Here is a 72,089-nt window from a genome sequence, read left to right as displayed (position 1 = left end):
ACTTCCTATGGGAGATGAGATCCTTCAATAGTGACTGAAACACCAGCTGAATCTGCGACATTCACCTTATTCAAAGCAGCTACTTGTGTCGTCAGTGCAAATAATTGGGCAGTGATGAAGGTAATAGGATCAACGCTATACACTCCAACAGGATTATTGACTCTCATACGCTCAGATGGTCATTGAAAACTGTTGATGGTCATTTGCTCCAGCATATCATAGGCGTGAATGGGGCCCTTAGAAAATATTGTTCCTCCAGCTGCAGAATCTACTAACATCCTTGTAGGCATGTTCAAACCATTGTAGAAAAGCTCGATTTCTTCCCAATCTGAAAAATTATGGTTAGGACAACGTCTTAATAAATATTTGTACCTTTCCCAAGCTTCATATAATTGTTCAGAGTCCATCTGCCAGAAGGTACTGATTTCAATCTTCAGCTGGGTGGATTTGGCAGGTGGAAAGTACTTTGCAAGAAATTTGACTGTCATTTCCTCCCATGTAGTTATGCTACCCAACGGTAGTGATTGTAACCAACTTCAAGCTTGATCCCTGAGAGAAAATGTAAAAAAAGCGTAAGCGTATAATATCCTCTGAAACAGCGTTCATCTTTACCGTATCGGTGATTTCCAAGAAAGTCTGCAGGTACAGATGATGATCAGCTGTGGCGCTCCCATTGAATTGGTTTTGCTGAACCATGTTGATAAAGTAGGCTTCAATTCGAAGTTGTTGGCATTTATAGTTCCTCAAACGATTCCAGAATATTGAGCCTGGATCATCGGCCGTAAGTGATCTCTGATAGGCACCAAGGGAGGTTGTTGTACGTTCTCTTAAGTCATTCTGTTTAATTCTTCTTCTCTTCTCATTCGTCTCAGTTCTCTTGCAGTATGTTCGATCTACGGATCAAATAGTAGTGAATTAGCACTTTGGGATCTCTGCTACACTGCGAGTAAGAAGAATTAAAATCAATTAGCAACTAAAAAAATAAAATAAAAGCTCTAAATTAAAATCTAGACTAATTGGTAACAAAAATAGAAATAAATTCAAAATTACTCCCTCGTAACGGTGCCAAAAATTTGTTGCGAAATATACGCTCGCAAGCGCATGATTGTCAAGTTTTAATATATTAATTAATAGAGTATCGTTCCCACGAGGAGTAATATTGATAATTATTAAGTACTTGTAATTATAATAGTCTAAACTTTATCTAAAAAATTAATATTTGAAAGATTTGCAGAAAAATAAAATAATCGATGGAATTTAATAGAACGCACACAATTTTCAAAGAAATATCATTCATGAGAAAAATGGTCTAGAGGTTTAGATTTCACCTGGTTTCAAAAACAATCACTCCTAAGTAAATTATTTTCATGAATTCCTTTCAGTTAATAGCCAAGAACACTTAGGTTATTCTATTTCCCTTTCTCCAGTGCCAAATAGAGTGTATCACTACAGTTCAATTCTAATATCCCTAATAGGAATCTAATTGCAGTGATATATGTAAAACAATGTTCTTATTAACTCTATTAAAGTTATATACTCTCTCGAGCTATATAAACAATTAACAGTGTTAATTCTATTGTTCCTATTCAAAATCCCCTCTCCTGAGTGTCGGATTCCAAATAAATATTACATTCAATTATTGATCAAGTAATTGAAAAGACAATCAATACTAGAAAAATAATTAATTTAAGGAAATTCAATTCAATAAAATAAAAAACTCATAAAAGTGTCAACACCAGGTTTCATCCAACCCCTAGACTCTAAAAATTTAGTTCATAATCAAATTCAAATAAAACCAAAACATATTCAGAAAAGTAAACATCAATTCAATTTAATAAATATAAAAGAAGGAAAACAAAGCCGAATATGCGATAACGTGTCCGGATTATTGATCTTCAAACTCTTTTGATTGATGTTCTTTTCCTCCAAAATCACCATCAAAATTCTCCAATCTATAGTAATGTATTGTGGCGGCTGATAACCCTCTTTTTTATCATAAAATCCCTTTTATATGGCCTAAGAGTCGTCCCAAAATAAGCCCAAAGAAATCTCATAGTTTCCATAAAAACTCAAACACTTAAAGTCTGAACAACCCGTCGCGCGGGCGCGCCATGCTCTCGCATTCCAATCTCCAAAAATTCCTTCGCAGCGCGAGCGCGCTTCCTGTTCGAATGTTAGCTTCTTTTTTTTTTTCTCTCTTTTTCAACTCTTGATTTCCACTCTTTTCTCCATTATTTTTGGCTCATTTCCACTTAAACTCATAAAATTCCATTCTTTCCTGCAATCACAAAAACAACAACAAACTCACGCAATATCTATCAATAAATCACAAAAATCAAGTAAAACTATAAACGAATTAAGTGCATAAAATACACTTATCACCTCCTTATATTGTGTCTTTGAAATCTCTTTTATATATCCTCGAAGCCCGTCAAAGAAAGCCCATAAATATGCCAAAGTTTCCTTCCCAAAAAATTAAGAAATCTAAATATGGGATGGCGCGGGGGCTCCTAAGGACCTGAGCTGGAGCGCATGGCCTTCTGTTTCACACTTTCAAACTCCTACAAACGGTGCGGGCTCGCATATGGATAGGGGTGCCCGCGCATGGATCTCGTATGTGAAATTCTGCAGCACGCAACAATTTTCAAAAAATTATATCTCACAATCTAACCGTCGGATTGAGCTGAAATTTTACAACAACTTCAAAAATTATGAATGGTGGAGATCGGATTTTTATGTCTAAAAAATTCCCAGTAATTTTCTGAAGTTGATTCTCCATAATTCACCCTTCCGCTTCTTCTTGCTACTTTTCTCCCAATACTTGCAACTCATAAAAACAATAACAAATATGCATAATATCAACTCGATACATCACAAAAGTCAATTCAAATCATATATAAATTAAGTGCATAAATTGCATTTATCAAATTCCCCCAAACTTAGACTTTTGCTAGTCCCGAGCAAAACAATAATGAGCAATATAGTCGGCCTCTGAATTTTTATATTTCAAGATTCAATCTACATATGTCTGCTAATTTTCTCAAGAGTTCTCGTGTGTGTGTGATTTTCCAATCTTGTCTATCCTCCTAGTTTTCGATACACTAATGCAACAAGTTTGTTTCATAGATTCATCAATTTCGCTCTCTAGTTTCAAAACACTCTCCACCAAGTTCAACTTTTTCTCACTAAGATCAAAAGGACTTTTCAATTTATCTCATAGCTTTTCATAAAATCGTTGGATTTTGCACCCGGTTTTTTTTGCCACAATAATTACCTGCAAACTTAGTTATAACTAAAGATAGGATTTGGATTTCAATCCCCTTGTCTATAGCATGAATGGAGCATCAACCCCATTTTTTTCCGCAAACTTAGCCATTAATTGGTGATTAGGATTTCAATCCATTTCCATGCCCGGATGGAGTTGTAAAAAAAAATTTCTTTGTTGCTTTGGAAAGTTTTAATCATTAAAAAAATAAAATTTTATTACCTAAATCATTTCAAGTTTGTAGAAGTCTACCTCGATTAGTATAAATCACCAAAGTTAAGAATCAAATCATCCAATCCACTCACAAAATCACAAAGCTTCTCTATCGCTAGGGTGCCAACAATCAAGGCATAGTGAAATATGGGTGAGAACTCAAGATAAAATATAGCTAACATTGACATTTTTGACACAAAAATTTATTTTAATCATAGGCCAAAACAATTACACATCATGTATTCAACTCAAACTAACTCATGAAATTTTCAAAATTTTCAAAATTTTTAAACATTTCTCAAACTTAAAATGTGCATTGTCCTCAATGTACAAAGGTAAAATAAAACCAAGGACATGTACCTTGGTTACCGAGCATCAATACTCGACACCTTATTAATCATTCAAAACTCTTCTTTAGGGTTAACAACAAAACTCTTGCAGCTCCAAAATTTTCACCTACATAACTCAAAATAATTATCAATGTCTAGTCTCATCATGCACAAAATAAAATAAAATTAAATTAAAAAAATTAAAAATAAAGCAAATAAAAAAATGGCTTGGGTTGCCACCCAAAAAAATGCTTAGTTTATAGTCCATAGCCCGACTGTCACCAATTTTATCCCGGTTCCACTTTGTTGGAGCTTTTTCCCTTCTCTTTCACCCTCCAGACAGATACAACAATCGACCTTTTAAATTTCGCTTGCTTTTTCTTTTTCTTCCTTCGTATTCTTGGCTCTTTTTTCTTTGGCAACTATTCTTCACTGATGAATTTGTGATGGCAATCCAGCTTCTTATCTTGCTCAATCATGCATCATTCCTCGATGAGTGAATTAATTGGTTTCTTGAATATGTTGAAAGTGACTTTTTTGCCTTCCACACCCATCGACAACTCACATTTCTTCACATTTATCTTGGCATAAGCAGTAGCCAAGAATGGTCTCCCAAAAATCAATGGAGTGGCTTGATCTTATTCCATGTATATAATCACAAAATCTGCTGGAAAGATGAATTTATCCACCTTGACTAGCACATCTTCTACAATGCCACGTGGGTATTTGAGGCTTCTATCCACCAACTGCAGTGTGATCGATGTCGGTTTCATCTCTCCAAGTTCCAAGGCCCTATACACAGAAAATGACATTAAATTAATATTATCCTCTAAATCACATTAAGCATTAGTAATATGAGATCCACCAATAGAACAAGGAATAGTAAAACTCCTTGGATCCTTCAGCTTTTGTGGCATCTTCTTTTAGAGCGCAACACTGCATTCTTCAGTCAAGTTTACTACCTCGTTCTCTTGCAGCCTTCTTTTCTTGGACATCACATCCTTGATGAACTTTGCATAATTTGGCGTGTGTTCCAAAGCATCAGCAAAAAGGATGTTCATATGTATCTTTTTGAAGATCTCCAAAAATTTTGAGAACTGTTCGTCCAATGCCTTCTTCTTGAACCTCTGTGGATATGGAAGTGGTGGCTTATACATCGGTTTGGGCTCAGGTTCACTTTGCTTCTCCTCAACCTCTTCCTCAACTTTCTTCTCTTCAACTTCAGAATTTCTTGTCCTCTCACATGTTTCACTCTCAAGTTTACTTTCATTGGTACCTAATTGTTTCCCAATTCGCAACTCTATTGCCTTGCAATGCTCAATGGGGTTCACTTCGGTGTTACTAGGGAACTGACCTCGATTATTATCTTTCAGTGCATTTGCTAGCTGCCCAATTTGAGTCTCCATAGATTTCATCATGACACCCATATTGACCACATGCGTCTCCAAAATATGAAGACGATTTTAAGTTCGTACCAGAATCATTGACAAAAGTACTTACAACATCTTCTAACAAAGTCTTCCCTTTTCCCTTATTTGCATAAGAAAAATTTTCTTGGTTACACAATTCAGGATGATAAGAATTTGGGAAAGAGTTACCTCGATATCCTCCATAACCTCTTTGGTTGATGTACTGAGCTTGTTCAAGATGATGAGATTCCTTGACGGCAACCGACCCACTTGTTGAATCTGCGACATTCCTTATTCAATGCAGCCACTTGTGTCATCAGAACGGATAACTGAGCAGATATAGAGGTGAGAGGATCAACTGCATATGCTCCGACAGATTTCTTGACTCCCATACGTTCAGACAACCATTGAAACTATTTATAGTCATCTGCTCCAACATGTCATAAGCCTGTACAGGGTCCTTAGCAAAGATGGTACCTTAAGCAGCAGAGTCCACAGACATCCTCGTAGGCGCATTCAATCCATTGTAGAACCACTCAATTTGCTCCCCATCTGCAAAATTATGGTTAGGACAACGCCTCAACAAATCTTTATACCTCTCTCATGCCTCATATAACTTCTCTGCATCTAGCTGCCTAAAAGTACTGATCTAGATTTTCAACTGAGTGGACTTGGAAGGTGGAAAATACTTCGCTAAAAATTTAACAGCCATGTCCTCCCAAGTAGTGATGCTTCCTAGCGGCAAGGACTGCAACCAGCTCCAAGATTGATCCCTGAGAGAAAAAGAAAACAAACGTAAACGAATAATATCTTCAGGAACACCATTCATCTTTACCGTATCAGTAGTTTGCAAGAAAGTTCTCAGGTGCAGATTAGGATCAGCTGTGGTGCTCCCATTAAATTGGTTATGTTGAATCATATTAATCAGTGCAGGCTTGAGCTCGAAATTGTTGGCATTGATAGTTCCACGAGCTATTCCAGAGTGGTGTGTATGGATCACTGGTCGAAAGTTCTTTCTGATTGGCACCAAGGGAGCCTGCGGTTCATCATCATTCTCAGCCATGTTCCATAATTTTTCTCTCCTTGCTCTTCTCAAAGCTCTTGCAGTGCATTCGATCTCCGGATCAAACAGTAGATAATCAACGCTTTTGAGATCATCGCATTACTGCAATCAATAACAATGAAATCAATCAGTAACTAAAAAAATAAAATAAAAACTCTAAATTAAAATCTAGACTAATTGGTAACAAGACTAAAATAAAATCAACAAATTACTCCCCGGAAACGGCGCCAAAAACTTGTTGCGTATCTTTGTGCAAGCAAGTGCACGGTGTTAAGTTTTAATAGAATATGAGTAACGTATCGTTTTACTGATAATTATTAAGTACTTGTAATTAAAATAGTCTAAACTTTATCTAGAAAATTAAATAAGAGAATTTTGGTTCTTAAAACTAAATTAATAATAAATTTTGGCAAATTTAGCAAACCACACACTTCAATTCAAAGAAATATCAATATGAGAAAAATGGTTTAGAGGTTTTGATTTCACCTGGTTTCGACAACAACTACTCCTAAATAATTTATTTTCATGAATTCTATTCAATTAATAGCAAAGAACACTTAAGTTATTCTATTTCCCTCTTCCGATAAACAAATAGAGTATATCAACTAATGTGAGACCTCGGTTATAAACATTAAACTAAACTCGGATTGAACAATAAAATAAGCAAACAAGATCCAAGATTTAAAAGTAAAGAATTTTTTTTTTATTTTTTTTAAAGATCCTCGCTCGAGCGGCAAGACACGCCCGCTCGAGCGAGCAAGGTTCTGCCCTCTTGCCAAGAAAAACTCTCGCTCGAGCGGGGAAGCACCCTCACTCGAGCGAGCACCAACTGCCGCTCGAGCGAGACCAGGACTGAGTCAAAAATCCAACATTTAGCTCAACCAATCCAATATAAAACCAATCCATTCTCAACATGCATACATGACCAAAACGACATTAAAAAATAACATGGTTCATAATACATGTAACGACAACCTTCAGTCCACGATCCTCGCAGGATCGATACAACAGAAACGACGAGTTCGAATCTAAACATGCTATGAAACATAAACTAGATTGGCATGCTGATTTGACTTCTAAACCGATTCTCACTTCTACTTCTTGCCCTCAAAGCTAACCAGGTCTTCGCTGACTTGATCTTGCCCCATCTGTTGCCAAGTACACATACAAAACAAAGAAACAAACGAATAAACCGGTGAGAAAGATACTCCCAGTAAAAGCAACATAACAAGTAATACAATTAATAAACATGCTTTCAAGGCAATACGTAATCACTATCAACGTAATAAAATGCATGTCTTTAAATCGGGATATCAATTCTGATAAACGAGGGATTGCTACTGTGCTTTTGGGATCCCAAGGATGAGATCACGTGACGACTCACTGACTCTCCCAATCGAGGTGGTGCCACGTATCCCACTCCTCTAGATTTTGAACAACTATAATAAGTTTACTAGCACTAGGCGAAACGGCTACGACCAAGGCCACTCAGATTATAGCTCCCAAACGTCTAAACAAAAAGGGCTGTTCTGCCCGCTGAAATCAAAGTTGGCTTAAGATGAATGCATAACAGAAACATAAAAAGTAAGCCATATAACCAATCTCAATCAATCAACAAAATACAGTTCCACATACTAGAACAATATTGATGCAATATGTGATTTTAAGGGAAACTCGAGAACCAACTGTCCCTAGTATGCTATCCCGCTACGATGACTGTTTTTACCTTTCAATGCAAGTAGTTCCAACTCTGGATAAGCTACAATAAAAAGGTTATATCAAAAACTATACAACCTAACAACAATATCGGCTTAAGGTAATCTCTTTACCGATTCTTCGTCAAACTCTAGATGATCGACTGCTGCTTCTCTGTCTCGACAACTCCAAACGAATCTGTACGGAGACAAAATATGATCAACAACAACGAACAAACCCAATGCCCAAAGTTCTAGAACTCAAACACGATTCAAAATCCTCAAAACTCAAACCGACGGCATAACGGCTATAAATGATCAAACCGGAAACGGAGACAGCAGTTCAATATCGATAACAACTCGAATCAATGCTAATACAACAATAACAAGGCAATTCCAACAAATCTCAAAACCTCTTTTTTCGAAAATGGCTACCAAAATCATAACAATTCCGAACGTCGCTCTATTTCAAAACCGACAGATAATAAACGATCAGAACTCTGTCAAGAACAACATACTCGAATCTCAATCGATTCTAACAACATCCGAAAAACAAAACGTATCTGATCGGAGAAATACTTACGGTATAACGGAGCTCTCGTTGCAGTGATCGCTAAACTGCCTTCAGAAATAAATTTCAACGGCTGGATCGAGCTCGGACAGAAATCTGGAAGCTCAAAAACAAAAAGGGGCGGTTTCAATGGAGAGGAATCGAGTTGGAGAAGATGAGAGGATGGTTGGACTAGGTGTAGATAATATATTAAACTCAAAATTTGCACTTTAGTCCCCGAAAAATCTAAAATTTGCAAAATAGACCCTGATCAAAATCAATTCGGCTCTTGAACTCTGTAATCTCCGATTAACTCAAATAAACTCATTTAAGATAAAAATGGGGCGTTACAATTCTCCCCCACTAAGAAGAGATTTTGTCCTCGAAATCAATAAGAATCACAACTCATAAGATAGAATAAAGAACTAAGACTATAAGAAAAACTCACGTCATCCGAATAACTCAGGAAAACGCTGTCTCATGTCGGATTCTGTCTCCCAAGTTGCTTCCTCGACGCCGTGACGGCTCCACTGCACTTTCACCAACGGAATCAACTTGGTCCTGAGTTGCTTCTCCTTCTGATCAAGGATCTGAATCGGTCGCTCAAAGTAGCTTAGAGTATCATCTAACTTGGCTTCGTCAGGCTGAAGAATATGAGAAGGATCTGGATGATACTTCCGCAGCATAGAGACGTGAAAAACATCGTGAATACCAGATAAAGACGGAGGAAGTACAAGTCTGTAGGCAAGATCGCCTATCTTCTCGAGAATCTCGTACGGCCCGATGAATCTCGGAGATAACTTTCCTCTCTTTCCAAATCTAACGGTGCCTCTGAAAGGTAAAATCTTCAGAAAGACTCGGTCTCCCCGATCAAAACTCAGAGGTCTGCGTCTGACATTAGCATACTTCGCCTGTCTATCCTTAGCTGACTTCATTCTAGACTGAATGATCTTAACTTGCTCTGCCATATCTCTAAGCATATCCGGTCCCAAATCAGGTGACTCGGACAAATCATCCCAAAACAAAGGAGATCGACACTTCTTGCCGTACAAAGCCTCAAAAGGCGTCATACCAATACTCGCTTGGAAGCTGTTGTTGTAAGAAAACTCGACAAGAGGCAAAGAATCTTGCCAACTAGTGCCAAAGTCTAGCACTACCGCTCAAAGCATATCCTCTAACTTCTGGATAGTCCGCTCTGACTGTCCATCGGTCTGAGGATGATAAGCTGTACTCAGATGCAAACGAGTACCAAGTGCCTCCTGCAGACTGTGCCAGAAGTGCGAAGTGAATCTAGGGTCTCGGTCTGAAACGATCGACTTCGGCACCCCATGCAATCTCATAACATTGCTAACATATAACTCAGCCATCTGATCATGACGATACGTCATCCTGTACGGAATAAAACAAGCAGACTTCGTCAATCGGTCGATCAATACCCAAATAGCATCGCATCCTCGAATAGATCGCGGTAGCTTCGTGACAAAATCCATAGAAATGTGATCTCATTTCCATTCAGGAACAGATAGACTGTGCAATAGACCACTCGGTCGCGTTCGCTCTGCTTTCACTTGCTAGCAGTTCAAACATCGAGATACAAACCTCGCAACATCGCTCTTCATTTTCTTCCACCAGAACTGATTCTTCAGATCGTTGTACATCTTAAGACCTCCAGGATGAATACTGAACCGACTGCAATGAGCCTCTCGGAGAATACGCTGCCTCAACTCTGAAATATCAGGCACAACAATACGGTTATTCACAAACAAAACGTCATCTCTAACCTGGAATTCAGACTGATGCCCAGATCTGACTTTCCCTACTGAAACCTGAATGCTCGGATCAGACCTCTGTGCTTCTTTGATCGCAATCAACAACTCCGACTCAAGGCATCTGCAACTGCATTCGACTTTCCCGGATAATACTTGATTTCACAGTCGAAATCCTTCAACATATCTAACCATCTTCTCTGTCTCATGTTCAGTTCTGCCTGTGAAAACAAGTACTTAAGACTCTTATGATCAGAAAAGATCTCAAATGACTTACCGTAAAGATAGTGACGCCAGATCTTTAGAGCAAAGACGATCGCAGCTAGTTCAAGATCATGAACCGGATAACGAGTCCCGTGTGGCTTCAGCTGCCTCGATGCATATGCTATCACATGCTTATTCTGTATAAGAGCACAACCCAAGACTCGGTTAGAAGCATCACAATAGACTGTGAAACCTCCAGTACCCTTCGGAATAGAAAGAATCGGAGCACTGGTCAGTCTCCTCTTCAGATCAACAAAGCTAGCCTCGCAATCTGCAGTCCAGATAAAAGGCGCATTCTTCTGTGTCAGCTGGATAATCGGCTTGGCAATAGACGAGAAACCCTCGATGAATCGACGATAATAACCAGCTAAACCCATAAAGCTTCGGATCTCATGTACTGATGTCGGTCTAGGCCAATTCATAACCGCTTCAATCTTGCTGGGATCGACAGAAATCCCATCTCCACAAATAATATGACCGAGAAAGACAACTCGATCCAACCAGAATTCACATTTAGACAGCTTGGCAAACAACTGCTCAACTCGCAAAATATGCAAGACGATTCTCAAGCGCTCTGCATGGTCAGTATGGTTCTTTGAATAGATAAGAATATCATCGATGAAGATAATGACAAACTCATCTAAATAATAATGAAAGATACGGTTCATCAAACCCATAAAAACCGCTGGAGCGTTAGTCAAACCAAACGGCATGACTATAAACTCAAAGTGACCATACCTCGTTCTGAATGCGGTCTTAGGAACATCCTCCTCTCGCACTCTCAGCTGATGATAACCTGATCTCAGATCAATCTTCGAGTAGACAGAAGAACCCTGCAGCTGATCAAAAAGGTCATCTATTCGGGGTAAAGGATACATGTTCTTGACTGTAGCCTGATTCAGTTGACGATAGTCAATACAGAGTCGCATAGAACCATCCTTCTTCCGAACAAATAGAACAGGAACACCCCAAGGCGATACACTAGGTCTGATGTATCCCTTGGCAATCAAATACTCAATCTGCTCCTTCAACTCTCTCAGTTCAATAGGTGCCATACGATAAGGAGCTTTGGAAATGGGTTGAGTACCTGGCACTAAGTCGATGCTGAATTCGATCTCTCGAATAGGCGGCAATCCAGGAACATCTTCCGGAAACACATCAGCAAAATATCTAACCACTGGTATATCAATCAATTCAGGGCTAGATTTCAGTACATCAACTGCATAAACCAAAAATCCCTCTGCACCTCTCTGTAACAAACGAGTCATAGATAACACTGAAATCAAAGGAATTCTAGATCGAGAACCCTTACCAAAGAATTTCCACTCGTCTGCCATTTCAGGTCTGAATCTGACAATCTTCAGAAAACAATCCACCGTTGCCCTGTACTTGGTTAAAGCATCTATACCGACTATACAATCAAAATCTGACAGTCCAAGCCCAATACAGTCGAACTCTAACAGATTCCCCTCAAAACAGAGTTCACAGTTCCTGACTATTCTGATAGAAACAATTCCTCCACCCAAAGGTGAAATAACAGCTACTACAGTAGGTAACAACTCAGTAGGCAAAGAATGCAATAACACAAATTTCTCAGAGATAAAGGAATGAAAAGCACCTGTATCTATCAAAAAATGGGCAGAATAACCAAAAATCGAACAGTTACCTGCTATAACATCATCAGGTGCTGCCTGAGCCTGATCCTCTGTCAAAGCAAAGACTCGTGCTTGTTGTCTCGGAGGCTGGTTTGCACTAGAGTTACCTCCCTGTCGGTTCTGCTGCTGAGGCTAGAAAGAGTGCACTGCAGAAGACTGCCTCTCAGGCTAAGCAGTAGGTCGAGATGAACTTCCACTCTGAGCTCGATCTCTGTTACGCTGAGTGCACACCTTAGAAAAGTGTCCCAGTTGCTGACAGGTGTTGCAGTTACCAAAGACTCCCACCCACTGATCTGGTGAGTGCCTACCTCCACACTTGCTACAATACAAAGAAGTTGATCCAGAACTCTGTCCTGAACCGAACTGCTTGGAACCAATGGAACTAGAAGAACTGTTCCCTTGCCTCTTGAACTGTTTCCCTCTTGATTTGTACTGATCCCTTCTGTTTCCCCCACTGTTTCCACCTTCGTACCTCTGATGTTGGTTCTGAAACTGAGGTGGCTGATTCTGATGCTGAGATGGTTGGTTCTGAAACTGCCTCTAGTGCAGAGACACCATCTGATTACCTCTCTGCCTCCACAAGCCTGCTTCCGCTCCCTTTGCATGATTCATGGCATCCGCAAAGTTATCTGGCCTAGCAGTGTTCACCAACGTGAAGATGTCGGGATTCAAGCCGTTGATAAACTGATCGGCTTTGGCTTCTTCACTGTCGGAAATGTGCGGGGCAAAATGCAACAAGCTGTCAAACTTGGCTACGTACTCCTCAATGTTCAGATTCTCTTGCCTCAGATTGGCAAACTCGGCTCCCTTGTCCTTTCGGTACGAAAGAGGGAAACACCGCTTATAAAACTCAGTTTTGAAAAGAGACCAATCAACAACTGTACCTCTGTTCTCCATGGATCTCTTGGTCGTGATCCACCAGTTTTTGGCAACACCATGCAGCTGATGACTGACTAACCTGGTTCGGCGGTCATCTGTATAATCAAGGGAATCAAACAGCTGATCAATGTCATCCAACCAACTCTCACAGTCAACTGGATTCTCAGTTCCCATCAACAAAGGAGGATTAAATGACTGAAACCTCTTCAGCAAGGTTTCCATAGGAGTCGCTGTAGCATCCAACTGATCAACTTCAGTACTAGCTTGCTCAGTCGTAGGAATAAATGGCGGTGGGTTTCTGTTTATCACTCGACGAGGACCCATCTGATAATCAATGGTTAGGACACAAGATATCTCAATCGCTACAATTCGGTGCCCTTACAACCGCTTGGAATACCGGATACCCGTCGATAACAAAAACAGTTATATCTCAAATAGTTCATGCTTTATAAATTAAATCACAACATCATGTAATTCAATTAATTCTTAAATAATAAAGCATGCTCGCATGGTATTAATTAAACAACTACATAACTCAAACACATGCGAGGAGCCAATACATGCGGACTCGAACTACCCCGCTCACTCTAGTTCAACCAAAAATCTTAACTCTCTAATACCACTTAATGTGAGACCTCGGTTCTAAACATCAAACTAAACTCGGATTGAACAATAAAATAAGCAAACAAGATCCAAGATTTAAAATTAAAGAATTTTTATTTTTTTTTAAAGATCCTCGCTCGAGTGGCAAGACACGCCCGCTCGAGCGAGCAAGGTTCTGCCCGCTTGCCAAGAAAAACTCTCACTTGAGCGAGGGTGCTTCCCTCGCTCGAGCGAGCAAAGATCTGTCTCGCACACAGAAAAGCGCTCGCTCGAGCGAGCACCAACTGCCGCTCGAGCGAGACAAAGACTGAGTCAAAAATCCAGCATTTATCTCAACCAATCCAATATAAAACCAATCCATTCTCAACATGCATACATGACCAAAACGACATTCAAACATAACATGGTTCATAATACATGTAACGACAACCTTCAGTCCACGATACTCGCAGGATCGATACAACAGAAACGACGAGTTTGAATCTAAACATGCTATGAAACATAAACTAGATTGACATGATGATTTGACTTTTAAACCGAGTCTTACTTCTACTTCTTGCCCTCGAAGCTAACCAGGTCTTCGTTGACTTGATCCTGCCCCACCTGTTGCCAAGTAAACATACAAAACAAAGCAACAGCCGGATAAACCAGAGAGAAAGATACTCTCAGTAAAAGCAACATAACAAGTAATACAATTAATAAACATGCTTTCAAGGCAATACGTAATCACTATCAATGTAATAAAATGCATGTCTTTAAATCGGGATATCAATTCTGATAAACGAGGGATTGCTACTGTGCTTTTGGGATCCCAAGGATGAGATCACGTGACGACTCACCGACTCTCCCAATCGAGGTGGTGCCACGTATCCCACTCCTCTAGACTTTGAACAACTATAATGAGTTTACTAGCACTAGGCGAGACGGCTACGACCTAGGCCACTCAGATTATAGCTCCCAAACGTCTAAACAAAAAGGGCTGTTCTGCCCGCTGAAATCAAAGTTGGCTCAAGATGAATGCATAACAGAAACATCAAACCTAAGCCACATAACCAATCTCAATCAATCAACAAAATACAGTTCCACATGCTAGAACAATATTGATGCAATATGTGATTTTAAGGAAAACTCGAGACCCAACTGTCCCGAGTATGCTATCTCGCTACGATGACTGCTTTTACCTTTCAATGCAAGTAGTTCCAACTCTGGATAAGCTACAATAAAAAAAGTTATATCAGAAACTATACAACCTAACAACAATATCGGCTCAAGGTAATCTCTTTACCGATTCTTCGTCAAACTCTAGACGATCGACTGCTGCTTCTCTGTCTCGACAACTCCAAAAGAATCTTTACGGAGACAAAAGATGATCAACAACAATGAACAAACCCAATGCCCAAAGTTCTACAACTCAAACACGGTTCAAAATCCTCAAAACTCAAACCGACGGCATAACGGCTATAAATGATCAAATCAAAAATGCAGACAGCAGTTCAATATCGATAACAACTCGAATCAATGCTAATACAACAATAACAAGGCAATTCCAACAAATCTCAAAACCTCTTTTTTCGAAAATGGCTACCAAAATCATAACAATTCCGAACGTCGCTCTATTTCAAAACCGACAGATAATAAACGATCAAAACTCTGTCAAGAACAACATACTCGAATCTCAATCGATTCTAACAACATCCAAAAAACAAAACGTATCTGATCGGAGAAATACTTATGGTATAACGGAGCTCTCGTTGCAGTGATCGCTAAACTGCCTTTAGAAATAAATTTCAACGGCCGGATCGAGCTCGGACAGAAATCTGGAAGCTCAAAAACAAAAAGGGGCGGTTTCAATGGAGAGGAATCGAGTTGGAGAAGATGAGAGGATGGTTGGACTAGTCAATGGAGTGTAGATAATATATTAAACTCAAAATTTGCACTTTAGTCCCTGAAAAATCTAAAATTTGCAAAATGGACCCTATTCAAAATCAAGTCGGCTCTTGAACTCTGTAATCTCCGATTAACTCAAATAAACTCATTTAAGATAAAAACGGGGCGTTACAACTAAGATTCAATTCCATTATCCCTATTAAAAATCTAGTCTTAGTGATATGTGTAAAACGATGTTCTTCCTAAGGATCCATTAATGTTATACACTCTTCCGAGCTATATAAATAACTAGCGGTGTAATTTCTAATGTCCTATTCAAAATCCCATCTCCCGAGCAATGGTTTCAAATAAATATAACAATTCAATTAGTGATCAAGTAATTGAAAAGACAATCAAAACTATAAAAAACAATTAATCTAGGAGAATTCAATCAAATAAAATTAAAAACTCGTAGAAGAGTTTACACCGGGTTCCATCATCTCTCTAGACTAAGAAAATTTAGTTCATGATAAAAAAATAAATAAAACCAAATCAAGTTCATAAAACTAGACATCAAATCAATAATATAAATTCAAAAGAAAGAAAACGAATCCGTAGTCGGTCTTCCGTGTCCGGTCGATCGATCTTCGTATTTGTTGATTGATGTTCTTCACGTTTTCATCAGATTTTCGCCTCGAAATCTCACGTTCGAGCTCTATTGATTTCTCTTATGTTGTACGGTGGCTTCCTCCCTATATTGTGTCTTTGAAATATTTTTTATATGTCCTCGAAGCCCATCAAAGAAAGCCCATAAATATGCCAAAGTTTCCTTCCCAAAAAATTAAGAAATCTGAATATGGGATGGCGCGGGCACGCCTAAGGACCTGAGCGGGCGCGCATGACCTTCTGTTTCACACTTTCAAACTCCTACAGACGGCGCGTGCTCGCATATTGATAGGGGAGCCCGTGCATGGCTCTCGGATGTGAAATTCTGCAGCACGCCACAATTTTCAAAAAATCATATTTCACAATATAACCGTCAGATTGAGCTGAAATTTTGACAGAAGCTTCAAAAATTATGAACGGTGAAGATCGGATTTGGATGTCTAAAAAATCCCCAGTAATTTTCTGAAGTTGATGGTCCGTAATTCACCCTTCTGCTTCTTCTTGCTACTTTTCTCCCAATCCTTGCAACTCACAAAAACAACAACAAATATGCATAATATCAACTTGATACATCACAAAAGCCAAGTCAAATCTTATATAAATTAAGTGCATAAATTGCACTTATCAAATTTCCCCAAACTTAGACTTTTGCTAGTCTCGAGCAAAACCATAATGAGCAATATAGTCGGCCTCCGAATTTTTACATTTCAATATTCAATCTACATATGTCCGCTAATTTTCTCAAGAGTTCTCGTGTGTGTGTGATTTACCAATCTTGTCTATCCTCCTCGCTTTTGATACACTAATGCAAAAAGTTTGTTTCATAGATTCATCAATTCCGCTCTCTAGTTTCAAAACACTCTCCACCAAGTTCAACTTCTACTCACTAAGATCAAAAGAATTTTTCAATTTATATCACAGTTTTTCATAAAATCGCCGGATTTTGCACCCGGTTTTTTTTGCCCCAATAATTACCCGCAGACTTAGCTATGACTAAAGATAGGATTCGAATTTTAATCCCCTTGTCTATAGCCCGGATGGAGCATCAACCCCATTTTTTTCCGCAAACTTAGCCATTGATTGGTGATTAGGAATTCAATCCATTTCCATGCCGGGATGGAGTTGTAAAAAAAAAATTATTTGTTGCTTTGGCAAATTTTAATCATTCAAAAAAAAATTATTGCCTAAATCATTTCTAAGCTTGTAGAAGTCTACCTTGATTTTGAGTATAAATCACCAAAGTTAAGAATCAAATCATCCAATCCACTCACAAAATCACAAAGCTTCTCTATCGCTAGGGTGTCAACAATCAAGGCATAGTGCAATATGGGTGAGAACTCAAGATAAAATATAGCTAACATTGACATTTTTGACACAAAAATTTATTTTAATCATAGGCCAACACAATTACACATCATGTATTCAACTCAAAATAACTTATGAAATTTTCAAAATTTTCAAAATTTTTAAACACCCCCCAAACTTAAAATGTGCATTGTCCTCAATGTACAAAATTAAAATAAAACCAAGGACACGTACCTTGGGTGTGATGTCCCGTATTTTAGAACATTTAATAAAATAGTTGCGGAAAAGGTTGGGAAAATTTTTCTAAACTTAAAAGTCATACAGCGAGTGCATCACACCAATTCCAAAAGAATTTAAAATCTAAATCTTTAACAATAAAACTCGTGACTCCGTGTTCACGAAGTCTAATAAACACTGATGCAACTCAATAACAAAGACCATTTAAAATACGGCACGTCAAAACATACTACTAACATTTAAATAGGAAAAGAGAATGTGAGTTTAATTAATTATTATATAAATAAAATATATTTGAAAGAAATTGAGGAACTCACTTAACAACTATCAAACTGAAATGAATATTTAAAAGACGAACCATTTGAAATCCTCAAAACTCATCTTTAAAAAATTGACAATTTAAATAAATTAAATCATTTCTCTTAAACATTGTACATAAAATATTATAACAACATGACATAAATAAATATAATTAAATCTTTCTGCTTTAAATACATTAGAGCTTCTGAATTGTCGTGTCATGCAATGTTTTCGCCTCTTGGACTCTTCAGTCGTGCTACCAAAGCTTTTAAATCGAATTTGCTAATCCAACTGCATCATTCAAGTATAGTGAGTCTAATGACTCAGCAAGATTAAAAACATAAATATTGATAACGTAATAGCTTCAAAATATTTTAAACTCAAAATGACTTGAACATACATAACATGATACCTTGAACTTGAAGAACTTTAACGTAAACATCATGGAACTTTAATTTAAAATCTTAAACATGAACTTCAAAACTCTTAAAAGATGCAAGAAACTTAAACATAGACATCAACTTACTTAACTTTAAATCTTGAAAGTAGACTTCATGCATTTCCTTAAAACTTTACCATTTCATTCTTAAATAAACATTTGCACTAACATCTAATTAAAATCATGCAACTTGGACAACATCAAACCGTGAACATAACATAAAAACTTATCATTTTGGGGTGATGAATTATGTGAAATGGTCACATTCGTAGTTCCTGTTGATCAACAAGCATTTTCTTTCTTTTCGGAGGCCCCTCCGAAGCTCATCCCGGAGTACCTAACCCGTACATTGAGCCATATGGCATTAAGCCTCATAAAATTCTTTCATTCATTTTTGGAGGCCCCTCCGGAGCTCATCCCGGAGTACCTAACCCGTACATTGAGCCATATTTGGAAAGGTCCCTCCGAATCCCAAACCGGAGTACCAGTCCCGCATTGCCACCACAAAGACACATAAAACATCAAAATATTTTCATGCATCAACATATCATATCATGCTTCATATTAACGTAATTCATTCATGCCTCATCATCTTATCATTTCATCATAACTTTCATCATTCATCATATCATTTCATTCATTATGAAGCATCATTGTTTCATCGTAACTTACGTCATAACTTTCATTTCATGAACATAAAACTTGTAACGCCCCGTTTTTATCTTAAATGAGTTTATTTGAGTTAATCAGAGATTACAGAGTTCTCGAGCCGGTTTGATTTTGATCAGGGTCCTTTTTGCAAATTTTGGAAATTTCAGGGACTAAAATGCAAATATGGAATTTTATATATTATCTACACTTATTTTGACTCATTATTTCATCCCATCTCCTTCCTCCTCACGCCTAGACTCCATTGAAGGCAACCAAACGTGTTCTTGAGCTTCCAGATTTCAGTCCGAGCTCGATCCGGCCGTTGGAATTTATTTCTGAAGGCAGATTATCGATCACTGCAGCGAGAGCTCCGTTATATCGTAAGTTTTTCTACGATCGGATACATTCTAGTTTTTGGATGTTGTTAGAATCGTTCTAGATTCGAGTATGTTGTTCTCTACAGAGTTCTGATCGTTTATTATTTGTCGGTTTTGAATTAGAGCGACGTTCGGAATTGTTATGATTTTTGGAAGTATTATTCGAAAATGTGGGTTTTGAGATTTGTTGGGTTTGTCTTGTTGTTGTGGTTTTAGCATTGAATTGAGTTGATATCAGTATTGAACTGCTGTCTGCGTTGCCGGTTTGTTCAGTTTATAGCCGTTATGCCGTCGGTTTGAGTTTTGAGGGTTTCGAACCGTTTTTGAGTTGTTAAACGTGGCTTGTAAGTTGGTCTTTGTTGTTGATCAATCTCTTGTATCTGAACAGATTCGTTGGAGTGTTTCGAGCCCTGTGTTAGCAGCATTGTTCGTCGAGAGTTGGACGAAGAACGGTAAAGAGATTTCCTTGAACCGTTGTTTGTTGTTGAGGTTGTCTAGTTGTTGATACAATCTCTTTTGTAGCTTATCCAGAGTTGGAGCTACTGCATTGAAAGGTAAAAGCAGTCATCGTAGCGGGATAGCATACTCGGGACTGTTGGTTCTCGAGTTTCCCTTTTTAAATCACATATTGCATTGATACTTGTTCTAGCACGTGGAACTCGTAATTGTTGATTGATTGGCTTATGTTTATGTTTTTGTTATGCATTCATCTTGAGCCTACTTTGATTTCAGCGGGCAGAACCGCCCTTTTTGTTAGACGTTTGGGAACTATGATTGAGTGGCCTAGGTCGTAGTATTTCGCCTAGTGCTAGCATACTCATTATGGTTGCTCAAAGTCTAGAGGAGTGGGATACGTGGCACCACCTCGATTGGGAGAGTCGGTGAGTCGTTACGTGATCTCATCCTCGGGATCCCAAAAGCAGAGCAATACTCCCGTGTTTATCAGAATCGATATCCTGGTTTTAAAGACATGCATATCATTAACTTCGACTTGAATATGTGGTTTGATAGCATGTTGCGTATTCATTACTTGATATGTTGCTTTTAATGGGATTATCATTCTCACCGGTTATCCGGCTGTTGCTTTGTTTTGTATGTGTACTTGGCAACAGGTGGGGCAGGAACAAGCCAGAAGAGGCATGGTTAGCTTCGAGGGCAAGTAGTAGAAGTGAGACTCGGTTTAGAAGTCGAATTAGCATGTTTATCTAGTTTAAGATTGAAGCATGTTAGAACTCGAACTTGATATGTTTTGTTATTCGAATTAGTTTGTATTCGGATTGTAATCTAAAATCGAAGTATGTTGTTGTTGTATCGATTTAGACTTCTGGTTGTTTTTAGGCCTTCTGGAAGCATGACTTGTTATGGCATGTTTCCCTACACCCTGTTATTGTAATTGTATTTGAAGGCATGTCGGACCAAGCGCGGAATTCCCTTTCCTTTTTCTGAAGCCTGAGCATTTCTGCCCAGGCCTTCCGCGCGCGGGCGAGGCGTTCCTCGCGCGCGCGCGAGGCCTCCGTTGGGCCTCTGAATGGTTTGCCCGCGCGCGCGCGAGCTTGGTGCCTCGCGCGGGCGCGAGCCTTTGGTTGGTCTCGGAATCGTTTGCCCGCGCGCGCGCGAGCTTGGTACCTCGCGCGGGCGCGGGTCTTTTAAAAAAAAAAAAAAAAAAACTTTTGAATTGTTTTACTCTTGGATTCTTGTTCGCTTACTTGTTGTTTATTCCGAGATTAGTGGTTTAGAATCGAGGTCTCACAAAACTTTACTCAATAACTTCATGCATGTCATAGATGATAAAAATCATACTTTCATATTGAACATAGGTTTCATGAATGAAACTTAGACATTACATGCATCACATAACGTAATCGATCCACGTAAGTCGTTCTTTTCGTTCTTGACTTAAAACTTGAAACTTTTTGCATAGAAACTCTTAAATATATTTTAGAAGCCTTAAAAGATCATAATCATGAATTTAGGACCCTAAAATAACATAAACAAATCATGAATTTCGAAGGCAAGGCGCGGCCGCGCCAATTCTTTGGAGCGGGCGTGCATGCCCTGCACAGATGTGTCTGATTGCTCGCTCTCAAACTCTATTTTACTATCGGAATTTGGAAAAGTGGTAAACATAAAAGTTTTAGCCCTTGATCTTGGATTTCTAATGTAGAAAACCTAGCCTTAATTGGATTTTTCAGTAAATAGTTATGCTCATTCTTCCGAGATGTGTCACTGCCGGAAATTCAAACCACTCGACACACTTCAGGGCGATTTTGGCCAATCTTCAAATTTATTTTGACAAAACCCAAAACATAAAAGTTGTAGATAAATAAGGTATATTTTTAATAAAATTGGCCTCATATCATTTGAATCAGTACATTAATTTTGATCTTTAAAATCGTAATGAGTGTCGGTAATCCGTGACAATCCAGCACATGCAACATTTCAAAGCTTTAACTCAAACTAACTCAATACTTCAAAATATGTTATTTTCTACTACTCTAGCTATATAATTTAATTAAAACATATCTTAGAACCTCAGGAACTCATCAAAACTTTAAAATAAACATTTATCACTTGAATCAAACTCAATAACTTGACAAGAACGACTTATGCTTCACGATTTCACACCATCACATAACATGCTCTTCAAACCCTTAAAATCAAAACTTCATGCTCTTGAAATTCTTGAAAATCATGCATACATATCTCAACATACATCTTTTCATATCAAAATAAATATATTTTGAATGGTGGTTTCAAAACCTTTAAAATTTGTACTTGCCTTTGATCTTTGAAGAACGGAATCAACATGGACTTGTAGAGATCTAGCCTCGCTCAAACGGAATCGAGACATTATAAAAGGTAACCAAAGAAAGATGAAACCCAATAGGTTGTTTATTTGTTCCTAAGATCAAAATAACACTTTTATATGGTGAGAATACACCAAGAATCTAAGACAAAATATATGAAGAAAGGGAATAGAAAACTTGTGCAAAAATGTCTTACAAGATGGCTTTGATATAGGCTGAAAAATCCACCAAAAATAGCGATTAATAGATCAAATCGAAGGTACGGATGTAAAAAAGTTGACCCTTCAAACGGATTTAAGTTTGGACACCAGATGAAGGAGATATGAGTCATCTACTGCAGCTGCTCCAAGTGAGGCGAGCTGAAGGATAGAGGTTGGGATGAGTCTAGACTTTGGCAACAGACAAACCTTGCACGGATGAAAACTTTGCTTGGAAACCTCAAAGATCTTGGAAGCTTTTTTTTTAGATTTCATAAATGGCTTGGAAAAGAAAAATGGAGGGGAGACGTGGAAGGAGAGGGGAGACAAAGCAATAATGAAGAGGACAAGATAATCAATTGATGGAGAGAGTAGATAAAAAAAAAAGATAAAGTGATAGGAAAGAAGAAATAAACGTGGGAGAGAGAGGAGAATAATTATTGGAAGAAAACCAATACAAACATGGTGGGACAAAGGAGAAGAAAATAATGTTTCGGTGGTTGGAATGACTACATCAATACTTAATTAGTCTATCCAACACGCTTCAAATCAGGCTATTAAAATTTTCTTCTCTCGATGATAAAAATAAAACCATATCAATATTATACTCAAAATACTCGTAGAATTATTTTCTCCAACCTCGATTATATGCTAGTCTTGTTTTCTCAATCAAGGATTAATTTCATCACGAAAACATTAAATTATTTAGCAAGACATAAAAATATATTAGGCATATACCTAACATCAATGAATTTAAATCATAACTTTGCACTTCATAAATGAAGTGCATAAAACCATTAAAATCATTTAACACAATAAATAAATGTATATTTTTAACACATGAGTTATCCACTTTTGAATCATTTACACAACACATAAATCATTTATCTACGAATAACCATTAAATCATGGTTAAATAAAATAAAATAACTTTAAACTCATTTAAAATTCATTTAATAAATCAAATTTTTGAACTACGTTATGACTTGATCCCTATATTGGGTACGTAGGCAACTTAGATATATTTTGAGCACAGTCATGAATTTGTTGTTTTCTTTTCACATGAAATATTAATATGTCTTATATTTTCAGTGAAAGTTAAACACAATCAAAATATCACCAAAAAAAAATCTTTCAAGATGGACCGTTGACGTGTTCAAATTTTTTGATAACTTCATCATCGAAAAGAGAAATATTTTCAATCATAGTGTATTTTTTTCTCAATCTTATGAAGTGGTTGAGAAATGAAAAACATTCCTCATTGCCTCTTCAAGAAAGTGGATGATATTTTTTCACTTTTTCAAATCACCAAGCCCTTCAAATTATGCGCTTCCACCATCTTGAGTTGATTGGACTTGATCCACATTTCAAAATCTCTCGAAATATGTGATGTGTAATCGCAAGATTGAAGAAAAAAATTCAAATATCCGCTTCATCAATGCTGGTGAGTTCTTTGGCACTTTGAACGACTTCATCATATATATGTCCGGCGATGAAAAGACCCAACAAAGAATGCAAATCACACAAATATGTAAATGGTTCACAATGTAAAAGTCAAAGGTTTATTATTGAGTGGACACCATGCTTCTCAAAATGTCTTCATAATGTTGGAATATCGATCAAATGTGAAAAATACACTGGATCGTATATTTGAACCGCCTGGAGCCTATGATCACCCTGACAAAGAATGTCTTCAGTACACTTCTAATATCATTTGATGTAATGAAATTCGCCAAATAATTGAAGTGTACTGTCTCGTATTGCCTTTTGTTCAATGATCCGTCGCTTCGATGATGGATATGAATAGAAGGTAGAAAAAAAATGTTCATCCAAAGAAGATGCATGAAGGGAAAATAAAAGTTTCTATCTTTCGCTTACTCGGTGAAGAAGAAAATATGGATGCAAGAAAATTTGGAGGGAATTAAATTTGAATTGAGAATTCCTGAAATATCAAAGAAATTGTTGCAAGTAAATTATCGTGACTTATTCACTCATAAAAAAAAAATCATTTGTGAATAAGTCTCGAGGGGGCATTTGTAGACAATTAAATTTGTCAACCTTCAAATATGGCAAGTACGAAATAATTAAATATCAATAAACCAATTTGCTATTTTTGGGAATATTAAATTCCTAAAAAATAAATAGTTAATTAATTGATATTTTAATATATTTTGTAATTAAATCAAGATTTTTAAATCAAGATTGCATCTTGCACAAATTGGAAGAGAATACTAATATTTTTAGTATTTGAGATTAAATATTGCATCAAATGGAAGAAAATACTAATATTTTTAGTATTTAAAATCAAATCTTGTGATTAGTGGAAGATAATCACCAAATAAATCAGGAGGAGCCAATCAAATTGCGACACCTCATCAAATAAAAATGGTAGGAATCTGTATCCTTCAGCTATAAATAGGGGACAGATGACCAAGAAGAAAACACAACAAAGAAGACTGAAGCAAAGTAGAAGAATTCAAGATTTTTCTCTCAAGTCACATTCAAGAAGTTCAAGGCGCAATTCAAGGCGTTCTTCTTCAAAATCATCAAATTCGAGAAGATCAATGCGTGATTCAAGGGATTAATTGCGTTCTTCTTCAAATATACTTAAATTCATTCAAATTCAAGAAGATCGTGTTCTTCATCAAATTCAAGAAGTTCATGTTCTTCATCAAACAAATCAAATTCAAGAAGATCGTGTTCTTCATCAAATTCAAGAAGTTCGTGTTCTTCAACAAATAAATCAAATTCAAGAAGATTGTGTTCTTCATCAAATTCAAGAAGCTCGCATTCTTCATCAAATAAATCAAATTCAAGAAGATTGTGTCCTTCATCAAATTCAAAAAATTCATGTTCTTCAACAAATAAATCAAATTCAAAAAGATCGTGTTCTTCATAAAATTCAAGAAGATAGTGTTCTTCATCAAATTCAAGATAACAAATTTCAAGGCGCGATTCAAGGAGTTCATCGCGTTCTTCTCAAATTTTGAAGTTTAATTCGATATCAAGGTGTTAACCCATCGAATTAATTTTATCAAGACATCAAATCAAATCTCAAGACATCAAATCTTCTTCTAGAAGATCAAATACTCAAGAAATTCAAATTCATCAAGAAATTTTCATTGAAGAGGAAAATCAAGGGATTATTTAGAGATTGCATCCACTAATCTTTATTTAATTTCTCAGATTCACTTTTTATCAATTTTATATTTCTTAATTTCAAAAAATAAAAAATTTTGCGCTACAATTATTTCTTGTTGTCGATTGATTAACCGATTTTTTTTTATTAATTATAGTATATCGTTGTCTACACTGAATACAAATTCTGGCTCCACCCTTGACACGCTTATGTTGGTTTGAGCTCAAGAGGTGACAGTTAAGATGATTAATTTGGATTGAAAATCAAATAATAAATTGTGGAAAGTTTGTAATATATTTTTTCTTAAAAAAATTTGAGAGACAATTATGAAAATCTAAAAAGACACACCAAAATTTATTTATTCTAGAATATCATTCTTTAATTAATAGTTTATGTAGAGGAGTGTGTATAATTGAATCTTAAGGATAAAAAAATCTTACTTAATTTTTAATATTAACTCGAGTCAAGTAATAGATCAGGTAATGTACAAACATACAAAAGTTTCGACCAAATGTACAAGTTTATATTGAAAAATTTAATGAGTATATGGTTTCCTCATATGAAGATTTCACTTTTTAGATTGTTAAAAAAGCAGTATGAAAAATTTTAAAATTTATTTAAAATATTAAATTTGTAATATTAATATATTTCACTGCATGGGGTTCGTTATTTTCCTTGGATCCCATGTAGCTACATAAAAGCACTATGATATTACCCTTGTACTGATAAGAAATCAAATAAATTTCCTCATCAATCAATTAATATCGACTAGTTTTCCGAATTAATTTGGATATTTTATTTTGGCCAGTCAGTTGACTTCTTTTGAATATTTTAGGTATTATTGTTGTTTGATTGCTTGTATTACAATTTTAAATTTTTATTTCATGCTCTTTAGCCTTAAATTGAGCATGTGTTTGGAGGACCTCAAGCTGAGCATGGAACACCACATGCATATATTCAAATTTCAGTTCACAAACGTTAATGAGAAATATCTGCACAAAGTGTAAGCCAGCAGCAAAATTTTTTATAGAAAAATCAAATAATATTAGAAGCAGGGACGGATCTAGGAATTAGAATTGGGGTGGGCTTAAATTTAATGTAATAAATTATATATTATTATCAAATATGTATATAAATAAATATATGTATATATATATATATAAAGACATTATATTGTTAAAAACGACGATTCTGACTTCCAAATTTTGTACCCGGATACTCCAACATACTGGTTGATAAGGTCTCATCTTCAAATATGAATGTGTCTTATCTCATCTCGTAGATTAACATTATATTCACATATATGTTTTATTTTTCTCGGATATCGTTCAATACAAATGGAAGATGACTAATGGTCGTCTCTAGGTAAGAAAATTGAAGGAATTTGGACATTAAGAATTAGAAGATTTTCACTAGCTTGATGGTCCATTGTAGATATGGTAGAAATTGAAGTGTTTTCACTAGTTTTTATTATTATTATTATCTTGAGGAAGTGTTTTCACTAGTTTGATTATCTATCTTCTTAAAGAAATAAGAAATCAATGTCTTTCCTTTCTTTGCAGCAGATTGATGCTAAATTTTGAAATAGTTCAATTTATATCCCTAAACAAGTGATAACATAACAATCAAGCAAATAACAATAAATTTATCACTCGTATCTTCACTTAGCAATAAATTTTTTATGGGAAAATATTTTAATAAATAAATTACATAAAAAATTAATAAAAAACACAAATTCCAACGGCACTAATAAGTAATCCAAATCCAAATTATATTTCTAATTTAGTTTGTTGGGTTTGCATTATAAATATAAAATAAAATACACAAGCTTATAATTTGATTGAGAGTCCAAGAACTTCACATAAAATACACATAAAAAAAATTCAAAGTGCTTGTCTTCTAAGCTAAGAACATACCACATATAAATAAAGAACCAATTTTGCCCCACACTTTGTCAGGCCAACAAAAAAAAAAAAAAAAAACGAAAGGAAAGGAAAGCAAAATTTAAAAAATAAAAAAAAATAAATTAAGGTAAACTTGCGTTGTGTGTTGTTTTCAGCCTGTGAGAAGAAGAAATTCTCCAATTGATATGAGGTCGCCGACTTCAAAGTGTGAATTAAGGCTTATGGAGATGGGCTGGATTTGAAATTTTTGTGGACTGGGCGGGCTAGGCTAGAGAGTGGACAAAAACTTATATGAGTAGTAAAAAAGTTTTTTTTTTGGGCTGGGCTATAGCCCACCACATCCCATGCAATGCTCTTTCTCTGATTAGAAGATCTAAAATATATTTTGGAGGATATATGAACTAATAGCTATTTATTTACCGAAGTAGACACACGTAAAGTAATAAGCTACATTTTTACTTCGCATTAAAACCAAGTCTTATCTATTAAATTGATGAAGTCTTTGTACGGTCCAAAGAGTCCAAAATCGGTTCCAATAAATTCTTCTACAAATCGAATTTAGTTGGGTTAACAATTGGAATTTAGTGATTTTCATGAGTTGATCATGTGATGTCCCGTATTTTTAAATATTTTCAAGAATTACGATGTGAAAAAGTGTGGGGAAAATTTTTAAATAAAACAGTGCAGGGCATGCATCGTGTTTGCAGGTTCAACAAATCAATTGAAATTTAAAATCTATGTAAATAATACTTAAAAATCTAAATGACTCTAACATGCATAAAATATTTGAAACAAGGATGCAACCTACAGACAATGACCGACTCTTATACGGGCACACTAAAAACTACTACTTACAAAGAAAACCTGAACCAACAATTAAAATCTTGGGAAAACAAATGCAACATGAGTTTCAATAAAGTAAACTAAGATCAAAAAATAATTTACAAAAGTTCGTGAAACTGAACGTCAAATTCTCATAATGAACTAAACAACATAAAAGGTTAAAAACTTAAAATCATTAAAACTCATCGTCATGAGATCGTCATTTAAAATACTAAATCTAAAATTTTCTCAAAATTTACTTTTAGAGGTCATGCATAAAATAATGTAACAACAAAATATAAATAAAATATGCAAAGTTTCTCGCATTAAAACGCCAGAGGTTTGAACAGTCATGTCATGCAATGTCTTCACCTCTTGGACTCTTCTGCCTTTCTACCAAAGCTTTTAATTCATTTACTTCTCAATTCAACTGTAACAATCAAGTATAGTGAGTCTAAAAAATCAACAAGCATTACTAATATACATCATAATTACATAATGAAAATCATCATGCTTTGGACACGCATCATTTGAACATAAACATGCATCATGCATAAAATAACATACAAGTAAACTTCTTCAATTTGGGGTGATGATGTCACGCCCTGAAACCGGGCCTAGTTGGCATCACCGTTGTTTAAAAATTTAACATTTAAACAACAAGCCTCGTAGTACAAATCTTGCCAAAAACCAGTCTATTTCATAAATCATAACAGCTTTTACAGAGAAAACACAAGTGCGACAATGCGGAGGTGAAACTGAAATTTAAAGTAAAAAATATTTCTTCAACTTGAACTGATCCGTCCTCACCAACCCCAGAACATATTCTGTTCTTCGTCATCTAACTCATCTTCATTCTTATCTAGGAAGAGAGAGTAAAGGGGTAAGTGTTTTGGAAAATACTCAGCAAGTGGGGCCGATCGAGCATGATAAACACCAAAATATATTTACATGTACACACGTATATTTCATAATCTCGAAATAAAATAAGCATGCTGAATCTGACACAAATACGAAGAAAACATTGCACTGTTAATTATCTTATTTTCCGTGATTTACTGATCAGTCCCCTATATGTTACTCCTCTAATGGGCGAGGCCAAAGGAACGGTTATTATAACCCATCGCATCAGGGCAATATCAAATCAAATCAAATCAAATCAAATCAAATAATCGGAAATTTCTTAACCATTTCTAAATCGACTCTTAACAGTGCAACTCAAATATTTCCAAATAACTCTAACATGCTTCAAATAATATCACGAATAACAAACAAATAGCATATCAAAGTGAAACGAATATACGTATCATGCCGATCAAATTTTCAAAAGCATAAGTAATTTATTTTATGAAGCTTAACTCACACACAAAAATGAATACAAGTGTAGAAACTTATATCACACAAAAGAAAGATAGAAACCCACTTACTGTATTCGATTTCTAAGAAAATCGTGTAGGAGTAGACGTTGTTAGATGACCTCGTACTTAAGCAACCTCAAAACCAAGTGAAGGACCGAAGGTATTGTTTGAAATTTGGACAGAAAAATATTAAAGCTTCTTGATCGACTTCGACGCTCCTTCTTGGATCAACTTTGGACAGATTTTCTTAGCTTTGTTTGCTATAGATAATTTCTTGAAGTTTGGGTAGATTGCTCGTTCGAAATCGAACAGAAATTATTCTTGATGGTGGAAAGTAAGTCTGCTCAATCTTGGACATAAACTCCTTCGAAATCGAACAGAAATGCAATTCCTTGATCACGTTTTGGCGCTGCTTCTTGGATCGAATTTGGTCCACTTTCTTGCTTAGATTTTTGTAGGTGGTTACTCGAATTTGGAACATAAAGTATGCTCGTACTTCGACAGAAATTCTGCTCGAATGTTGATAGAAATTCTGCTCTAACTATGGACAAAATTTTGTTTTGAACCGATGCCGCACCACGATGTTGCTGGGCAGACTTTTCACTCAAAGATGAGCAGAAATCAAGGCTTCAACTGATGTTGTTTGGCTTCGATTTTTTTAGCCTAATACTCCTTCGAACCTGGACTGCAATCTGCTTGAAAATGAGCAAAAATTCCTTTTCAAAATGGACAAAAATTTTGTTCAAGAATTTGGAGGTGTGCTGCTCAAATTTGTGTGTTGTTTTTCATTAGCTTAATCCCCTATTTATAGGATTCACATATCTGCCGAAGGCCTCCTATTAACAGTCATTTATCTTCCATAATAGCCATTAATATCCATTACCATGGATGTTACAATTCAGTCAATTCTCCATCATTTCCCATTACTATGGCTATTACTATGGCTGTTACATCCTCTCCCAAATCAGCTGTTTGTCTTTATGAATTCCATCGGTTGAGGAGGTGCTGTTGAAATTTTGAGTCTTCACATCCCACCCTCCTTATTGAGAGTTTCGTCCTCGAAACTTGAGTTGAGTTTCTCTTCAAAAAGGTAAGGGTATTGTTTCCACATCTTATCTTTGAGTTCCCATGTGGCTTCTCTTTTAAAATGATTAGACCACTGCGCTTTAACGTATGGTATGGTCCGTCACCTTTGCACTTGGTCCTTTGTATCCACAATTCGAATAGGAACTTTTTCATACTTAAGTTCCTCATTTAGATTCCCTTCGATTATAAGAGGTGCACTTTCAAGAATATGACTTGGGTCCGGGATGTACTTTCTTAGCTAAGACACAAGGAAAACATTGTGAATCTTTGACATATCTGGTGGTAATGCCAGTCTATATGCCAATGTCCCTACTTTGTCCAAAATCTCAAATGGTCCAACATATCTCGGGTTTAACTTCCCAATTTTCCCATTGAATTGTGGTTGATATAAAACGCTAAGTTTCACCATAAAAACCATCTCTTGTTGGAAATTCTTCAAAATTTGTAATATATCAAATCTTGATTTGAAGTTGATGCGAGTTTGGCACTTAACATCTGTTGGATCATAATCTCGATCAAGCTTTTTGTTTAATTGAACTTACATTCGTCCGTATAGGTACTTTTTCTATCAGAAGACTATAGTCTTAACTTAGACTAAATAACACCATGATTTACCTATTTTTAAACTTTGGATTGACATTTTCATATAAAACTATAATCCTAATATGTAGCCTAGTTTTTTAATCTACACTTAAAAATATTAATGGATTCTAGTCTAAACTTTCGAATCTTAGTTTTCAGAACTGACAATGATGGAAGGGAATTGAATAGATTTTCCATCATGGAACAATAAGAACAGAATATTGATTGTATTTATGATTATTTCATCATAAACCAAGGATTTTGATATCTGAAACAAATTAACGATAGAAAAGAAATAAAAATTAATTTAACTTAGTATAACCAATATGATTATGAAAACTAAGTAAAATGATTTGGATAATAAAAATGCGTTATGGATTTTATCATGTAGACGGACAGTGACTCTAAAAAGCTCGGACAAGTGAATTATCAAAAAAAATTAACCATATCGGTTAAACAACTAAATTAGTTACGTCGAAAACGTAGTCAATTGTGAGGAGATAAATCTAGTTGAATAACGATCTACAAAACCTTGTAGCTCAAACAAAATGCCAGAATAACCCAATCAAACAAATAAAACTAGAAAGATAAATATATTTAATAATAAAAAAATATTGGGTTATCTAGACTATGAGTGAAAAAATATATTAGCAAATAGGTGAGGCTGATAATCATATAAAGTTTATCATATGACTGGATAACATGGTTGGTAGAATAATAACAATCAAGATGAATGATGGATTGGCATACTAAAGTGTTACTCAAAATGTATAATCGGAGGCGAAAGAAAACAAAAAGAAAAATGTATACAAAATATGGTATAGACAAATACAATGTCTAAACCTTTGGGCAAAATGAAAAGATACATCAATTTTAATAGGTTAGTTGAGAGGGAAAAAATAACTTTAGAAAGATGAATATATATATATTTTTTAGAGACTAATAAATTATTTTGTATCCGATCTTATTTAAACCCAAAAATAATTTTGATACAATTAATATCCATAAAAAGTTTCCTTATTGGCATATATATATTAGTTGAACCCAATTTACTTAATTATCTTACTTGGTTCTATCAAGTTCCCAAAAAAATAACCATCCTCTCGGCATGTTTCTTTTAGCCGGATTTTTTTTTAATTCTGTCTCTAAGGATTACCTATCCAAATTCCTATTAGATGAATCATGCACTAATAATTGAATTCTTCCATAAATTAATATATCATGAACCATATTTTTCAATAGTTGGATCCAAACCTAAATTCCATCAACTGAGTTTTTCTTAACTAGAATCATCCTTAATTGGTATACCCTTAGCTAAACACACAAGATATTGTGCGATAGATCTATTAATTAAAATTCATCCTTTCAGTGATAAGCTTAGTCTGTCCCATTTCAGGCGTGTCTACTTCTATTGGAACTTCGCAATGTGCGTTCTTTGCGCTAACTGGTGTTGGGTTGTAGCTAACTTGATTTGAGTACTTGCACTTCCCATAACACATTCAAGGACAAAACTGAAGTTCATTCTAGTATCCGATTATTCTCAACAAATCTATTCCATCATTCAGCTATTTTGTCTTATCAAATTTTTCTCTACTCACTGGTCTATTTTCCCAGCTGGTCTATCTAAACTAGGACTACTTCTAGACAACTGAAATTTTTTTCCAGCAAGAAGCTCCTCCCATCCGGATTATAGAACCTGGCGGCTCTGATACCACTTAAATATCACGCCTCAAAATCGGGCCTAGTTGGCATCGGCGTTGTTTAACAATTTAACATTGAAACAACAAGCCTCGTAGTACAAATATTGTCAAAAACCAGTTTATTTCATAAATCATAACTATTTTTACAGAGAAAACACAAGTGCGACAATGCGGAAGCGAAACTGAAATTTAAAGTAAAAAATATTTCTTCAACTTGAACTGATCCGTCCTCACCAACCTCAGAACATATTCTGTTCTTCGTCATCTAACTCATCTTCATTCTTATCTGGGGAGGGAGAGTAAAGTAGTGAGTGTTATGGGAAACACTCAGCAAGTGGGGACTGATCGAGCATGATAAACACCAAAATATATTTACATGTACACATATATATTTCATAATCTCAAAATAAAATAAGCATGTTGAATCTGACACAAATATGAAGCAAACATTGCACTGTTAATTATCTCATTTTCCGTGGTTTACTGATCAGTCCCCTATATGTTACTCCTCTAAGGGGCGAGGCCAAAGGAACAGTTATTATAACCCATCGCATCAGGGGCATATCAAATCAAATCAAATCATCGGAAATTCCTTAACCATTTCTAAATCGAATCTTAAAAGTGCATCTCATATATTTCCAAATAACTCTAACATGCTTCAAATAATATCACGAATAGCCAACAAATAGCATATCAAAGTGAAACAAATATGTGTATCATACCGATCGAATTTTCAAAAGCATAAGTAATTTATTTTATGAAGCTTAACTCACAAACAAAAAATAATACAAGTGTAGAAACTTATATCACACAAAAGAAAGATAGAAGCCCACTTACCGTATTTGATTTCTAAGAAAATCGTGTAGGAGTAGACTTTGTTGGATGACCTCGTACTTAAGCAACCTCAAAACCAAGTGAAGGACCGAAGGTATTGTTTGAAATTTGGACAGAAAAATATTGAAGCTTCTTGATCGACTTCGATGCTCCTTCTTAGATCAAATTCGGACAGATTTTCTTAACTTTGTTTGCTGTAGATAATTTCTTGAAGTTTGGATAGATTGATCCTTCGAAATCGAACATAAATTATTCTCGATGGTGGACTAAAAGTCTGCTCAATCTTGGACAGAATCTCCTTCGAAATCGAACAGAAAATGCAATTCCTTGATCACGTTTCGGCGCTGCTTCTTGAATCGAATTCGGCCAACTTTCTTGCTTATATTGTTGTAGGTGGTTACTCTAATTTGGAACATAAAGTATGCTCGTACTTGGATAGAAATTCTTCTTGAATGTTGATAGAAATTCTGCTCGAACTATGGACAAAATTTTGTTCAAGAATATTGATGTGTGCTGCTCAAATTTGTGTGTTCTTTTCCATCAGCTTAATCCCATATTTATAGGCTTCACATAGCCGCCGAAGGCCTCCTATTAACAGTCATTTATCTTCCATAATAGCCATTAATCTCCATTACCATGGCTGTTACAATGGCTATTACAATTCTCCATCATTTCCAATTACTATGGCTATTACTATGGCTGTTACATCCTCTCCCAAATCAGCTGCTTGTCTTTTTGAATTCCATCGGTTGAGGAGGTGCTGCTGAAATTTTGAGTCTTCACAGATGAAATACATGCAATTGTGGTAAACCTATCATATGAACACATAGAGTTCCCATGATCACGGTTATTTTACAACAAGCATATAGATGTACCATCCATACTAGACTTGGAGAATATGCACATCGAATACCGTCCATACTAGTCATGGCTAATATGCGCACCATCTCTTTGCCGTCCATACTGGTCTTGGCCAATATGCGCACCGAATACCGTCCATACTGACCTTGACCAATATGCACACCTTCATTCTTTGGAAAGGTCCCTCCGAAGCTCATTCTGAAGTACCAATCTCGTACTTCTACCACAAGAACACATACAACATCAAAAATATTTTCATACATCATCAAATCGTAAACTTCGTCATACTTTCTCGTCATAAAAATCATCATCATAAACTTCGTCATTTTCATCGTAAATAATCTTAAACTTCATAAACTTTCATCATAAAACTTCTTATCATTCATGAAACAGACTTAAAAATATCTTAAAATCATAATGTCATCATGAACCTTGAAAATAACATGAAACTTATCATGTCATGCTCTTAAAATCCTTTCATGCTTGAAAATCATGTATGCTAAATGAAATAAAGATAAACGCGTCCATAAATCTTTCATAACATTTCATGCTTTCATAGATAACGTAGCTTTCGCAAGAACATAATAGCATATAATGCATTACATAACTAAACCGATCCACATGATTCATTCTTTTCGTTTTTTACATCAAAACTCAAAACTTTTTGCATAGGATATCTTAAAAGATCTTAAAATATCATAAACATGAATTTGGGAGCTCAAAAACACGTACTTAAAAATGCTGGGCATAACTATTCCTGCCAGGGCGGAAATAAATTCGCTAGGGCGCCCCTGCGCCCGACTGCTGCCTGCACACGCAGGAAGCGATGCAGGGTTCCGATTTCTGGTTTCTTGCCTTTTTTTGATCTTTTTTGATCCCAATTCAATACTACTCACATACCCATTGAAAGTTATGATCAAACATATGAAAAACTTCAAATTCTCGAAAATGATTTACCCGAAAACAACCATATTCAAAGATTTACATATAAATTTTTCATTCAAATACACACACCAAAATTCTCAGATTCACACATCTTTTTCATCAAATCTCAAAAATCTTTGCACGAAATATTTACTCGTTGGAACCTTGATTTCCCACATGAAAAATCTTCAAAACTTGAAAGGATTCGATCAAAAACACCACAACTTCAAAAACTTTTAAATAAAAATATATACATAAAAATACTCATTTTCAAAACCTTTTCTCAGAAATCTTTCAACATCTTTCTCAAAAATCTTTAACTAAAACATCAAGAATGATTCACGTTTCACAGTTCTATATCATGCTCTTCAAAATATCTTAAAATAATGCAATATACATTACATACACATCAACATACTTTTTTTCATATCAAAATACATATATTCTCGATTGTTGGTTTCAAAAGAATTTATAACTCGCCTGATTGTTGTAGGTTGGAGATAATCGGAACTTTGGTAGCGATCATAGCCTTGCACGAACGAGATCGGGGCATCTTTCTTCTTCCTTGGTGCAGGGTTTGAACGAGAGAAAAGGGAGAGTGAGAGGGTTGAGTAGGCGACAGCTAGGGGAGAAAGTTTGAGAAAGAATTTGACGCCTACTTAATTGTAATTAATGGGCTTGAAAGTCGGCTTATTAGTGGTAAATACTAACTTTTAAAATATTTCTCTCTTAATTATAAAAATTACACTGCACCAACTTGAAACTTAAAATAAACATAAAATTATCTTCTTAAACATTGTTCGTAGGCTAGTCTCGTTTCCCTCGGTCCAAAATTAATCCCAGCCTGAAAACATCAAAACCTAACTTGCAATCGTTAAACATCAGACAAATTACATAACCTTATGTTATTTAACACAATATTTAAACATATATTTTAACACCTAAAATCTCAATTTTGGAAACATAAAATCTCACACAAAATAAATAGCATGAAAAACCTTTTAAACACAATCTTTTAAATCATGTATAAATAAAATGAAATCATTTAATTTAAAAATAATCTTTAAATCACCATTAAATGAAATAAATTCATTTAAAATTTATTTAAAGTCTCTTTAATATTCGTGAGTTGATTTATAGATTTTTCGAGCGTTATAGTTCATATCAATTGGATGACAAAAAGTTATTCGGAATAAAGCCTAAGTGACAAATAGAACAATTAACAGGCTAACCGAACAATTAAAATAAGAGGCTGACTGAAATGTAAGGAACACAAAATTTGTTTCTGGATATTTGGATACTTGAAAAATTCCTACACCCCTTCTTTCTTTTAGGAAGGATTTCAACTAGAAGATTTTGGATTAGTGTTCTAAAAGGCGCCGCCTAGACCCGCCTAGGCGTTGCCTAGGCGCTAGGCGGTTGCCCACCGCCTCGCTTTCTTGCTAGGCTATGCCTCTAGGCGTTGTCCGCCTCTCTTGCCTGGGCGGCGCCCAAGCCGCCTAGGATGACAGAAATCCGCCTAGGCGGTTACTATTTTTTATTTAAAAAAATTAAAAATCAAAAACTAAAAGAGAGACGCGAAGCGAGAAACAAACACAGAAAGAAAGAAGAAGCGCAGAAAAGAAAGTCGAGCAAAAAATTAAATCTCATATTACATATGAAGACTTGATATATATCTATTAATATTTATGTTGTTGTTGTTGTTGTTATTATTATTATTATTATTATTAAAATTTTATAAAATTTTCGTACAAAAACTGAAAAACACAAGATATAAAAATTATATTTTATAGTAAAACTCATAAATATCCCAAGTTATTTATTATTTAGGTTTTAAAAAAAACCGCCAAGGCGACTAGGCGCTAGGCGGTGGGTCGTCGCCCGCCTACCGCCTAGCATTTTTTAGAACATTGCTTTGGATAGTACAAATAATTTTCAAAATCTCAGGTCAGTTAGGTTTTAGCACACTACCTAACTGAAACTCTTAACATTTCTTCTTTACAACTCAAACATTATACAAACTGTTACAAAAAATAGTGAATATACAATGTAAAATCTTAGCACAATTGATCCTCAATTATCAGATAAATTTTTTTTATGTAATGTGTGCTTGACTGATTTCAGTTTAGCTCATGAGTACTTGAGTACTTGAACTTTTTGCTTCAAAATTGTTTAGATGCGAGAGAGCTACTAAGCTGATCTTCCTTCTATTTATAGGATTGGATTCCAACATTCACAATCTTTAAAAAAAATATATGTTTCATTTAAGATAGCCGTTGGTTTTGTCTTGTACATGTCATCATTCTCTGACAATTGTATACATCTTCTCAGCGAATTTTGGCTTGGACTCTGATTGATGACTTGTATATTGTGCTTCAGAGATTTTTAGTTGAGTTCAATATTCAGTTCGGTTGACTAGTCCAATTTAGGTAGTCACTCAGTTTAGCTTGTGGACTTAGTCATTCAGTTTGATTATCTTAGTTTAGTTTGGTTGTTCAGTTTTTGCCTTAAATTTGTTAATACACCAAAACCTAATTGATCCGACATACTATATTTAAAAAAATGACAAAGACACGTGATGCGTTCTGCTTTAATGTCGGATATTATGGAACACATCTGCACTGACTACTTTTATGAACGTTGTATTTTTCACTATAAATATCCAAGTTCAAACTTTCAAGAGAACTAGCGTCTTGTTGCGTGCTAAACAATATATTTTTTATAATAAAATTATATTTCAATTAAAATTTTCAAATAAAATGATTGTATTATATATTAAATACAAAAATTGGGAGGAAAAATTGTAAAAATAGTTAATGAAAAAATAAAGAAATTGAGATAGTGGAGGGAAGCGGTTATGGTGTGTGTTTTTTTATATATATTTATTTATATTTTTGTACACACCAAAAAAACAACTAAGGATCTCTTACATAATAGTAGTAATAGATACTGAAAATTTGCAGAGCCATCGCACAAAGCTTCAAGTTTGACTATATTTTCAATCCAAACTACTTGCAAACTCTTCATCGAGATATCAGATCAATTTTATGATAAATAAGTGTTATCGTTCTTTCAAACATTTGATTGTAAAAAATTGTTGTTTTATGTCAGAAGTTTGTTTCTGAACAAATGGTTGTTATTTGACAAATCACAAATCTTAAAAAATTATGCATATACCCTCTTCTGCCGGTAAGCAATCTTCATGTTCTAAGTCTGCATTTGCATCGACATTCTAAAGATTTTCCATAGGCATTCATGCTCGTTTTCAATGACCTGATAGAAAAGTCAAATCGTATTATATAGATTAATTTAAGGAATTAGAAGTCACAAATACCATTAACTTTCTATCAACTATTGAGTTTGTCTAGGAAAAAATAATAATTAATATGCATATATGATCTCCCTCAAAATATTAGGGTCCGGTCCAATCCGAGTCCTTTAATCCATAACCAAGAGATTTGTTTCAAATTCACTAGACCCTATTATATTAAAATTCAGGTCCGATGAAGGCTCAAACAATACACAGAGCCAAAAAAATAAGTTAATGATTGAAGCCCATGCAGCTGAGCCCAAAGGCCGACCCGAGCCCTGTCAGGGTAGGGAAAAGGCCGACCGAGCCCTGTTAAGGTAGGAAAAAAGGCCGACCCGGGCCCAATAGTGGAAGCCCCACTCAAGACTCTCGAACAATGAAAACACTTGTGAATCTCTAAAAGAAAAAAGGAAATTTCGATAAACTCGGTTCAAGAGTCATAGCCGCCATGACTATTGAGTCTTATCGACATTAGTCTCCTACCTTGGGTAGAGTTCTGCCCCAACAAGAATTCTACCTTAACTTACGTTCGTGCTCCTATTCTATAAATACTAGGCATCTCTTATGGTTTTATACAATTCACTTTTACTAACGCATTCACCCACTCATATTCTCTTGCTCTCTCAATTTTATTACGCTCTTCATCCTCATAATCTGAGAACTCTTGGGCATCGAAGGGGTCACGCCGAATACACTTTGGACGCCCCTACCTTGTTTTTGTCTGTGCAAAGCCTTATTTGTCCGACCCGACCTGTGTATTGTAAGATTGGAAGATCTAGTCTATTAGATCGAACCCGAGGTATCTATATATAATAGTAATTCAATTTAAATTTAAATTTAAATTTAAATATATATAAAAGAACAATTCAATTAAAGTTACCTCGAATAAATATGATATGTAGTCAATTCAAACGCGTGTCGGAAAAGAAAGAATGTGAAATTAAATAGGAGATGGAGAAAATGGATTTGTCAACCATAAAATTCAATTAACCTGGAAAACAATCTTCTAGATTTTATAACATCCTTGGAGAATCCCAATATGAAACTAATTCGATTAATGGTTTAAATTTTATTTATTATATTAATTTTGAATCAATTGAAATGTCAAAACAATTCGAAAACATTTATAATAATGTTTAGTCCGTTAAATATCATTTTATTGTTATTACTTAATATCATCTCCAACGAGCTTTAAAATGACGTCAAAAGCAGTCAATAAACATGTGGATTATTTATATCATATATTTATACTACACAAAACTCTTATATAAGACTGTTTCATGAGTCAATTTTGTGAAATGAATCTACAATTCATCTCGACTCATGAAAGCTATTGTTTTTCATTTCAAAAGTATTACTTTTAATTAGGGGTGTTCAAAATTCGGATAAAACCGAAAAAACCGGAAATCAAAACCGAAAATTCCAAAAATCGAACCGAACCGAACCGAAAACCGAAATTTGAAATTCGGATATAAATGTTAAAATCGAAATTTATTTGGTTCGGTTTCGAATTATATATCTCAAAACCAAACCGACTCAAAAAACCGAAATTTTAATAAAAAATCATTTTTAATAATTTTTAGTTGATCGTTTTTTTACTTAAGCCATTTAGAGTTTGAATTTAAAGGTTTTATAAAGAAATCATTTAAAAAATAACATATTATATTTAAAAATATACTTATAATATTAATTAAAATAATTATATCAAAACCAAATTAAACCGGCCGAAATAACCGAACCAATTTAGTAGAAAACTGAACTGAACCGAAGTAAAATGGTTCGGATATCAGATTATATATTTCTAAAACCAAAAGCCAAAAAATCAAAATAAAAAATCGAAAATCGAACCGAACCGACCGATGAACACCTCTACTTTTAATCTCTAAAAAAATTTATTTTTAACTGTCTATATGGATTAACCGTACGGGATACGGATAAAGATCCGTAAGATCGTATCACAAAAAACTTGCTCTTTTTTTTTAAACAAAAACCCCATGACACTGTTTCACAATCAATTTTGTGAGATGTATCTCCGATCTGACCCGATCCGACTTATGAAAAATATTATTTTTTGTCAAAAACATTACTTTTCACGATATGTAGATGGGATCGACCTATTTCACGGATTTGTAAGATACATACTTTTTATTTATTGTTTTATTTAATTATTTTAATTGTAATATATTTTAAGTTTTATTTTCAATAATCCCCTCGTATTAGTTGTAAAGCTTAATTTTAAAAGTTTTATTTATCGAATAAATAATCAAATTAGATTATTCAGTAATCAATGTTAATCGATTTCATTATAGAAATTAATTAAATATAAATTAATATCTTAATATTTTAATTAATGTGTTAGTAAATGTAAATAAAATAAGGATTGAGAGATATTTCAAGAATATTTCTTTAATTAACTGTTTTAAAATAAAATAACGGCTTCAACATCAGCTACCGGCGAGCTTTTTTTTTTTTTTTTTTTTTTTTTTTTTAAAAGAGGCGAGCTTCATGAAATAAAATGAAATTGAAAAGATAAAAACTAGTTTAATAAATAAAATAAAATAATACTTACGCTGAACGGAAGTTGGCAGGCTTCTTCGTTTTTTGTTTTTTTTTATTTTAATTTTGTTTTTGTTTTTTATTTATTTTTTTAATTTTTTTTACAATTTTCTCATTAAAAAGATATTATACAAATATGTGCAAAAATAGACTGTACATATATATACAATGCGTATTATCAGATACTAATATATATTTGTAATATCTTCCCCTATATATATAAATAATCTACCATTAGAGTTTAGACCTCATCTTTTTGTTTACCAAAATCATCTTTATGTGATATACATATTACCTTTTTGTTTTCATTTTTTTTTTAAACTTCAACATTTTAAATTGTAGTTTAGTCACTCGATAATTTTTACAATTATAAAATTACTCTTATTTGAATATTATAAATCAAATTGATTACAAAAATATTATAGAAGCACACAACACGTGCATCCAAAGGCGGAGCCAGAAATTTTAGTCTACACAGCCTAAAATTCTAAGCTCTCGTATCCTTTAATATTTCGAATTGAACTATCCGGGCTAACGCAAAATTAAACCAAAATTATTCAAAATTTTTATATACAAAATTCAAAAAAAAATTTGGGCCACCTGGGCTCTTGAACGTGACTCCGCCACTGCGTGCATCAATACACTAGTATATATAAAGAATCCTCTTGTTAGACAAAAGAAGACATCATCTTTTTTTGTGAAAATTGCCCTTATATAGATGTTATACTTTTTTCATTTTCTTTTGTTTCGTATTTTTTTTTTCTAATTTTGACATTTCAAATTATAGTTTAGTCTTTTAATAATTATTACTCTTATTTAAAAATTAATTAAATTATATAAGTGTACGCACTAATATGCTTGTATTATATTAAGAATGAAGGACGTTTGGTATCTTGAATGATCTCTCTCATACTTTTTTCTTTTTGATAGTTTTGTTTTGGTGGATATTTATTTACCAAAACATCATCTTTTTGTTTTTTTATTTCGCAATTTATGTTTTTTTTTTTGCTGTTTGATTTTTGTTTAGAAAAAACAGACCGTATACATATATAATATATAATGTGTAATCAACATGTAAATCTTCGTATACGTGAAAAATCAGGCTCGCGAAAAAAAAGGTTGAAACCTAAGGTGAACCCAGGACTAATAAAGAAATTAGTTTTTATTTATAGAGCAAGCGTACGAGACCTGCTAGCAATTTCCCTTGAAAACGCAGCCGTCTCCGACCAATTCCAATTTCCTCGGACCTTCATCCATTCTCGCAAATTCATTTCCATCGTTCCAAATTCCGATCTTCCTACATCCCACGATCGCAAACCAACTAACGCTAATCGTTTCAAGAAATTCGAAAAATGGGCTTCTCTGAAAAACCACCAACGCCGTCTTTGATCCCAAGTTTCCTCTACTCGTCTTCGATTACATCGAAGAGATATGTGAATTTGGAGCAGAGCCTGGTGCCGGCCGGCTCCAGGTATTCATCTGGGCCTTCTGATCCGGCCGCAGCGCCGCCGTCGATGGCGGGGATCAAGCAGAACTTTGTGATCCCGTCGCCGAAAGAGAGCAAGATAGAACTGTACTCGCCGGCGTTTTACGCAGCTTGCACAGCCGGAGGAATCTTGAGCTGTGGCCTTACTCACACGGCTGTCACCCCTCTTGATCTTGTCAAGTGCAATATGCAGGTATATACATACATCATTTGCTGAAATTTTTCATTTTATTTAGGAATCAATAAGGGGGAAATTAAACAAAAGATAATAAAAGAAAATCATTATCATCATCAAATAGATTAAAAGGGTGTTTGTTTAAACTTTTTTAGGCATTTAATATGCTAAATAAATGTAGCATATGAGATTTTTAGAGCTTATAAACTGCCTGTGACACATTTTAATTCAGAATGTGATATATGGTTGTACGATTTAAGGTTCTGGCGTTTCGGGTTTAAAATAAGATGCTCCATTTCAATTTGAAGATTGTATATGTTTGCAATGTTAAAATAGAATCCAATGTTCTTGAATTCGGACAACACAATGATCTAAATGACACTGTTCTGATTCAGAATTCAAAAGATAATTTTGTGATATATTATAGGGGGACGTGCATAGTTTTCTTTGGTATGGGAACTTATAAAATTTTGGAGCCCACTTTCATACATAGATTTCTATATTGTGATTCGAAAGATGATCCTGTCTTTTATGTTCCTCAGATTGATCCTGTCAAGTACAAAAGCATTTCCTCCGGTTTTGGAATTCTGCTCAAGGAGCAAGGAATCAGAGGTTTTTTCAAGGGTTGGGCACCAACACTGCTCGGGTACAGTGCCCAGGGAGCATGCAAGTTCGGTTTCTACGAATTTTTCAAGAAGTATTACTCAGATATCGCTGGCCCTGAATACGCTGCCAAGTACAAGACCTTGATCTACCTTGCAGGATCTGCATCTGCTGAAGTGATTGCTGATGTTGCTCTCTGTCCTTTCGAGGCGGTAAAAGTTCGAGTCCAAACTCAACCTGGATTCGCTAGAGGTTTATCTGATGGATTCCCAAAGTTTGTCAAAGCTGAAGGAGTTTCAGGGTATAGATGAAACTCAATCTTTTTCATACTATTTTTCCTCATATCATGGTTAGACGAGTTTGAATACAGGGAAAAGTAGCCATCAACCCTACATTTGAAGGCTTATCGATTTTAAAGATAGAACCAAACATAGGTTTTTCAAGAAAGATCATACTCTTAATATGGTTTCTCCATCCAAAGATACTCTACCTGCTGATGTTATAAGTCAATTATGATGAATGGTTCTCTTTTCTGCAGGCTCTACAAGGGGATTGTTCCACTTTGGGGACGACAGATTCCATGTAAGTTCAATGCTTTATGATCCCCACCATTTTATTATTATTATTATTATTATTTTTAAATAATTCTTTAGTCCGAGTGATTTGATTGAATAATGATCACATTGGGATCAATATCGTAGACACAATGATGAAATTTGCAACATTTGAGAATATTGTGGAGGCTATTTACAAGCACACAATTCCGACCCCTAAGGATCAGTGCAGCAAAAGCCTGCAACTTGGTATTAGTTTCGCCGGTGGGTACCTGGCCGGAGTACTCTGTGCTGTTGTTTCACACCCTGCTGATAATCTCGTGTCTTTCCTCAACAATGCCAAAGGAGCAACAGTGGGCGACGTAAGTATCGACAGACAACTTAAAAACTGTGTTATCAACAGCTAAATCTCATCCTAGTGTTTTTCTGGTCTCGCAGGCTGTGAAGAAGTTCGGATTATTGGGTCTATGCACTCGTGGACTCCCTCTACGTATTGTCATGGTCGGAACTCTCACCGGAGCACAGTGGGGCATTTACGATGCATTCAAAGTTTTTGTTGGGCTGTAAGTTCATGCTACTGTTGATGATTCATCTTTTATTACACCAATCGGTGATTGGCATCGTGTCGAAAGTCGGAGTCACGCCTGATGTAAGGGAAGATTAGCTGTGATGCATTTCTTGGCTAAAATTTTCACCCTGGAATTTTTTCTTCTTGCAGGCCTACTACTGGTGGTGGAAGTCCTGCTCCTGCACACAAGTGAGATGAAAGCGACAAAATGTTTACTCCACTGTAGGGCTACAGATGGGGTTGAATTATGTGCTATTTTTACGCAGTCGTATCTGGTTGAATCTTTTAGGAAATTTTGCAGACATCGTTGATTCATTCTGATTATTACAATAATTGTAACGAGCAAGCTCGACTCGAACTTCACCATTTTGAGATTGTGGTGATTGTCAAAGTGTGAATTTTGTGGTTAATAAAAACCTACTTCATCAGAGACAAATATTTGTCTATTTGCAGTTGCAGGAAAGTTCATAACTCGAGGAGATTCTATGTTCTATCATTCATTAGGTGTGAGACTTAATAAAAATATGTAGGGTCCAGAACAAATGAACGGTACAGATCCACTGCGTTCATCATATGACTGGTGGATGATAAAATCATCCGTGTAACCTGTTATAACTCATAGAATAAGACCATGATTGGTGTATATACTAGAATGAAATAAGGCAGCAGTGAAATCAACTATTGAATGAAATAAGAATATGAATGATAGAACTATTTCATTCAAATTATTGGTATAGAAAAATAAACAAGAATGGAATGAAATTATTCATAATTAAATTCTTAACTAAAATTTTAAATGATGACTAAAAAATATTTTTTTATTATAATTATTAAATAATTAAATTTATAGATATTAATACTATATTAATTATTACACAATTACCGTTATCATAATTTTAATATTAGTATTTTTTTTTACAATAATTGTCTTTCAATAAAAAATTATATTAATTATTATTTAACAATTATTTTATTTTATTTTATTATTATTTTATTATTATTGTTACATGATTATCAATATTATTATCATTATTCAATCATCATTATTTCTATATTTATAAATGATAGTATTTTGTGATAAAATAATTACTTTCATGATTATTATTTTAGGTATTTTAATTTTATAATAATAAATTTACTATTATTATTATTATTATTAAGCAATAGATTTATATGAATGAAGTTAACAAGGAAAAGAATTTATAAATATGGAAGGATTAAGGATTAAGAGTGGCAATGGTCATTCTTCCAAAATAGATGAAATGTCCATATTCTCATTACAATGTCATATCAATATTGGTGTAAAGAATGAGATAAAAATGCTTATTTCATTCCTACTTACCAAGCATGACCTAAAGGTTATAATATAAATAGATTTCAAAATAAGTGCGGTGTACCAAACCGGGAGTTTTTACCAAAAAATATAAAAAAATAAAGAAAATAATTTGAATAGCGTCAATATAATGAGGGTCGTTTGCATATATAATACATTTAAAGGGCTTCGCCTAGCATGCTTATAGTGTATAGGAGAAGGCCATGTTCCTCCAAAAACCGATTCTCTACTTCTGTTCAGCTGTGTAACCCAAACTGCTTCCTCTCCAGGATGCTATGCAGCTGCTGATAATTTGATTTTGAGCGGGTCGCCAAGATTTTGGCTTAGTGTTGTTCTCGAGATGGTTCGAGAAAGGCTTTGCAGGTCCATTCATGGACGAACAAACATGCGAGGTCTTGTCAAGCTCAAATTACTTTCTTCATGTTTTAAGGAATCATTTTTGAAGTCTATCCTCAATAGGGTATATGGTATCAAAGATCACTCTAGCAAACACATGCCGCACTTCTCTCAAGCTTCCCAATGCTAGTTCCTCATAATCGATCTTACTACCACGTTTTGACGCAAATCCTTTTTCCCTCCCACCTTTGACGCATTCAAAAATCTTGCACACCCTTAGATACAATGCCAGAGAGAAGAATACCTGCGAATAACATAACGAGAAATTCATCGAGTTCCAGAATGCCCAAAAGTGAATAAAGAAGTTAAAAGACAACAAACGTTGGATAAATGAAAGGTGCACAGGACTACGTGACCAACTAAATAGTCCCGCATCATGTGTTTGGTTTTCCAGGGCATAGCTTTTCAAGTCACATCATGTGTGAATGGGAGTCAATGAGAAGATGGAAACAGATCGTGAGTTGGCATTTTGACATATGTATCTTGCTAGCAAAAACTGGAATTCGTTTTTCCCACATGCAACAAATCACTTCCATAATTCAATTTGAACTGAATAGCATGAACCCATAAAACAGTAGTGAAAAGAAGAATTAGAGACTTCCACTTTTGCTCAAACAAAACAAACAAAAATGCACTGAGCTTATGAGGGGCCAAAGGCATATAAAAATGCTTACAAGATCCGAGAATGGAGCTTTGGAATATTTAGCCATAGCCTGGGAGACAAAATACTCATCAGTCATATTGGTGAGAGCACGTCTTACAGAACCCGCCAAGCTCATAACGTCATCTAGTAGTTCCTCCGAATCCAGGTATCTAGGTTCCAGTAGTTCATGAAAGCTAATATCATGTTGTTTAGAGATACGTCTTGCTATGCTTACAGCTTCCAATAAATCTCCACCATTGTGGACAGCAAGGCTAAATGCAGCTACCACCAGTGGATCTCTAGGCTGATCCGACAAAGCTTTATGAAATGCCAAGATTGCAAACCTGATGAACTGATTATTTTAACTTTTTGATGCGCTCAAATTTTCTTAATAGGCACACGAGAAGAAATCTTCTAAATTCTTACCATAAGCTATTATGACATGGCCTGTCAGGTGCCAGAAGTTTATCAAGATTGGAGAATAAAGACTGCAAAATAAAAAAAATTGTAAGTTTGCCGTCCAGAACTCGTTTAAACTCATTGTACAAACAATATACGGGCGTATAGGCACGTATGATTCTGTAAGAGCAAAACTAACCTATATGAACATTTCACCACCTCATGTTGGAATAAAATTAAACCATAGAAAACATCAGAATCTAAGTGACTAATATTTTTAGATAATGAATGCATTGAAATAATTACCAAAAGCATGTTATACCGCTTGTCACGTCTCCGGAAACCATGGCTTACAAAATATGCTGCCTGCAAAATAAGGCTCCATATTCATGATTTGGATGACAGAGATCGGCAGACTAAATATGGGGAAAATAAATATGAAGCATTGAAGCTACTCCAACAATAGCTTTCCAAGACCAAGCACTTATTGATGTATATGTAATACCTGGATAGGTAATATTATTTCTAAAAGACCAAGTTTCCACAATAGTCTCAATGAGGCTTCTGCAGAGCCATATGCCATCATGTAATTAACTTCCATAAGAAGCCTTCCCTGCATCATAATTAACCAAAGAAATCATAAATATCAGCATACAACACAGAGCGGATAAAAAGGGAACATAACAAAAGGAGAAAAACCTTCTCGGTAGTCAATACCTTATCCAGCCGTAGAATTGAAGTAGATAATCTTTTTACAGCAAGAGCCGTCTCTCTTGAAAATCGAAAACCCAATCTTGCAGCAATTCTAACAGCACGGAGAATACGAGCTGCAGAGATGACAGAGACATTTTAATGCCAATAAAAGGAAGAGATGGTGAAGTAAACTTTCTGGAATTTGGCAATAAACTAAAAGTACAAAAAATACATTTACTAAACATTGTTTTGACACTTCAAAACATGTAATATAAAAACATGAAAGCATTTGGACAATTACCATAAGCACTTCATTTTACACTTGCTACTTACCACAATCCTCAGTCAAGGACAGAATGGCAGGTTTAATAGTTTGTACCTTCAATAAAATATGCATGTAATTAAGTAGTACAAAGTAACAAATTCAAGTAAATAAAAAGTTTACAATAGTTTAGAGATACATGCACACTTTAGCTTTCCTAATATCATGTACTCCGCCCGTGTAGTCGTACACCAACCTTTCATAAGGGTCAAACATCAATCTGGATCAAAAAGATGAAAGAATTCAGCAACTTTGAATAATAGAAGGATTTAAGCAAATCAAGCCTAACCATCCTATGCAATTCCCTTCCCTACCCCTCTTGACATATAACGAGTGAGGAAAAGAATAAACAAAATAGAAGAAACTTCAACAACATAAAAGCAGAATTCAAACTGAATAAGCTATGGAACTAATAAAGTTGATTTAGTGACCCGTTTATTGTAAAATCTCGCTGAAGGCAGTTTCTCCAGCGAATATAATCTTTCTCATCACAACCAACTGGCCTCTCAAGATCAAAGCTCAAGTCTCTCCCAAACCTTGTTGCACGGGTACTAAAGCTTGAAACCTGATTCATGACCCCAAAAATGAAATGACAAAAGAAAAGATATCATGCCATCATTAAATAGCTATGTTAATCCCTCTATATTGATAGGTGAACTTAAAAATTAAATAAATCCAGCAGTCAATCATCTCAGCAATTGTAAACTAAGTGGAGGCCAGAAAAAGTTGAATATCTCTGTTATGGCATTGGAAATCATGAAGAAAAATTGAAACAAAAAGGTTCCAGGACCCGCGGGAGTGGGGGTGCGGTGGTTGTTAAGGGGCTTTAAATGACAATTGAAGGAACGACCAATCACTATTCCCAACAGGGACACGTGAACAGAGCAATGTTACTGGAAAAATCTTGCCTTTACGAAGAAATTTAATAGCCAATTCAAGCACTAGAATTAGGGAATAAATACATAGCAGGTCCAAAATAGGATGAGTGCAAGACAAATAATACCGTTACAAATCTATATATTTAAAAACTTCAAATAAGGAGACGAACCTCCACAACAGTATCGTCAACGTGGACATGACAAATTGGAAAACGTTTTCCAATCATCTCACATCGAGAAAATGTTTTCATTACCTGCAAATTAGGAATGCTTCTTCCTTAGATTGTTAATTACAGAAAGTGCAGAACTGCAACTTTTGTACCCTTTTTTGTCCAAACAGACGAGCTCAATTTTGTTAATGGTTTCTAGGACGATCCTTTTGACACGGCGGCGCCTCAGTGGGTGAATTTTTTTTTATATCACAATAATTTGAAAAACAGATTCTGTCATGCATTACTAAGAAATAATATTAGAACATGTTCCGGGCATCAACCTGTTTCAGAAACTCCTTTACATAAAAGTTGATCATACTGATCTAAAATAATACAAGGCAGACCTCTTTTAGTTCTGCAGAGGTTATTATGTCAAAATCCTTCGGTATCCGTTGCAATATCAGGTCCCTTACACAGCCCCCTACAAGGTAAACTTCAAACCCTGCAAAACAGGAGGGGTAATAAATGGAGCCAACTTAACATAAATAAGTAACATACACAGAAGTGCCAGCAAGTTGAACTCCATACATAGGACAACAGATATTCTGTACTTTACATTAATAAACCAACAAAATGTCAAAAACTGGAAGAAAACCACAGAAGGAAACAGCAGAGACCAAAGTAAAAGTTTTACTAATGTCTAACCAACAAGTTTGCTGCTTCATAAATATCAAATGGTCTACATGGCTCAAAAATATATTCCTAGAAATGGGTGGAATGTGATTAACCTTATTAAGAGTCTGATATGCAATAGGTAGGCTTGTCTACTGTTACCCTAGTAAATATTAATGCCAAATATTGCCAATAAATAAATCTCTCACAGAAATAATAAATTGGTAACAATCCTCAGCAAACAGGGAATTATGTCATTGATTTTTTACCAAAATAACCTGTTATCATACTGATGGAAGAGATGCCAGTAATGGGACTATCTATTAGATAGGTTAACTGCTCAAATATTATTGAGTTATGAGTTGCGGAAATATGTGCCATGAGAACCTGACAGCTATGGAAATGATAGTATCATAATCATAGTAGATGGATGCTTCAGCCACATTGAGGCACACAGGGTATCACACTGTATGAAAATAACGTCCCTCCATCCAGGCCATTATTCTCTTATCCAAAACAAACAAAGCTTGAATTTGCTGTAGGGTAATATAAGGTTCATGAATGTATCTCAAAGACTTCAAAACCTTTCCCCAAAGCATTATCCCAATGACTTTCATATGTTAATACAACAATATTCCTCCCGTTGTCCTGGCCTCCCATCACCATAAAACAATACACACGTTGAAAGAGACACCTCACTAATTTCCATTAATCATAACTGCATCACCATGAGACTCTACTTCAGTAACTCCATGAGTTGTACACCAACAAAAAATGGAAAAGAAATCACTAAAAAGGAAATGTCAATAGAGTATTGGCAGCTGCGTCTAGAACCTTTTCTTTTGAGACCATTTAGAACGATTCTCGTAGGCCTTGAGATTTTTGAAGTACTAATTCCAAGGTCTTTGGACTTCAACTTTTTCCACTGTTTCGCCTCCTGATGCACATGACCACCACTCTGGCTATCAATCACTAAAAGTTTAAAAACAGGGGAGGGAAAAAAACATTAAGAACAGCAACAATGGCCATACTGAATCATATCACTAATCATAAATCAAATACCAAACTTGATAAAAAAATAATAATAATGAATAAAAATGTAGTCAGGAACAATAAGGTTAATTTCTCACCACCTTTTTCACTCTCTACATCATCGAATGCTTCAATTGTCGCCGCATATCCCAGCCTTACCTTAAAGAAAGTAAAATTAACCATAAAAATTAATATACAAAAACTTATAACTGAATTTTTTAAAAAAAAAAAACAAAACAAAACTTGGAAAATTGGTGCCACGTTTTGGTTAGATTAGATGGAGGAGGATGATAGCTTACCTGGAGAAAACATTGGCGGAGAGGCGGGCGGAGAGGATAATACGAGAGCCGAGAAAATCCTAAGCCAGCTGAAATGGCCATTGAAGTGGCATCCCAACCCCAATTTGGGGTTTATGATTTTATTATAAAAATTTAAAATTATTTAGGGTTTAAGTGAAGATAAATGCGACTCTAAGATCCTTGGGTTCTTGTTCAATCCAATTGCGCTTTATGATCTAATACTGTAAATACATATATTTTTTGCTTAAAAATTTGAGTTTTATCATATTGGGTATTTAACATGTTCGACGATATGGGCAAATTATGGTACGAGTGTAGTGATATTTTCCAGTAAAATAATAATAATAATAATAATAATAATAATAATAATAATAATAATAATAATAATAATAATAATAATATGTCTCATAAGTCACAAAACCTGAATTCCTAAATTTATTGTGATATGATTGATATATGGTCGAGTTTAGCAATATTTTATAGGTTGATAAGAGTTTATGTGATGCTATATCCGAGTATTAAGATCCATCTAATAGTTCACGTTCATCCTTAATAAGATTCACATAAAAAATTATGAACGTCGAAGTTAATGAAATGCTACTTTTAAAACGTTCATAAAGATGCATCTAATAATACACACTCATTTTCACACATGAGATCCACAAAATATCACACATAAGAATAAATATGAATCACTAGACATACACTTGCAATATAAGGCAGATTAAATTGATGTGTTGACCGATAATATATTGGATAAATTGACGACGAAAACTGATAGTTTGTTTGTCTTGGGAGTCCTATGATTATCCTTGTTTAATATTAACATTAACTCTTTAGCCAAATTTTCTAATTTCTTGTTTATCATATCATGAACACCCGTTTTAGACAACTAAAAACGAATACTGGAGTTTGATTTTCATCCATTTGGAAGCAAAGTTCTAAAACAAGAAACGTGATGAAACGTTGAGATCAAGTTTCAAGTTTTACAAATTCGAACGTGTTTAATACAAGTTAAAACGTCAAAAAAACGTTCTAAATTTTCATTAAAATTTTAATTATCTCATACCAATATATAGACTAAATAATACATACACACACATATATATATATATATATAATAAATTTAATAGTAACACACAGTTCAATTTTTAAAAAGCACAAAAATATAAATTATAATTTTTAGCAGTGCTTGTAGCTAGACGACATCAAAAAATTTAAATTGTCTCGAACACAAAAATTTTGGAAAGAAAATTTTTGAGTGATATATGTCCGAGTATATTTCTTTGATTTTGAAGAAAATGATTTTTATTTTGAGATTTTTTTATTGATATAATTTTTTTAAATAAACAAATTTATTTTTTTTAAAAAAAATCATGTTTAATCTCGTTAAATATGATCAATCTAGAGTTGATCATTTTTTTTCTTGTTTTTACCCGAGTCTTAACGTTTTCATCACAATTCACGTTTAATCTCGTTTAATCCCTTTTTTAAACACTACTTAGGAGAATTCGGACACAAGTCTCCTACGGCCCTGCTTGGATGGATCCAAATCAGCCCAAATCCACTCCAATTGATTGGGTGACCCATAGATTTGAAATCTCAAATCAATTGATTTGGGCCATGGATATATTACCCTAGTTTTCAGCGGATTTAAATCCTTAGCCATAGCCGCTGATTTAAAATCTTCTCCACTTCGCTTTCTTCAAGCTTCAGATATTCCGAGCCTCACGGTGGTTGGGAATTCCCCTGCACCGCACGGGTTTGCGAAGTCATCTCGTGGCGACTCATCTACTGTACTTCCTCCTACAAATCCCTCAAATCCACTATCGACAATGCGTCCAAGAAACTCGAGACCATGAAGACATCCGACGCCACTACGGTCTCCTCCAATATTGTAAAAAAGTTGTCCAGAACCAAGAAAATTGATCGGGTTGAGATGTTGTTGAAGGAATCAAGCCGCGATTAGTCCTTTTTCAAGTTCAAATCGGGCACGGTCATGGCCCTCGCCTTGTTCATGGTTTTCAGGTTGTTGAATAGTTTGTTCGAGGGCAAAACCGTGGCCAAAATCAATTTTGTACCGATTAATTTGGTGCAGAAGATGAGCCACAGGGGGTTGTGGGGGATGACATGACCGATTGTTCGACGGCGTTTCTGTATCTGCTGTGTTCGATCAGCACAAGGACAAATCAATTTTAAAGTTTTATGTTCATCCACCAAGCAAGAGATTTAAGAAGAAAATGATTCAAATCAATTAATTTGAAAATCCACTGATTTGAAATTCTCAGACAAATCCAAATACCTCAATCCAAGCACAACCTAAATGCATTTCAAAATTAACGGTACACAAACAACCAAGTCTCAGGAATCATAAAGATCTCACGGCCTTCACCAGGAAACAAATGCTTCATGCTTGGGTTGCAAAAATGGGAATTCCAAAAAATATTTTAAAACTTCCATTTGAGATGAGAATTCTTTTTAAATAGAATTTAGCATAGTCAAAAGTTACGGCAGTGTCGGATCAAATTCCAGGCATGCAACCTCTGTGTTGTGAAACAAGAAGTTAGATCAAACCTTTTGGAAATGCAGGGTAGTACTATATTAAAAAACCACACATATTTATGGATTCAGCTATAAATAATGTGTTGCAGTTACACAAGAAATGCAGTATGCTACTCCCCTGTACAGAAAACAAACAAAATTTCAGAAGACACTGCTGAATCTCCTTATGGAGACGAGACAACGATCTCCAAGAAGTCATAAATCTTCACTCCAGCTTAATTCTGTCACCCTCCAACGGCTGTTTCGTAGGCTCGGCAGGAAAGTATTTAATGCCTACAAGGTCACCTACACTGCTGATAACCTGATACAAATTCAAAAACAAAAGTAAGTGTTCATGGTACTTCAAGGCAAAAAAAACAAGGAGAAGAATTATATATATTTATTAGTCTTGTGTGAATGCTATTCTCGTTCAAGCAATCCGGTATTTTGGCGGTTGCATGTTGAAGACAATTTGTTAAGACCCTGACCTCTAAAGCTTTAACAAGGTCTTCCTTTGAATGAGCAGCGGAAATGCAAATGCGAGCACGGGCCAACAATAAAGGAGTAGCAGGAAACGCAACTGTGACCACAGCCACCTGCATATCATAATCACACGTTCAAGCAATCTTAACAGTGAAATAGTGTGGAACAACCAAACAAAACAAAATTACGCTCTATGATGGACTGTTAGTCAAGTGAAAATAGACAAAATAGTGGGAGGAGGATTAGAAATGCTTACATTCCGTTTCAGGCACTCTCGTGAAAAAGCAGGAATTTTTGCCGGGTTATAGAGCATTATGGGCATTACAGGGGAATCGTTATCTCCGAGGACTTCAAAACCCATTTTCTGCAATTCTGACCTGAAAAAGTTGCTGTTCTCACGTATTTTTGCCAGTTTCTGAGCCCCTGCAAAAAGAAAATGCACCAGTTGTAAGAAAAAACACTTGAAAGGTCATGCTAGACGCCAATTACACAACATGGATTCATAAGTAACTTAGCATAACACAGAATTTCACCTCTGCTAGAACCATCTTCTCCAAGAATAACTTTAATGGAAGAAATAATTTGCTGTGCAGCTGGCGGTGATATTGATGTTGCATAAAGATGAGCAGGGCATGTGTATTTCAAGTAATCAATAAGTTCCTGAATAAAGCGTGATCACATGTTATAGTGAACCACAGAGAAAAGGTGAAGCAAAATCACAGTTCTCCATGATATTAATCCAGACATGTGAGAAAGGATTAGTGTTTTACCCCGACAAAATCTTATCAAGCCACTAAAAGATTTATAAATTTACATGCACAATATAGCAATACATGAAATTCTTTCTCTAGCGTGAACTCTACAAGGAAATTAATAGATCAATTGAAAATGAGATCTACTTTTTGACTTTTCGCTTGCAAGCATAGAAACCGAGTAATTGCTAGCAACAATAAATGAATATGAACAGAGTAATCCCACATAATTTAGGTGAAAGCTGTTTGCCTTCAAAATAACCCTATTTGCAGAATACAGTCCGACTAAAATTCTGTGCCACATTCCTTGGTGCCTTATTGGCGTCATAAAACAATTTTTTCCCACACTTCCAAGGTCATCATGTATGTAAAAAAGGTCATTTGGGCAAATTAAATATAAATCATCCATAATAATAGAAACTCAAAATAGAATGAATAAAAGTTGCTTCCCCATACTAATTCACACAGCAATTTATCAGTCTGATATTCTTTTTTGCCTGTAGATAAAAGGCATATTTACAACCACATGCCGAAACAGTACTTGTGATACAAACCTTAGATCCTGCTATATAACCACCACAGGACCCAAATGATTTAGTGAAAGTTCCCATCATAATGTCCACATCTGCCGTGTCAACTCCCAATAGTTCACAGACACCCCTCCCAGTTTTCCCAACAGCACCAATGCTGTGAGCCTCATCCAGATAAACATATGCCTGCCGTGAAAGGAAAAATTAGATGGCACTAGACAGGAAATAATGAAAAACATTAAATGAAATTGCATAAATTGGCACTTCGCATCATAACTCATAGCTTCAAATTCCTTTTCTTTCTTTTTGATTCTTTTTTTTTTGGAAAGAAAAAAGGAACACCCGACGAGTTATACAAGGTCAGATTTTTCATATATAGGTTGATCAGAATCATATGCCAAACAACTATCAACCATCAAGGCTAATGTATGCAAAACGTATTCATAACTTCTATGCAAGTTACAAAATATAACAGAAGAATAAGATGAGAAAGAATATGAGTGATGATGTATAGCATGGAATCTACCTTGTACTTCTTACATATGGAGACAATTTCGGGGAGCTTGCACAGTTCACCTTCCATGCTGTAGATTCCCTCCACCACAACAATTATCTTCTTCCAAGGTCTGTGTGTTCTGGGCTGTCCGTCTGCAATTTGTTCCCTCAAAACCTTCTCCAAATGAGATGGAGCTACAGAAAAAAAGTAACAATTAACCGTTTAAGATGAACTGTTTCATCATTTATCAAGATATTTAGCTCCAAGAAAGAAGAAAAATGTAACTAACTGTTATGCTGAAAGACTCGAACAGTTGCCCCAGATCCCCGTGCACCATTCACTATAGAGTTATGGTTCAATGAATCACTGATGATCAAACCTCCCTGCAAACAACTGAAACTTAGAACAATGCACAATTGAAATGGATCAAAGTTGATAACAGTCCCATTAACTGCCGATACCTTCCCAATTAATACAGGAAGAATGGCAGAATTTGTCACATAACCCATGCCAAAAACTATGGCAGCTGGCTTTCCTATGAAATTTGCTACACAGTCCTCCAATTCAGTATGCAATTTGGTCGTACCTGGTTACAAAGTTTCTCAAATCTATAGTCAAAATTTGCAGGGAGACATGTCCGAGAAAAGGGGATAGGTATCACCAACAAACACATTTACCTCCATCAGCCCGGGTACTACAGGTGCTCGGGAAAAAAAATTTCAAGGACTCAATTACCCGAGGTGTGCAGTATTCATCTGCTGCAGCAAACCCCAGATAGTTATATGACCCCAAGTTGAGGCACCTAGTAACTCTTGTTGTTCGCCTACATTGAATACCATTAAGTGAGGATGATATTTCCAATTACAGAGGCTCTAAAGTTGAGAAACCTTGTTTCTGAAATAGAAATTGCATATGCTTTAGTCTGATGCAAACAACATGCATGGTCATTCGAAACCGGAAGCTAAAGTTATGGGATTCAAAGGACTTAATATTTAGTTTCCCCACAACTAACACCCACTAATCAAGTCGTCCAAGTATTAGGAAGATACAAATTCACAAAATACCACGCCTGATTTTAAGCTGAAGCAGACACTTACTGCAGAGTTTTGTTGTTGTCCTTGGAGACACGCTCCACCACATCAAACCAAGCATCAGGAGGGCTTGATATCGGTCTGTTAAAGCAATCCTGCATCAATTATCACGTGAACCTCGTATTTTTCATTGAAAAAGAAGAGGAATTTCACGACTCCCAAAATGATTGTTCTAGGCGGCTATGCATATTTAAGATACATGAAACCATTTTCTTGATCGGTTTTGGTGTTTAGTCACAATTAAGAAAGTATCACTGACAATTCACGAACCCCGCCAATCAAAAACACGGTTTAAACACAGATCAGGACAAAACTAATCGAAACAAAACTAAAATTTCCAACTAAAAAGGAGAGCAACTTCAGAAAATGAAGCTGAAATTTCAAAATTAAAAACCAAACAAACCGACCTGAATCCGTAAATACAGCCGCCGAATGTAGAAATCCTCGAGCCCCAAACAGATGGGCGCATAACCCTTCCACAACAATGAAACAAATGATGTCGCGTACAACCATTCCGTCAGAAATCGGATAAAACGGTTAGATAAGAAAAGATCACCTGAAGGCTGCTGTGAGACACCCGATCGACAATCTTCCGGAAAAAATCGCGCAGCTGGCCGAAAGCGAAGAGGAGGCCGTAGCTGAAATAGGTGGTCAAGGCGGTGACGTAGGGGATGGTGATCATCCTGGCGGCGATCGGGGATCGGAGCCTGAGATTCGCGGAGAGAGAAACGATGAGAGAGAGAGAGAAGTATGGAGAGTGGTCCGAGAGGAGGAATGGGTCTCAGATTGACCAGTCACCTCTCTATTGACACTCAGCAGCAGGATTGCTTAATCCGCGCTGGACACGAGGATAACTGATTTTATTGGATTCGTTGGATGAAAAAATTGCATCCATGTTTTTTGATCAAGTATGATTATTGGATCAATGGACAGTAGGATCGACTTCTCTTGTTAGGTAAGACTTACATATAATTATTATTTTTCATGTCGAAAATATTGTTTTTTTGCAGTAATTTTGGATGAGGTTGACTTGTCTCATGGACGTAGATCCATAGACTGTCTCATAAAAAATAACATAGATAAGTGAGACTGTTTCACACAGACGTTTTCTAAATTATAATATGAAGTATAAATTTATGTATTATAAATTTTCATTTTAAACGTAGTGTAGTAGATATTGATGTAGCCAAATAAATGAGATTACCCAGTTTGAAAAGATTCGGATAATTAGCCAATTCAGGTGAGTAGTTGTCACTCCTGCAATTACCAAAAAGTAATTTTTGTGGGTTGTAGCATGCATCGCGATCAATTCTTAAAGGCGACAGAGTTTACCCGATGAAAACCTTCTCACGCTGAATCAACAATCAGCATAGAGTTTTACCCATGAAATCAATAATGGGTCTAAACCCATGCTCAATTAGTGAAAGAACTCACCACTAGTCTGACAAGAAAACCCACCCAGGCTTAAACTTATTCAAGTTTCATCTTCATCGTCAATTCATCCCATACATTGCGACAGAAAACCCTGTACTCATTTTGGAAAAAAACCTTAAGCCTCACTTTCAAATAAAAGAAAATAGAAAATCTACACAAAGGGACGAGAAATCGATGATCGTGAGAGGTAAGTCCCTTTTTATTTTGACTCTTGCTTGATTTACTTGGATGAGAGATTAGAGATTTTATGTTTCGACAAGAAATTTTGATTTTGGTTATGGACACCACGATGTATATGTAATATGTGTTCTAACTTTTTTGTTTGTACTTCCTTCTCTCAATGCATTTATTTATGTTCGACCGACTCCATCAAATTTGATATATTTTCATCACGTAAGGCTAACAAGTGATATGTGTGTGAGCTTTTTCCATCTATGTGCTTCATTGACGACGTTAAGTTGGGAAAAATTTCTCTCCATGAATGAAGGAAACCCTAGGAGCGTTCATCTTCCCCATGGAGGCACATCGGTTTCGGAGCCTGATCCGCCTGATGGGGGGAGAAAAACTTACGCTGCTGCCTTCATGTCATCATCTCCGAAGAATATAGTGTTGTACAAAAATGCTCCGGGCATTTTCTTCTCCGAGGACGAGGTCCAGGACATGAGTAAAGCCCATCCCTTCACTCTGAATGGAAAATTCTCGGGTGGATGGCCAACTAAGGATAAGACGTTGCAGGAATTCTCGGTCGTTGGTTTCTCGGGTCCATATTCTATCAAGTTCTTGAGGTTGGGTTTTCCCTTCATTGTTTCAAGCTATAAGAGGATATGGCTCATTTTTTAGGAAAGAGACGCTGGTTCTTACAAGGTTATCTTCTTCGAGTGTTCAAATGGAGCCCCTCCTTTGATTATCAGCGAGAAATTTCAGTGGTTCCCATTTGGGTGAGATTCTCGGATCTTCCGATTTCTCTATTTGCTAGGCAATACTTATTTTCAGTGGAGCCCCTCCTTTGATTATCAGCGAGAAATTTCAGTGGTTCCCATTTGGGTGAGATTCTCGGATCTTCCGATTTCTCTATTTTCTAGGCAATACTTATTTTCAGTGGCTCATATTGTTGGGAAGCCTTTAAAAATGGATGAGTTAACCTCGAAGGAAGAACGCCTTACCTTGGCTAGGGTATGTATTGAAGTTGATTATTTGAAGCCATTGATTAAAAAATATTTATTGGGATGGGTAATAAAATTATAGAGCAGCGTGTTTCTTACGAGAATTTACCAAAATATTTCTTGATTTGCTTTCATGTTAGGCATATTGTGTAGGAATGTTATGCAAATGGGAAGAACCCCAAGCCGGCTCGCAAACCGCTTCGCAAAAATGTTGATTTGAGAGAGGTGATTAATCAAAAAAGAGAAAAAGCTATTGAAGGGGATTTGGAACATGGTAAGGAGGCTGCCACCCCTCGGTTGGAGTGGCAACGTGTGGGTTCTAACAAGGGGAAGGAGAAGGTGAATATGGAGAAGGAACCGATGCAAATTCCTGCGGATCTGCAGGGGGACAAAGTTCAAATAGATTTGTTCCTCTAGTTGCTCTCGACGAAGACCCGGTGTTAGCTAGAGACTTGGTGATATCTGAATATCCAGCTGGGTTTTGGAACCCAAAAAATGATGGTTTATGGGCTGGAAAATGGGTGGATGGTGTGTTTTTGGAAGATGGTTTGGAGGAGGCGGAGGTAGTTCGGCTAGGAATGGTAGTGAGAAGAAAAGCGATGTATCGACTAAATATCTCGAATTTGGTGTTGCTGGTCTTGACCCACATCTGCCACAAGGATATCCTTCTGCCCAAGTGAAGAATAATGTTGAGATACAATCTGATCATATTCGTGAGCAAGGTGAGCAGGTGCTCGAACCAATGATGTCTATTGTTCGGGTAGATGAGCTAAGCGCCAAGGTGGGAGTGGATAAATGCATTACCATCACTGAAACTATAACAGGTGATAACCAAATTGTCCAAGGGGATAAACCGAATAAGACAAGGCCTGGTCGTCCACCCAAAAGATACAAATCAGGGCCTCCTATGGGATCTCGGAAAGATCTAAACAATCAAGGTTCGGTTCCCTCTGATAATTATCAATGAATGGTCTTATTTGAAATGTCCGTGTGATTGGTAATAAAGCAGCTCAGAGACGGATTAAATTTTTGAAGGACACTAATCCACTTATTTTTCTAGCTGTTCTTGAGCCCAAGAGACAAATAGACCAATAATGGATGAATAAAAATTTGGGTTCTCCTTGGTTATTTCTAATTCGAGTAGAAAAATTTGGTTTTAGCATACACTTGATATCTCGGTATCGGTGGTTGTTGGTCATGAGCAGTTCTTGCATGTGAAGTCTCTTCTGGCCTTTTCAAACTGCTATTTATTTGTCTATTGTCTATGCTAAGTGCAACAGGAGAGACCGTAGATTTCTCTTGGAGGGTCTTCTGGATTGTAAACCCACTGATGGTTGTCCTTGGATAGTTGGAGGTGATTTTAATATTAATGCATAACCATTAGGTCATTCTCTTGGTGTAACGCCCCAAATTTATCTTAATTGACTTTATTTGAGATAATCGGAGATTACAGAGTTCAAGAGCCGACTTGATTTTGATCAGGGTCCTTTTTGCAAATTTTGAATTTTTTAGGGACTAAAATGCAAATAGTGGATTTATTAGATATTTAAGGCACTTGGACTTGTCTTCTTCACCACTCCTTCTCCCGTGCACGCCTCTCCTCCATTAGATCCGCCCCCTTTGAGCTTCCAAGCTTCCAGATTTCTTCCCGAGCTCGATCCGTCCGTTAGAATTTATTTTTGAAGACAGATTAGCGATCACGGCTGCGAGAGCTTCGTTCTATCGTAAGTTTTTATACGATCAGATACATTCTATTTTTTAGATGTTGTTAGAATCGATTGAGTTTCGAGTATGTTGTTCTTGGCAGAGTTCTGGTCATTTATTCTCTGTCGGTTTTGGAATAGAGCGTCGTTCGGAATTGTTATGATTTTCGGAAGCCTATTTTCAAAAATGAGTTTTGTGATTTGTTGGAATCAGATTGTTATGGTTGTTTGATGGTTGATTTGAGTTTATTGGATTGATATTATGCTGTCTGCGTTTTTGGTTTGATCAAAATCTAGTCGTTATGCCACCGGTTTGAGTTTTGGGCTATAGTTTGGTTTGAATTGATTTGAGCCGTTTTCACTTGTGTTTGAATGTTGATAGTGATCTCGGGCCTTTATTACTTATTTTGCAGATTCTTTTGAAGGCCGTTGAGTTGCGAGGTTGCAGGAGTTGTATCGTTTAGAGATTGTAGTCGGTATAGTATCGATTCTGTTATTATCGACTAGGAAGTTTGATTGAATCTTAAATGGATATATTGTTGTTGTTGTTTCTAGGTTGGAGCATCGACATTTGAAAGAGGTATAAGACGACTTAGACTGGAACGGAACGAGTGACTCGAATCCGACTTGATTCGAGTGTTCCGAAAAAATCACATACTTGCATGTTAATTGATTTACTTGAATGAGTTATGATTTGCATTGCATTCATATTGAGCCAATGGATTTTATTTCATTTTGACTTAGACGTTCTGAGAACTATAGTAGGGGGCATTGGCAGGCGATTTACTGCAATGACCGACTTAACTCTATATAGTTGCTTCAGAGTCTAGAGGATTGAAATATGCATTATCTACATCGAGGGGAGAGTCGGTGTGATTTGTGTGATATTTAATCCTTGGGATCCCAACAAAGGAAAAGAGCAGAGAACCTTTACCTTGTGATTATCCAGACTTGATAATCCCAGATTTTTAAAGACATGCATTGCATTTTATGCATTTGAGTTGAGTTAAGACAATGCTTTTGGATTTGCTTGTCATGTATATATATATATATATATATATAATATTTTGATATATTAATTGATATGCATGTTTGTCTTTTTATACTGGGAATGTTATTCTCACCGGATTATCTGGCTGTTGTCTTGTCTTTGTATGTGTGCTTGGCAACAGGTGGGGCAGGACCGAGTCAGAGGCAGCATGGCTAAGGGTTGAGTCGATTAGAAGTGAGACTTGGTGTTTAGGGAAGTCGAATTTGTAATCGAACTTAGATTGTATTCGAACTCGTGTTGTTGTATTGTTTTGAATAAGTTAGATTGAAGCATGTTCTACTAGTTTGAAATTGTATAACTTTAGAACTACCTTGTATTAGATTTATGCATGTTGTATGTCTTATTAATGGATTTGAATTGGAATTTGAATGCATGTCAAAAGCGAGCGCGAGAGTATTTTTTTTAACTGAGCATTTCTGCCCAGGCCTTCCGCGCACGAGCGAGGTGGTACCTCGCGCGCGCGCTAGGATCTTCCAAGGGCTCGAGTTTGTTAGCCCGCGTGCCCACGAGAGTTGCATCTCGCGCAGGCGCTAGCCTCCAGCAATGTTGCTGTAGGTGAAGCCTGCGCGCGAGGAAAAATTTTTTTTTAAAAAAGAAGAGAAATTGTTTATTATTGTTTGGACCTTGGATTATTGTATGCTTTATTAATTGTTTAATCCGAGATTAGTTATTTAGAACTGAGGTCTCACACTTGGTGTGGTTAGTAGACCGGGGGCATGCATGTAATGGTCCGGGTGCGTCCCTTCACAGCTCAAGAGGCCCTCAACCATTTTCTAACTCATGGCCTTCTCCCTACCTGGCTAGGGGAGTTTTTGCCCTCCCCAGGGATCGAACCTTGTACCTCCAGGCTTAAGTACAAAGTTTTTTGATCCCTGAGTACCAGAAGACTTTGTACTTAAGCCTGGAGGTACAATGTTCGATCCTTGGGGAGGGCAAAAACTCCCCTAGCCAGGTAGGGAGAAGGCCATGAGTAGAAAAATGATTGCAGGCCCCCTAAGCTATGAAGGGACGCACCCGGACCATTACAAAAAGGGCGCCCTTTTTTTTAATGGTCCGGGTGCATCCCTTCACAGCTCAGGGGGCCCGCAACCATTTTTGCTACTCATGGCCTTCTCTAGCTCAATGGTACCAGGGATCAGAAAACTTTGTACTTAAGCCTGGAGGTACAAGGTTCGATCCCTGGGGAGGGCAAAAACTCCCCTAGCCTGGTGGGGAGAAGGCCATGAGTAGCAAAAATGGTTGCGGGCCCCCTGAGCTGTGAAAGGACACACCCGAACCATTACAATGCATGAGTTCTATGAGTTTATTACTACAACTGGTTTAACAGATGTTGGGTTCGTTGGTTCAAGATTCACTTGGACTAACATGAGAGTTTGGAAAATACTGGATAGAGTTCTCATTTAATCTAATTGAGCGGAATTCTTTAATTCATTCAAGGTTGAACATCTTCATATGGGTTCTTCAGATCACTTACCTTTCCTTATTTTTGCTCTTTTCATGCCTAAACCAGCAGGGTTCTTTCGGTTTCAGAATATGTGGTTTTTCATCTAGATTTTTTGTAGACGGTGCGCTTGAACTGGAATAATCCATGTGGGGAGAGGGGTCTCGGCCGCTTTGTCACTAAATTGAAAAGGCTCAAGAATCATCTTAAGTGGTGGAACCAAGATGTGTTTCGTAATGTGCATGATAAGGTTAAGGCTCTCGATATGGCTGTTGTCCAAGCGGAAATGGAGTTTGATTTAATTCAGTCGAAAGATAAAGGGCTACTCTTTCATCGGCAAAATCAAATCTGGCTCTTGGTTTATCTATGGAGGAAGCGTTCTGGAAACAAAAGGCGGCGGCTAAGTGGATTGTGGATGGTGAAAAAAATACGGCCTTTTTCATAATATGGTTTATCGGAGGCATTCCAGGAATAAAATTTACAGGATTTGGGAGGATAGGATTGCTATTGATAACCCTTCGCAGATTATGGAGTCTGGAGCTAGATTCTTTGAGCAGTTGTTGACAGTGAACCTTTCGCTCCTGCCCGGGCTAATTTTGATCATATTCTAGTATTGTTGGATGAGGCGGATAATAACTTTATGCTGGTGCCCTTCTCTGAGAAAGAGGTGTACGAGTGTGTATTATCTCTTCATGAGGATAATGTTGTCGGTTTGGATGGTTTTTCAACGGGATTTTATAGGAGATGCTGGGAGATTATTAAAGTTGATCTTTTGGATGCAGTTCGTGATTTTTGGGTTGGTTCTCCTCTGCCTAGAAGCTTCACGGCCACTACCTTGATCTTGATTCCGAAGACTGCAGATGCCCATAGATGATCTGATTTTAGGACGATAAGTTTATGTAATGTGAGCAACAAAATCATCACTAAGCTGATCACTCTTCGGTTGAACCGGTTATTACTTAAGATCATCTTCCCGTCCCAGAGTGGTTTTGTTGCAGGCAGACTTATCTCATATAATATTCTTCTTGCTCAAAAGATGGTCCATCATCTGAACTATCGTTTGAGGGGAGGGAATATCATCATGAAGCTGGGTATGGATAAGGCCTATGATCGAGTTCATTGTGATTTCTTGTCCCAGATGATGTGTGCTTTTGGTTTCTTAGATGGCGTCCGTCAGCTTGTCCTCAGATGTGTCAATAACTATTGGTTTTCGATCAAAATCAACGGTACTCTCTTGGGATTTTTTCACTCGCACAGGGGGGGTCAGACAAGGTGATTTGATCTCTCCCTCCTTATTTGTGATTGCTGTCAAATATTTTTCTATAGGATTGGATCAGCTGTTCGATCATCATAATACTCTTAACTTCCTCATTGGTCGACCTTTTAGGCTCACACATCTGTCTTATGTGGGTGATCTCATTATTTTCACTAATGGCTCCATTCCTGGGATCAAAATACTTCGGGATTTCTTATATCATTATGAACAGTGCTCTGGTCAACTCATCAGTAATGCTAAGAGTGTTATTATCACTGGAAATTACTATTCGCAACAGAGAAAATTGCAGTATTATTCTATCACTGGCTTTGGAGAGGGAACTCTTTCGATTCAGTATTTGGGAGCTCCACTCTTCCTAGGCCCTCAGAAGAGCACTTTTTTTAATCATCTTATTTCCAACGTCGGTAAAAAGCTTCAGGGGTGGGAAACTGAGAATCTGTCTTTTGGTACTAGGCTGGTGTTGATCAAAAGTGTGTTATGTTCGATACCTATTTATTTGTTTCATGTTCTGCAACCTCCGAGGACCATTCTTCATTGGTTTGAAATGTTTTGTGCGAAATTTCTTTGGGGTTCAAAATAGGGGTCCAAGAAGATACATTGGATCTCTTGGGAAAAAAAATTTGTCTCCCGGTTTCAGAAGGTGGCTTGGCATTTGTAGGCTTAAAGATGCAGTGACGACCTTTTCCATCAAATTATGGGTGAGATTTTGTACTGTGGAGTCGCTCTGGAGTAGTTTCTTATTTATGAGATATTTCAAATCTCTTCGCCCTGCAGCAGTTCGGATTATGCAGAATATTTCCCCCACTTGGCGTAGGATGATGAAGATTAGAAATCGGGCAGAACAGGGTATTGGATGGCGGATTGTTGGAGGGCCGTCTTCTAAGCTGGTTACTTGGTTTTTGGATGATAAGAGTTGAAATTTGGATCGACTCTTATTGGTGGTTCCAAGACCGGCTAAATCGGTGTGATATGAATATACTGGCAAGCATATCAGGTCAAGTAATAGTGAAGTGGACTGAGAGTCCAAGTATCGATCCCACAGGGACTGCAGTCAATTCTCAAAAATTAATTATTTAGCTTAATCTAGACAAAATCATAAAAAGCAATTTGATTTAAATAAAATAAGAATTTATAATAAAAACTGCTTAAGAAATAAGAATTAAAATAGTTGAAAAGAAAATTTAATTAAAACGAGACAACCAAGACATACGTAGGTACCGAACAAATCATGTAACATGTAGCCGATTCAGGACTCAGATTTAATCTTAATTCACGAGAATTCTCCTAATTTGTTCAAAGGACTATTTCTAGAACAATCAAACCTATTCAAATATTAACGGATTAATCTTTCGTAATTCTAATCAAATTTGAATGCATTAAATATTTGTGAAAATTCAGTTTACTCCCAAACCGCACACTGAAACCGAATTCTATTTCTAGTCGATTTTACCATGTGTTAATTATCAGAGTGATCAAAATCAATACCTCCAATGTCGACTTGGAATCGATTAACATGCAAGCAAACAGTTGATCAAACTATTCACAAGACAAATATAAATTTGACAATCAATAAAATAACACATGGTAAAATCGACTAGAAATAGAATTCGGTCACAAGACAAATATAAATTTGACAATCAATAAAATAAAATCAACTCTGAAAAATCTCAAACAAACATCCAAGTTTTCTACATGAATTTGTTCGACCCAATCACGCCGTCTTGGTTGAAAACAAACTAATCAATAATTGAAAACAATAATTCAAAAAAAAAATAAAGAAGAAAAAAAAAGAGAAATCTTATCTCCCAAGCCTTGTAGCTGAAAGAGTGGGTGCCCGGTTAGCCAACTTGTGGCTAAGGGCTTTTATGACTCTATGTAAAACAATCTTTTGTTTAATATAATTTACACTTTTATAATGGTATTGACTTTATCTTTCTTCATATTGTTATATTATGATATAATATTGTTGTTTTGATAAAGACCTTGAATATACTATAGTGTATGTACGATGTGGTAGCACATGGGGATGACTATCATGAAACACATCTTATAGTCACTGTATATTCTAAACTGTTCCTAGTCAATTGAGCCGTCCGCAAAAAAGGGATAAGGATCGCTCGAGATTGAGACTAGCATTTGCGATGCCGAGTACCACGTTTCATTGGTATGGAACATAGAGATGTTCAAAGCATGCAAATGGATATTCATATGATGAATGATCGAACTACCCTATTCGGACTTTCCAAGTGGTTATCACTTATCGAGTGAATAAAGTCCGCGGTTTTTGGTTGTACACCATTAGTCCTTATTACTTGAAACATCATTGAGACTCTATATGCTAGTACTGTACTTTGACTCGTTTACCGACTCTATTGGGGTCATCAGGTGTCGGGATTGGGTACAGTTACGACACATATAGGAGTCGATGCTTTGTTGTCAAGGATTCACCACATACTTGCGAGTGTGGATATCCTATGCGATCTGAGGAGATATTAGTGTGACGAATCTCTGGCCAGAGTACATGATGTGTTTTAGGTTAATTGGTTATCATAGTAACACATGCGATGTCACTATTTGATCTCCAAGATGTAATGCATAGTTATCGAATCTCGAACGACTCTCGATATACCAATGGTTGTTGATTCGATCGGGATATATGGATGAAGGGACCGTACTGTACGCTAACCAAAATCTACTGGTTCTTGCAGGCACTATCAGTAATACCTAGGAAATCATGGGGCGATGTTGCTAGGCGCTCTTACCATGATTCGATGGGTAAGTCGGAAATTGTTGTTCCGAGTCACAAGGAGTTGTGAGCCCACGGCTAGCTGTATTCCTGAACCATTGAGGGTTACACAAGTAATGGATTACTAAAACCCCGTAGAGATAGTTAAATTTAAAAAGTTAAATTTAATGAAAGAGAAGTTGGACTTCTTAACTAAAGGGAGTGAGATTTCCTAAAATGACATAGGGATGGGCATTTTTGGAAATCACTGAATTCGGATTCAGAAAAATTATCTTGACTCTAAAAGATGCAGAAATGGTTTCTGTGCACATTGGTGAAATCAGTTTATCAATCGGAGTCACGATGAATTTTATATTAATTTCTTATAACAACGGGCTTGGCTTGTTGGGCTTAAGTTATGGATTGTGGGCTTTAAGGAGTTAGAGTCCTGATACAATTATAACTAGAAATTATCTATAAATAGAGGTGTTGGGTTCGAAAATCAAACAAATTGTGTCTTATAATTTTCGAAATTACACTCTAAATATTTGAAGGGGATTTTCGAAATCCTCTGTCCCTTTCGGAGAAAATTCGGCTTGTGATTTTTATGAAAAATTACAATCTGAATTAACAGATCATATCTGTTTATTCTCTACGCAAACTTCTGATTGATTTCTAGTGCAGTCAATCAGAGGGTTTTGTTTTCTATTCGTGGACCTGATTGAAGAAACGTTCGTTCATCAGTTCCGGGGATATACAACAAGAGCAAATTAAATTCTGTTGGTGTCCATAATCTCGCTTCGAGATTTTAAAGTAAAATATTTAATTGTGATTATTTATTTTACTTACACAATTTAATCGTAAAAGTTTTGATACCCAGATATGGAATCGTTCCATATTAATAAAATAAATTTTTAAACTTCCGCTGCATCGGGTATCAATTCTAATTGATCTGAATACCGTTTTCCAACAGTGGTATCAGAACCAGGTTGCTCAGATCAAACGATTAAATTAATCGATTGTACAAAATTTTTAAGCCTCGTTTTTGAAACAAAACAAATTTTTAAAAATCAAAATTTTGACGGGCAAAACACGGGCAGCGATCGTCGCTGCCCAATGGGCAGCGACGGGCTGCCCAGCCCAAGCCCCGGTCGGGGCACGGGCTGCCCGGGATTGTCCCGGGCAGCCCGGAAAATTAAAATTTTGATTTTTTAAAAATTTTGAATTTTTGAAATTCTTGTGTTTGATCCGATCGAAAATTGTTTTTGATTAGATCACGAGGCATCAAATCGAATTGTTCGAGTCCGAAATTTTTAAAATTGATTTTTGGATAAATTTGAATTTTTGGAAAATTTATAAATTTTATCCGTTAAATTAAATTTTATAAAATTAATTATTTTGGTACAATTGATGATAAGATATGATCTTATGGATGGATAAGATAAAATATGATTTTATCTTTTAAATTATGATGTCATTGCATGTTTATCCAATTATTTAATTATTGAATTAATTAATGGATAAAGGATGATCGATTGCCATGACCAATGTTTTAGGTGTATGTTAGGTGATTTACATTTGTTTTATTGTTGTTGGTGTTTATTAATGGGCTTGGTTTATAGCCCAATATGATTGTCATACGTAATAAAAGTGGGCCTGGTTTATGGCCCGTTCCCACCCCTAAAAATGTATCCCATATTTGTCATCGAAATTTATTGTAAATTTATTAGACTTAGTGGGAGACAAAGATTTGAAGAAATGGTGGGCCCAGCAGACAATGAAGACCGAAGAAATGTAAATTGAAAGCACAATGTAATAGGATTGCATTGCATACTTGCATAACACCTAGGATTGAACTTAGACTCGTGATTGGCAACCACGGGTCGAATAGTTAATGAGATCGATCATCCTTTAATAATATATGATATTATTGATGTATGCATGTTTAGACTAAATTGTATGAATCCCGCAAGCATACATATATTTGCATGATGAGACAAATTTTCAAAAATAAAAGCCCTCATTTTAAATATGATTTAAAATTGATATCAATATAAACAAAAGGGAATTTTAAATATTGTTTAAATATTCCTACCTTCCATCAACGATCAATGTATGTGATGCTACCCGCGGATACGGTCCGGCTCATATTATTGGGGGGGCCCATTCATCGGAAAGTTGTACATTGGATCGACACATGTTGTAAGTTGGGTGGAACTCCCATGGGATTGGCTCATATTATTAGGGATTCACATGGCGACCGTCCATCACAACTTAATATTGATGGGTCATCTTGACATGTCACAATAAACGGCGTCATATTATTGGGCCCTTATTGTACATGAGGTAAAAACATGGAGGTTGCTTTGGAAGCAATTGGGCTCTACCTTTTGAAAATTATGGTTGGCTGATATTATTCGGGACCATAGTTTGTCAATTGGACTCCATGTTCCCACTAAATAAAATGTTTCTCGTTTTCACTAGAGGGTAGTGAAATCGTCAAAATAGTGGGAGTGTAATTCATAAAATGAAATTCGCCATATTTTATGTCTTAGTAAATTAATTAAACAAATCACTGATTATTGTCTGTTTCCTTTTCAGTATTTCATTACTATGAATTCGCGTAATCCACTACTCTCAATTCTCGATCAAAACAAGTTGACTGGCGCTAACTATACGGAATGGTTCCGTAAGTTAAAAATCATTCTAAATTCGGAGAAGGCTTTCTACGTGTTAGAGAAGCGTCCTCCGAAGGAAGCCCCGGCTAACACTAGTCCGGAAGAGTTGAAAAAGCTTGACGATTGGTGGGACCATGATGTCAAGGCAAAGAGTTATATGCTAGCATCAATGTCTGATGAACTCCAGAGGCGATTTGAGGATGCGGTGAATGCTGCTGACATTCACAGCGCACTCAAGGAACTTTTTGGAGCTCAGTCAAGGGCCGAGAAATTTGCGACTGTCAAAGAGCTCATGACATGCCGCATGCGAGATGGGACTTCGGTCCGTGAGCATGGGGTACACATGATTGGGCTCATTGAAAAGTTGGTAAAACTCGAACTGACATTAGAGCATGAACTCAATGCGGACTTGTTGCTTCTTTCACTTCCTTCGTCGTTTGATGGCTTTGTGATGAACTTCAATATGAACAAGATAGAGGCCACCCTTGAAGAGATGGTCAATATGCTTGTGACTTATGAAGCCACACTAAAGAAGGATAAACCGGTACTCTTGGTTGGCTCCTCTTCTAACTCTAAGAAAGGACCAAGTGGAAAGGGTAAGAAACGTTCTGCCCCGCCCAAGAAGATTGTACCAAATAAGAAGGGAAAGGCTAAGGCTTCAATTGGAATAAAAGATGAAAACGTTTGCCATTACTGCAAGAAACCCGGTCATTGGAAATGTAACTGCAAGGAATACCTCGAACAGTTGCGAACTGCAAAGGGTATGTTTTACATTGAAATAAATGTTTCGCTTAATACTTATTCTTGGGTATTGGATACCGGATGTGAATCTCACATTTGCAATGATTTACAGGTGATGACAAGAAGTCGTAAGCTAAGGATGGGTAAGACCCAGCTAAGGCTCGGGAA

At 36.0% G+C, this 72,089-nt stretch overlaps 3 protein-coding genes and 1 pseudogene across 4 annotated transcripts; 2 read left to right on the top strand and 2 right to left on the bottom strand.

Annotated features, from left to right (window-relative positions):
* The first annotated feature begins 42,774 nt into the window (after positions 1–42,774).
* Positions 42,775–45,443, top strand: LOC140882191 (mitochondrial phosphate carrier protein 3, mitochondrial-like). Its single transcript, XM_073288013.1, has 6 exons — positions 42,775–43,290; positions 43,815–44,176; positions 44,414–44,457; positions 44,577–44,791; positions 44,868–44,992; positions 45,148–45,443. Exons 1-6 carry the CDS (start codon positions 42,964–42,966, stop codon positions 45,188–45,190), a joined length of 1,116 nt encoding a protein of 371 aa, XP_073144114.1. The 5' UTR covers positions 42,775–42,963; the 3' UTR covers positions 45,191–45,443.
* Positions 45,444–46,233: 790 nt separating this feature from the next.
* LOC140880279 (uncharacterized) lies at positions 46,234–51,965 on the bottom strand. 2 transcript variants are annotated; one of them, XM_073284585.1, is made up of 14 exons: positions 51,817–51,965; positions 51,616–51,676; positions 51,320–51,457; positions 50,218–50,315; positions 49,832–49,915; positions 49,215–49,348; positions 48,931–49,003; positions 48,795–48,840; positions 48,486–48,595; positions 48,274–48,381; positions 48,075–48,134; positions 47,796–47,857; positions 47,401–47,713; positions 46,234–46,970 (listed from the first exon to the last, which is right to left on the bottom strand). In XM_073284585.1, exons 1-14 carry the CDS (start codon positions 51,895–51,897, stop codon positions 46,764–46,766), a joined length of 1,575 nt encoding a protein of 524 aa, XP_073140686.1. In that variant the 5' UTR covers positions 51,898–51,965; the 3' UTR covers positions 46,234–46,763. The 2 variants fall into 2 exon arrangements, with proteins under 2 accessions (XP_073140686.1, XP_073140687.1); XM_073284586.1 differs by having other exon boundaries at positions 51,619–51,676; positions 51,817–51,964.
* A 143-nt stretch (positions 51,966–52,108) lies between these two features.
* Positions 52,109–54,015, top strand: LOC140877816 (uncharacterized; annotated as a pseudogene).
* A 364-nt stretch (positions 54,016–54,379) lies between these two features.
* LOC140880421 (long chain base biosynthesis protein 2a) lies at positions 54,380–58,576 on the bottom strand. Its single transcript, XM_073284845.1, has 12 exons — positions 58,266–58,576; positions 58,117–58,182; positions 57,716–57,804; positions 57,296–57,441; positions 57,080–57,204; positions 56,908–57,001; positions 56,649–56,812; positions 56,147–56,308; positions 55,374–55,500; positions 55,097–55,263; positions 54,846–54,953; positions 54,380–54,679 (listed from the first exon to the last, which is right to left on the bottom strand). The coding sequence occupies exons 1-12, from the start codon at positions 58,389–58,391 to the stop codon at positions 54,584–54,586; spliced, it is 1,470 nt and encodes a 489-aa protein (XP_073140946.1). The 5' UTR covers positions 58,392–58,576; the 3' UTR covers positions 54,380–54,583.
* Between the last annotated feature and the right edge of the window lie 13,513 nt (positions 58,577–72,089).

Source organism: Henckelia pumila, chromosome 2 (assembly GCF_033568475.1).
Source record: "Henckelia pumila isolate YLH828 chromosome 2, ASM3356847v2, whole genome shotgun sequence".
Taxonomy (NCBI): domain Eukaryota; kingdom Viridiplantae; phylum Streptophyta; class Magnoliopsida; order Lamiales; family Gesneriaceae; genus Henckelia; species Henckelia pumila.
This window is presented reverse-complemented; position numbering and strand designations above follow the sequence as displayed.

Coding starts and splice junctions, on each gene's coding strand:
- LOC140880421 (XM_073284845.1), bottom strand. CDS start 58,391: ATGATCACCATCCCCTACGTCACCGCCTTGACCACCTATTTCAGCTAC. Junction 56,309..56,648: donor CCATATGTAAGAAGTACAAG/GTAGATTCCATG, acceptor CTTTCACGGCAG/GCATATGTTTATCTGGATGA. Junction 55,501..56,146: donor GTTATATAGCAGGATCTAAG/GTTTGTATCACA, acceptor CGCTTTATTCAG/GAACTTATTGATTACTTGAA.
- LOC140882191 (XM_073288013.1), top strand. CDS start 42,964: ATGGGCTTCTCTGAAAAACCACCAACGCCGTCTTTGATCCCAAGTTTC. Junction 44,177..44,413: donor AAAGCTGAAGGAGTTTCAGG/GTATAGATGAAA, acceptor TCTTTTCTGCAG/GCTCTACAAGGGGATTGTTC. Junction 44,993..45,147: donor TTCAAAGTTTTTGTTGGGCT/GTAAGTTCATGC, acceptor TTCTTCTTGCAG/GCCTACTACTGGTGGTGGAA.
- LOC140880279 (XM_073284585.1), bottom strand. CDS start 51,897: ATGGCCATTTCAGCTGGCTTAGGATTTTCTCGGCTCTCGTATTATCCT. Junction 48,841..48,930: donor ATGATATTAGGAAAGCTAAA/GTGTGCATGTAT, acceptor ATTTTATTGAAG/GTACAAACTATTAAACCTGC. Junction 48,382..48,485: donor CAATTCTACGGCTGGATAAG/GTATTGACTACC, acceptor ATTATGATGCAG/GGAAGGCTTCTTATGGAAGT.